This window comes from Carya illinoinensis, chromosome 2 (genome assembly GCF_018687715.1).
Source record: "Carya illinoinensis cultivar Pawnee chromosome 2, C.illinoinensisPawnee_v1, whole genome shotgun sequence".
Classification (NCBI taxonomy): domain Eukaryota; kingdom Viridiplantae; phylum Streptophyta; class Magnoliopsida; order Fagales; family Juglandaceae; genus Carya; species Carya illinoinensis.
Window position 1 is genome coordinate 37,103,617 of NC_056753.1, and position 71,318 is coordinate 37,174,934.

The window sequence follows — 71,318 nt, forward strand, 5'->3', positions numbered from 1 at the left end:
AAAATTATACTATCGAGAGCCCAATGAGAGTTTCCAGCTGGAGTAGCAGTGTAGCACCACCCGAAAAGATCAGAAAAAGAAATCAGTTGGGTGCCTCGTTGTCTTCTCAGTTGTGTTCCACGTTTTTAATTTTTTAATTTATTTTTTTAATAATATTATAAATTTTTTTACATAAATTTAAAAAATATAAAACATATATATATAAACATTTAAAATTATACTAGTGAGGACCCAACGAGAGTTTCCAGCGGGAGTAGCACCACCGAAAAGATCAGAAATAGTGATCAGTTGTGTGCCTCGTTCTCTTCTCAATTGGGTTCCACGCGCTGATAATAGCTCAACAATTATATTATTAGAGTATAGAGTTATCATAAAAAAAATTAATTGTTTTTAATATTTCAACAACAAACAATGCGCATAAAAAAAGTGTGCAGCTTTTTAGCACTACTATAAATATTATTTTTCTTATTATTATATCAAAAATTATAATAGGTATATTTTTGCAACACTAAGACCTCATTTAAATGTTAAAATAAGATAAGATAATATGAGAAATATATAAATAATAATAAAATTATTTAAATTAAAATATTTTATAAGATTTTAAAAAATGAGATAAATCAAGATAACTATTTGTTTCAGTATAAATAGTCATTATCTATTTTTTAAGAGAAAAAGTTAAATAAAAACCTTAAAAAGCTAAACTATTATTTTTTTAATATAATTTTTGTTTATGATTTAAAGAGGTTAAACTATTTTTTTATATTTTGTTTAGAAGTTTAGAAAAATTAAAACGATTAGATAATATTTAGATGAAAAAGTTAAAATTTGAAATTAAAAAATGTGTTTAAGTTGTATTTAGATGTTAAGATAAGATTAAAATTAAATGAGGTTTTTTATATCATCTCAACATCTAAACGAGGTTTAAGAGATGAGAGGTTTTTTAAAGAATATATTAATTATAATATTAATGTTATTTTTGGTTTGTGTTGAACTCAAGATTTCAAGTTTCATGTGATTATAAATCTACACATGGATTTTGATGATAACAAATGAATTCAAAGAATAAAGAAGTCTCAAGCTCAAGTTGTCTACACAATGGAGTCAAGCACATCAAGGAAACAAGCATGAGCAAGAAGGGAACAAGTTCACATTAAAATTATAGAGTAATGTTGTAAATCTCTTCAAAATTCGAAATTAGGATTAATGCTCAAAATTAATATTTTATCATAAAGCATTAAAATACATTTTCCACATGTGCATGAATATTTTTGAAAATTAAATTTGAAAATTTTGAAAGATGATTGATTGTCATCTTTTGCATGTGCATGCCTTGATTAAAGGGTTGAACTTTGAAAATATTAAAGATGATTGATTGTCATCTTTCACATGTGCATGTTTTATTTGAATATTTTCAAAAGTGATTGATGCTTTTTTAGACTTATACAAAAAGTAAAAGATTAGGTTTGAATTTTTTGAAAATGAAAGTGTGCTCATTTTGTCATATGCCAAAAGTAAAAGATTAGGTTTGATTTTTTTGAAAAAGTGAATGATGTTGTCTTTGACAATTGAGAAAGAAGAACCTTTTATTTGAATTCTTTGAAAAAGTGAATGATGTTGTCTTTGACAATTGAAAAAGAAGAACCTTTTATTTGAATTTTTTGAAAAAGTGAATGATGTTGTCTTTGACATGTGAATCTTTTTAAATTTGAATATGAAGTCTCATATGCCTATAAATAGATCATTTGAGAGCTTCACATTCACAACACCAAGAGCATACAACATTCATTCAAAGCTTTCATTCTCTCTTCTCTAAACATTGAGCCTTAATCCTTGTTCATTTTGAGAGATATAGCTTGCGCTGTATTGTTTTTATTTCACTCGTTGAGGAGTGTTTTCTGATAACCTACCCACTATCAGCTTTTGTATCAGAAAAAGGGTGTGTATAATCCTTGTGTGTGTAGAAAGTATTCTACACAGGGAATAGTTGAATCACCACGTGTAAGGTGATTGCAAGTGTAGAGGGTGTTCTACACGGATCCTTTGTAGCGGTGTTGTTCAAAGGTGTAATAGGTTTCTATCTCCACCTGAAGGAGGTTGAATAGTGAATTTGGGAATCCTCAAGGGGTAGCTTGAGGCGAGGACGTAGGCAGTGGGGCTGAACCTCGTTAACATACTGAGTTTGCTTCTCTCTTACCCTTACTCCTTATATTTATTGTTATTTCATATTTTGTTTATATTTTATATTATATATTTGATTTATAATTGTTAATTTTTTTAATACAACTCAATTCACCCCCCCTCTTGTGTTAGTCATCTGGGCAACAATTGGTATCAGAGCTAAGAGCTCTATTATAAGATTAACTATCTTTTGAGTTAAGATCTTATGGCTAACATTGCAGCTTCATTTGGTGAAGGTCAATCTAGTAGTCGGCCTCCACTCTTTTGTGGAGATAATTACTCATTCTGGAAAGTTAGAATGAGAATATTTCTTCAAGCTCAAGGTAGAGAAATATGGAAATGTATTGTAAATGGACCTTATATTCCAACAAAAGTGGTTGGTGGAGTAAAGGTCAAAAAGGAAGAAGAAGAGTTTGATCGTGAAGACGATAGACTTTATACTTTAAATTTAACTGCTATGAATTTATTATATAATGCTCTTAATGGAAATGAGTTTAATAGAATAATGAATTGCGTTACGGCAAAGGAAATTTGGGATAACTTGGAAGTAACTTATGAAGGAACTTCGCAAGTCAAGGAATCAAAAATTTATATTCTTACTCATGAATATGAAATGTTTAAGATGAATGATGATGAATCTATTTCTAGTATGCACACTCGTTTTACTAACATCATAAACAGCTTGACAGCTCTTGGCAAAGTTTATTCCAAGGTAGAGATAGTAAGAAAAATTCTCAACTCTTTACCAAAACGTTGGGAATCAAAAGTTACAGCGATTCTTGAAGCTAGAGACCTCAAGAAGCTCGAAGTCAATGAACTCATCGGGTCACTTATCACCCATGAGTACACATTGAAAAGAGGAGAAGAAGAAGGAAAGCCAAAGAAGAGTTTAGCACTTAAAGCTGTTCCTCATGAAAGTGAAAGTGATGAAGATGAGGAAAATGACGATAAAGATGAAGAAGTTGCGATGATAACAAGAAGAATTCAGAGGTTCTTGAAGAAAAATAGAACTCCTCCGAGGAAATCTTTCAAAAAGTTTTCCAAGAAAGATTCAGGTAAAAACGACACTTTAATTTGTTATAAATGCAATAAACCTGGTCATATCAAGCCAGATTGTCCTCTGCTAAAGAAAGATCGAAACAAGGGCAAGAAAGCAATGAAAGCTACATGGGATGATGATTCAAGTAGCTCAGATAGTGAAGCAAGCAATGAAGAATCAGCAAATCTTTGTCTTATGGCTAAAGATGACATTGAGGTAACAAATCTTGATAATATTGAAAATTCTTCATATGAAGAATTGCAAAATGTTTTAGAAGAGATTTATGAGGAATTTGAAAAATTGGGTATCAAGTATACTGCTTTGAAAAAGAAAAATTCTTCTTTAACAAACGAAATTGAAATTTTAAGAAAAGAAAGTATCATTTTGAAAGATGAAAATCTTGAATTGAATAAGAAGAAAACCGATTTAGAAAATATTGTTGAAAACTTTACAAATGGAAAAAGAAATTTTGAAAAACTTCTTGGTAGTCAAAGATGTGTTTTTGACAAGGCAGGTTTGGGATATATGCCAAAACAAAAATACAAACCTTATAAAAATTTCTTTGATAATCATTCTACCTCAAAGACTAATATTCAAAATTCTTTTCATAAAAATAATTTTGTCAAAAAAGGATATTATTATAATCATTCAAGTTTTTCATATATGTCACATGCTATTTGTAATTTTGGTAATAGAAATGGTCATAATTATCATACTTGTCCTATTAGAAGAAATCATACAATGACTATTAGGGCCATATGGGTACCTAAAAATCTTGTTTCTTCTAATACTAATAAATAAAGGACCCAAAGAACTTGGGTACCAAGAAAAATCATTTTAATTGTTTTTATAGGTATGCATGAAGTCATCCACAAGCAAAAATAAATGGTTTTTAGATAGTGGATGTTCAAGACACATGACGGGAGACAAGACTAAGTTCTTTGATCTTAGATCTAAAGAAGAAGGACACGTGACATTTGGAGACAACTCGAAAGGGAAGATCGTGGGAATAGGTAAAATTGGTAATGAATCTTCTCTCATAATTGAAGATGTTCTACTTGTTGAAGGTTTAAAACATAATCTTTTGAGCATAAGTCAATTATGTGATAAAGGATTTACAGTTACTTTTAAAATGGATAAATGCATTATTTTGAATGATCATGATTGTAATATTTGTTTTATTGCTTTTAGAAACAATAATGTTTATACAATTGATTTTGAAGAAATTACCTCACAAGATGCTATTTGCTTGTCAGCTCAAAATGAAACTAGTTGGTTATGGCATAGAAGATTAGGTCATGCCAACATGGAACTTATTTCCAAACTTTCAAAAAATGATCTTGTGAGAGGTTTACCAAAAACATATTTTCTTAAAGACAAAATTTGTGATGCATGTCAATTTGGTAAACAAACAAAAACTTCTTTTAAAACTAAGAAACATATTTCCACTACTAGACCATTGCAACTGATACACATGGATCTTTTTGGACCAAATAGAGTTGCAAGTCTAGGAGGAAAATATTATGCATTTGTTATTGTTGATGATTTCTCTAGATATACTTGGGTCATCTTTCTTGCTCATAAAGATGAAGCACATAATGCCTTTACCAAGTTATGCAAGAGAATTCAAAATGAAAAGGGCTATACTATTTCAAGTATCCGAAGTGATAGGGGAAAAGAATTTGTTAATAAAAATATTGAAACATTTTGTGATGAAAACGGTTTTATTCATAATTTTTCTGCTCCTCGAACTCCTCAACAAAATGGGGTAGTAGAGAGGAAAAATAGATCTCTTCAAGAGATGGCAAGAACAATGCTCAATGAGAACAACTTGCCTAGTTATTTTTGGGCCGAAGCGGTAAGTACTGCATGTTATGTTATAAATAGAGTTATGTTAAGGTCTAAATTAGATAAAACCCCCTATGAGCTTTGGAATGAGAAAAAGCCCAACATTGGTTACTTTCATGTATTTGGATGCAAATGTTTTATTTTGAATGACAGAGATAATTTAGGCAAGTTTGATGCAAAATCTGATGAAGGTATTTTTCTCGGGTATTCTACTAATAGTAAAGCTTATAGAGTATTCAACAAAAAGACTTTAACTGTACAAGAATCTATGCATGTAGTATTTGATGAATCTAATTCTCCACTCTCCAAGAAATCTATTGATGAAGAAATAAAAGGTATAAATAACACAGAAAGTCTCAATCTCAACAAAGAGAAAGCAATAGAGGAAGTTCAACATGGAGCCATCAGGAAAGATCATCAAAATTTAATACAAGATGCAACCAAACAGTGGAAATTTGTGAAAGATCATCCAGTGGAACAAATTTTGGGAGAACCTTCACAAGGTGTAAGTACTCGATCATCTCTTAGAAATATTTGTAATCATACTGATTTTCTATCTCAAATTGAACCCAAAAATATTGATGACGCACTTCTTGATGAATCTTGGATTCTAGCTATGCAAGAAGAGTTGAATCAATTTGAAAGAAATGATGTTTGGACACTTGTTCCTAGACCCAAAAATTATACTATTATTGGAACAAAATGGGTTTTTAGAAACAAGAAAGATGAGTCTGGAGTCATTACTAGAAATAAGGCTCGACTTGTAGCCCAAGGTTTTAATCAAGAAGAAGGAATCGATTATGATGAGACATATGCACCTGTCGCAAGATTAGAAGCTATTCGAATGCTACTTGCATATGCTTGTTATAAAGATTTCAAACTTTTTCAAATGGATGTTAAAAGTGCTTTCTTAAATGGTTTTATAAATGAAGAGGTATATGTTGAGCAACCTCCAGGTTTTGAAAATCATATTTCCCCAAATCATGTTTTCAAACTCACAAAAGCACTATATGGACTTAAACAAGCTCCTAGAGCTTGGTACGAGAGACTCAGTGGTTTCTTGATTGAAAAAGGTTTTTCAAGAGGAAAAATCGACACAACTCTTTTCATTAAATATGAAAATGATGATATTCTTTTGATTCAGATTTATGTTGATGATATAATATTCGGTGCTACTAATGAAAATATGTGTCAAGTTTTTGCTAAGACTATGCAGGAAGAATTTGAGATGAGCATGATGGGTGAACTTACATTCTTTCTCGGATTGCAAATTAAGCAAGCAAAAAGTGGGACATTCATCAATCAATCAAAATATATTAAGGAATTACTGAAGAAGTTTGGGATGGAAAATGCTAAGGAAATTGGAACACCAATGAGCCCATCAACTAAACTTGATAAAGATGAATCCGGTAAGCCAGTTGACTCGAAGATATATCGAGGTATGATTGGTAGCTTATTATATTTAACAGCCAGTAGACCAGCTATTATGTTTAGTGTGTGCTTATGTGCACGTTTTCAATCATCTCCAAAAGAATCACATTTAATTGCAGTTAAGCGCATTCTTAGATATCTTAGTGGTACAATTAACCTAGGGTTATGGTACCCTAAGCACACATCTTTCGATTTAATCAGCTACACAGATGCAGATTATGCTGGCTGTAAAATAGATCGAAAAAGCACTAGTGGAGCATGCCATTTCTTAGGTCATGCATTAGTTTCCTGGTTTAGTAAAAAACAAAATTCTGTTGCACTATCTACTGCTGAGGCAGAATATGTTGCTGCGGGTAGTTGTTGTGCTCAAGTTCTCTACATGAAGCAACAACTTGAAGATTTTAAACTCATGTATAATCACATTCCAATCAAATGTGATAATACAAGTGCTATAAATCTTTCAAAGAACCCAATACAACATTCTAGAACTAAGCATATTGAAATAAGGTATCATTTTCTTCGAGATCATGTGCAAAAAGGTGATATAATGTTAGAGTTCACAAACACACACGATCAGTTAGCAGATATTTTCACAAAACCTTTACCAGAAGATAGATTATGTATGATCAGAAGAGAAATAGGTATGATGCATGCTATGAATATCTCTTAAAAGATAGACCAGAGTCAATAAAAATAGAGATAGATTTTTTTTAATACTTTTACATAAATTTGAGATTCTTAGCCTCATGTTTGAGACGCTCATTCTCTTCATACAATATCATGTCATTCTTATTCATGGGAACCGGCAAACGGAATGAAGAATCTAATAAAGATTTCAACTGTTTATTCTTCTGCCGAATGATTCCTTCCCTTGTGTGAGACTCTTGAACAATTTGTTGAAGTACAACAATTTGTTCTTTGAGCTTTTCAACTTCGTGATTTTTGGCTTGTAGCCGCTGAGAAAAAGCCACAATAGAGGAAGAGTAGCGAGTCCCAAGACTCACCAAGTCATAAATAGCATCAGAATCTGACTTATTAGTCAGATTATTATTTTCTTGCTGCAACATGGCACCAATGGTAGCTGCAGAAAGAACAGGAGGTTGAGATGCAGAATGCCTCATGGATGGATCTAGAGAAATGTTAGAAGAATGAGCCATTGAGAAAAGAATAGAAGGCTTAAAACGAGAATGCTGAAGGAATGCAGATGAGTTATAGAGATGAGATGAAAACTTGATGCGGATTAGATGAACTTCAGGACTGATTTTATAGAGATAGCATAAAGAATAAGACAAACTATTTTCTCTTCAAATCTTATTTAGTCAAAAGAAATACAAGATATGCTGGACACACATTGTCAAAAGTTTTCTTACTAAGCCAGCGAGATTAACAGTAGATTGTCCCTATTTTTCTAGTAAACGATGAACCTCTGCTGTTATCTGCCAATGTTGACCTTGTATCTGAACCCTTTCTCGTTCCAGCTCTTCTATTCGTGGTTGCAGATCATGAGCATACCAATCTGTAAATTTTTTCAACTCTTGGTTTTCTTGCTTTAGCCTTTTATTCTCACTATCCTTATTAGCAAGCTTCTGTCGTAACTCAGATATTTGCATGTTAAGATGATCAATCTCACTCACCCTCGCCATTAACCTTCGAGACATGATCGTAACAGATGCAGCATATTGATTACTGAGCATTCTTGATTCTGCAATAATCTCAGAATCAGCCTTACTAGAAAAACGGTTCACTGCTCCTATCATGGTATTGACGGCCTCAAGAGAGAAGATTGATGATTGATGCGTCAAGGGTTCCTGATTCAAGTCTGGAACATTAGTGGAAGAGAATTGCTCAGCCATTCTATCGTTGTGGAAAAACAGAACTCAGGTCAAGAAGTGATTATTTTTTTGGCATCCGATAGATGAAAATGATCATTTTTTTATAGAAACTCGGAGCCTTCAATCCCGTTTGTCAACAACATCAGACGATTGTTTAAATCTTCAGCCGTATTAAATTCATAGAGTTAGGCCTCGAGGCTTTGCAGCACTTGTCGGGTCACGGACGGCTCCATTTTTCAACTATCTACAGTGACTATTAAACGCATCGTTTTCTTCAGTCCATTTTCTTGTTGCGGATCCTTTTTAATGATGCCAAAAGGGGGAGAAGTGTTAGACTAGAACATTAACATTGTTTAAATTGCTAAACTTGTTATATATGCTTGGAATTATATTTATACTTTTGCTTGAAAAACTAACGCATATTTTCAGGGGGAGCTTAAGTATTAATATAGGTTTCAAGTTCTATCAAATATTTGTCATCATCAAAAAGGGGGAGATTGTTGAACTCAAGATTTCAAGTTTCATGTGATTATAAATCTACACATGGATTTTGATGATAACAAATGAATTCAAAGAATAAAGAAGTCTCAAGCTCAAGTTGTCTACACAATGGAGTCAAGCACATCAAGGAAACAAGCATGAGCAAGAAGGGAACAAGTTCACATTAAAATTATAGAGTAATGTTGTAAATCTCTTCAAAATTCGAAATTAGGATTAATGCTCAAAATTAATATTTTATCATAAAGCATTAAAATACATTTTCCACATGTGCATGAATATTTTTGAAAATTAAATTTGAAAATTTTGAAAGATGATTGATTGTCATCTTTTGCATGTGCATGCCTTGATTAAAGGGTTGAACTTTGAAAATATTAAAGATGATTGATTGTCATCTTTCACATGTGCATGTTTTATTTGAATATTTTCAAAAGTGATTGATGCTTTTTTAGACTTATACAAAAAGTAAAAGATTAGGTTTGAATTTTTTGAAAATGAAAGTGTGCTCATTTTGTCATATGCCAAAAGTAAAAGATTAGGTTTGATTTTTTTGAAAAAGTGAATGATGTTGTCTTTGACAATTGAGAAAGAAGAACCTTTTATTTGAATTCTTTGAAAAAGTGAATGATGTTGTCTTTGACAATTGAAAAAGAAGAACCTTTTATTTGAATTTTTTGAAAAAGTGAATGATGTTGTCTTTGACATGTGAATCTTTTTAAATTTGAATATGAAGTCTCATATGCCTATAAATAGATCATTTGAGAGCTTCACATTCACAACACCAAGAGCATACAACATTCATTCAAAGCTTTCATTCTCTCTTCTCTAAACATTGAGCCTTAATCCTTGTTCATTTTGAGAGATATAGCTTGCGCTGTATTGTTTTTATTTCACTCGTTGAGGAGTGTTTTCTGATAACCTACCCACTATCAGCTTTTGTATCAGAAAAAGGGTGTGTATAATCCTTGTGTGTGTAGAAAGTATTCTACACAGGGAATAGTTGAATCACCACGTGTAAGGTGATTGCAAGTGTAGAGGGTGTTCTACACGGATCCTTTGTAGCGGTGTTGTTCAAAGGTGTAATAGGTTTCTATCTCCACCTGAAGGAGGTTGAATAGTGAATTTGGGAATCCTCAAGGGGTAGCTTGAGGCGAGGACGTAGGCAGTGGGGCTGAACCTCGTTAACATACTGAGTTTGCTTCTCTCTTACCCTTACTCCTTATATTTATTGTTATTTCATATTTTGTTTATATTTTATATTATATATTTGATTTATAATTGTTAATTTTTTTAATACAACTCAATTCACCCCCCCTCTTGTGTTAGTCATCTGGGCAACAGTTTGTGATGTGATAAGAACGGTGGAGATAACATTTGTAAAATGAATTTTTTGCACCACCTTGATTTTATAAGTTATGCTCAAGAGGGTAAAGTTCCGTTTAGATATTAAGAATATCTATAAATAATTTATAAATAATAATAAATTATTTATAAATAATAATGAAGTAATTTGAAAAGTCTAAAACTAGTTATGTTTCCAATCACACCTAAATTCTCCATCTTATGAATATGAAATTATGTTAAAACTTTGTCTGGATCGCTCTTAGATTAATTATTTTATACAGTTTTTTTTTTTTTTGTTATCTCTGGTTCTAAACGTGTACATGCATCGCTGGCGTGCACCGTCGAGAGTAAATATAAAAATGAAAGCTGAAATCGGAAATGTTTTCAATTGATGGTTTAGTTAGATTTCGGAAGGAAACTGGAGGAGTCGTCTTATGCCGAAAGTCGATACAAACCAGTCATCACAAAATGGTGCTTACAAGAGAACGATTTGATTCAGCCGAGCATGCGAGTCGAGGTCAAACATCAAATGGGCAAAAGAAGAAGAAGAAAGGAGGATGGGGAAAAAGAGAGTACGTTGTGGCGGTGGTTAGCCAAAACTGGCTAGAAGCTAAAACAGATCGTGGTTGTCCAACAGCCTATTATGTGATCATGGACCCTTGATCTAATAATTCAGCTGCATCCTCCATTTTCGGTTCACATTCCTTTCCAACACTTGTGTTAACATAAAAACCAGCAATAGAGAAACTAGGCATGCTCGAATTACAAACTCGGGACACAAACTTAAGCATAACCAATCGGATTAAAAGTACATTGTAAAGTAAGAGTAACCAGACACGATCACATAATACAATGAAATCATCATTAACAAAAGCAAAACACCAACCAATGGATATAAAATCTCAGGTAAGATCGTCTTCCTCCAGTTCTTTCGCCTTCAGCTTTTCCTTCACCCTCAATAGAAGGGTTGTCTTCCAGGAATCCTACATAGCAGTTTATGCACAATTCTTTAATGGGAAAAAAGGAGGAAAAGAATTGATAAACGAATTAGAAAACCAGAGAGGCAAAATGAGGTCGAAGAGGTGATGTAAATATTGGTCAAGCTAATCCCTTCTAATACATTACGTTCAACAGTTCGTTTTTTTATTTTGGAGAAGCCAAAAGTAAAGGATATAATAATTCGAACTCGAGGTGTGTTTTATCCATTCCACTCCCTTGGGATACCTTACAACAAAAATTCTATCCTGTTTTTAAATGTTATTCCAGATCAACTCTGAACAAATCAATTGAAAACTTTCAGAACCCAACAAGCATTCAAACTTTTAAAACGTTTCAGATATAATCATAGTTTTAATGCTGGAGAGAGTTGTACCAGCGGAGTCATGCTATCGAATTCTTTGACAACATCAGTAAACTTCACAACATCTTCCTCGTCAATTGCAGCAGCAATATCCTAGCACAAAGACACGAACTCCATCAAGATTCTATTATCTCAAGAAAAATAAAGATGTCATTGAAATTTCAAAAATTGTTCAGTCAACCCAAAACAAAAGCTCCTGAAGAATATAATACAAAGCTATTAGAAAACTACATTTTACCGTCATGATATCACTCCTTTTGCTATATGACCACCAAACGATGAAAATTATTATATACCTCCCTAACCATAATTTCTTTTGCAGTTTGTCCACTTTTAAAATTCAACTGTCACAATCGTGTCAAAGCATATACGTCATTCATTTTAACAGTCAGATCTTAATAAGGGTAAACTGTAACTAATGCTTTATAAGGTTCAAATGACAGCTTTGGTAGTTTCGTCATCGTATAGCTAAAGGAGTGGTAGTTTGACGGGTAAGGTATGATTTTCCCATTGCAATATAAATTATAGAGTTTGTAACACACCGCTAAGAATCTATATTCACGTGTTCCAGAAAAAGTTGGATCCAGTTCCTGCAAAAAGAGAAGGTGGCATTAGCTGACCCAATAAGTATAATGTTGAGATGCTGAACCAAGGAAAAATTCAGACCTGATATCGCTCTAATGCATTGGTAATGGCTACAACATCGCCTTTGCAGAGTTGGCAAATGCCCGCATTAAGAAGATGCCCTTTAACTCCATACTTAAGCAAATTGTTATTGAGTGACTGTCGTGCTATCTCCTCATAAATCACGATTGACTTCTGGTATCTGGAGACATACTACAACCAGATTATTTAAATCTCCATAAATGATAATACCCTTTCTATAATAAGCAAAAGGATTACAGAATGGAAATTCCGGCTTTCATGGTTCATGGTCACTTAGCATTTTCCTACTACAGTTTTTTTTTTTTGGTGCTACACCATTACAAGAAAATTAAAAAAACAATTTATAAGTAGCAAAATTTAAAAAAAAAAAATACAAAGGTGGTAGCAGCAATAGTGATAAAACCATGATCGCCAATATTGAATTGACATCTAACAGATCTCGAGTTAAGTTACCCTAGCACAAAAAGAAGCATAAAATACAGTAAAATTTCCTGGAATTAAATGATATGTATCCCATAAATCTCATATGCCTGTCCTAATACTCTAAAATAAGATCAGAATTCTAGTGCATTGGGCTGTGAAAAGTCTCAGGATCATGTCGAGATAACCCATCTGTTACTGTTCTTTTTTTGACACCAAAAACTTGCTGAAACAAAATTATATGCACACAATCACGCAGGATGAGATATATATAAAGCATGCAAGAACACCCCCCTGGAAAAGCATATTACAATAACCAGATGCATATGCTGTCACCAGAGTAAATATTCTGAAGAGAGTTAGGCTTACTGTTCTAGTTGAGCAGCAAATTGTGCTACTTTCTGCTTGCACTGATTGGCAGAAGTTGTAACTTCTTCATTTTGGAAGAGGTCAGCTGACTTCTCAAAGTAAACAATAGACTGCTCAATGTTCTGTTCAGACTCATATAATTCAGCAATTTCCTGTGCAGAGAAAAGATAGTCCAAACTCAAAAAATGTCTTTCATCTTTATTATGACAGAATCACCAAGAACAATTTAGAATCATTTTCTCGATTTGCAGAAGGCTTGAGATTATATAAACAGGTGATAGATGTTAAAAGGGAACTGCATAGCAATACAACCCAAAATAGGAGATTTCAAACTAGCATACTACGTAGGAAAACAGATTTACCTTTAAGTATCTCGCAGCCATGCTGAGCCTTCCAATTTCACAAAACAGATTTACTGCCTGCTCTAAGCAAGATATGGCCTCTGCATAAAGAAAAGAATTTTAGCTACGATTATGTTTTACCCCACTCAATTAAAAGAGAAATAAATTAGTGTCAACCCAAACAAGGCCCGTGCACAGTAGAAAGGCAATAATGTGTGGTAAACACGCGGTGGGGAAATGGCTCCAGTTTCTTAGGATGTTTTATAAACAAATACTTAAAATTCGAAGCAACTATATAAAAAATGCATACGGATTCATTCACTATAACATTGACCCTCGACTGAAGGGTGTGTTACTAAAGGAATGGAATATGACCATGTCAGGGAATTCAAGTTAAATAAGAGTGGACACCAAGCAAAGGAGGGCTAGATGTATTCATGGCGACATGTTTATAGGTGACATGTATGTAAGCCAGCACCATACATACCATTTACAGATGTCTTCTTATAGCAATGAGCAGAATCAACATAAGCTTGGGCAGCTTCATGTTTACTTTCCAACTACAAATACAAGAGCACGGAAAAAGCTTGTCGCATATCAACTAAAGATAAAAATAAACTGCTGGATCCGAAAAATACAAACCAACTACCTTCAAATGACAAGTTGCCAACTTTACATATGTTGATCCAGCCTTATCCCCTGACAAAACCAAATTCATAGAGATAATCAACTCCTGATATGGGATGCAATGATGACAAAATAAAGTATAGAGAACAAGTTCATTCTTCAATTCCCATGACCTCAACATATCCATATCAATCTTAGATCCTTCTCAACGACACAGTAAAGCAAACATCTTTTTGGTCACTGATATCATCTGCGGAAGGTCACAAGTATAACGCTGAAAAATAGCATTTCTCATATGAAAAATGATTTAAGAACCATTTCTGGGATTAAACCCACATGATGTTTCATTTTTTTTTTTTTTTTTTTTTTTTGTGAGTACACCCACATGCATTAATAATTTTTATTTGCTCCAAGTTCGTCGGATATTCATAAAACTAGGCAAATGTAATTTTCTTTTATTACATTTGCTAAATTCTTCACAAAAAATTCCATTTCGTAAACTCAAATCCGTCATATTTTACATCTAACACCCAATTCATGCAACAGTCATATCATTTGAAAGTCATACCGATCCATCCTAATCCAACCATCAAGAATCCGCAATTCTAAATCAAAATCCAAGTTTCCCACCAAATACTCACAAAACCAAACACACATCATATCAAACTTAACACCCCGTCATTTCCAATCAGAGAAAACAATAAACCACCTGCTATTTTAAAAGGGAAAAGGAAATTCTATAGGATATTCAAAGTTGCTTTTATTTCAGTCGCCACTTTAAATTTAAGGGGTTAACGGAGAATAGAATGTTAACTTGAGATACGACCAATTTGTCACAAAGATCAAAACTTCCCATTATGCCTTTTCTTCCCCGATTATCTCTGGGAAAACAAGCACAAAATTAGAAACAACAATTTAAGAGATTTAGAAGTAAAACAATACAGGATTTGGCGAGCTTGAAGGAATTGGCAGCTTTATCGAAGAGATCGGCTGCGTCTTCATATTTGGAGCCGAACAATCCCCAGCCGTTGAGCTTCTTCTCTGCTTTCTTCTCGAACTCCTCTGCTCTCGCTATCTGATCCCCCATTTAGAATTGATTGATTATTCTGAGATTTTTCTTCTGAGTTGCAGAGAAAAGGTCATAAGGGTAGAATATTTAGCAATGGTAAAAATGTTTGTTGTCAAAGGTCAGGTCTGATTACTCCAAGAACTGCTGCTGTCGTTAAATAGGGGGGAAAAAAGAAGAAAGAAAATCAAACTGGGCCGGGCTCTGTATACTGAAAACCTGAGTCCGCTTTCATAGCTCAATAGGCCAACAGAAATAAATGACTGACGGGCATACCTCAACCTAGCAAACGTGAAAGGAAAATACTACTCTTACCACTACTTTCCACCGCTAGATTCTACTGTTGTGATGTTTTTATTTTTTTTTTATTATTTTTTTACTTAATGATTAAGTAAATATTTTTTAATAATATTATAAATTTTTTTATTTTTTTAAAAAATATTTAAATATATTAAAAAAATACATGTAAAAAATACAAAAAAGAAAAATTTCCAAACCATTAGCGGGAGTTCCAACGGGAGCTCCCAGCGGTGTGTGTAGCACCGCCTAATGTGAAAAGGAGAGGAAGAAAAGTAGAGGGAAAGGCCACAAGTCCAGCTAACGCTCGCCAGGAGCTCGTCAATACTCGACGTACACACTTTAGAAAATAATCCTATTCTTGATTTGATCGATTATGTATTTTATTTTAATTTTTATTATTTATTTAATTAATTAAAAAAGTAATTATTAGTTCATTGATATATATTTTTTAAATATTTAAAAAATGTTTGGAAAAAAAAAAAAAGTAAAATACAATTTGCACTAAAGACGCACCAAATAGACAAATTTGGGTGGCATAGTTTGACCCGCACACACTAGATTTTTACTTTTGTATTGTGCTACATAATTCGGAACAACTATTGGACAGATTAGTTTTCTATGAGAGGTCCTTTCGCTCTGAGCTCTCTCCTCTACGTAATGTCCATCGGTGATACGTACACGGCGTACGCACCTAATTCTTACATGTTATAATATACTTACAAGTCAGCTTCCATGCTCCAACTCCAGATTCCGGAGCTGTCATTGCAAGACGGTTACTACTCATTGCTGGTTTCTCCAAAAGTGTTTCCTTCAGGAGTATTTGCATATTTTAAAGTAAAATTAATAGTACAAATTGGTTTCTCTCTCTTAAACTATCAGCCTATAGAAGGAATGAATATTCCAGAGATAAAAACCATTCTTCCCATCTCTACCAAAAGAAAAAAGAAAAAGAGTGATCCCTGAACATGTAAGCATTGTTTTTTTTTTTTAGGCAAAGGCTGGTATTCTAACTACATCTTAAGATGAAACATCATATCTCAGATCTCGGAATCTCTTTAGCATGCTCGACTTGTGTTTCTCAACTTCTGCATCCTCCAAGGAATCGGGGGTACACCTAATAATCGAGACTGCTCCAGCACGGTGCAAAGCTTTAACAGCTTCATCTGAAAAATTAAAAAGTAAATTGAGAAACCTTGAGAGAAAATAATAGTTTTTCTAGGTTAAAAGAGATAAAGAGAATAAGAGATAAAGATATGAATTTTAGTATATCCTACACAAAATACACACACAAAAAAAAAAAAAAGGAATATATCAGTAAGGGGAATCCCAAAGGCAATCTTGATAACAAATACTCCAAATTGTCGTAGACCACAGTTTACCCTTACAGAAAGCACCACCCGTTTGAACCTTCTATATTTAAAGCATCTCACCCTTACTTGATATTTGCATTACACATCGGATTTTCCCAAAATTCAACTTCTTTCCTATACACTGTTACCAATATTAGTGAATATTACACACTCGTTTCAGGGGGATCCTCCCCCCAAACCCCCTTCAAACTGATGACTGACTTGACTGCATGCGAATCAGCAAGTCGGCATTCAAGTGCTAACTCTTGTATCGTTCTTGCCTGCAGATTGTGGTTCCATACGCGGATTTAGATGCATCCCATACACTACCTCGATCAGAATCAATTCCAACAAAGCTATAGCCCGTTGTAAGGTTCGTAGCCTTTCTAATGAGCACCTGTTTCTCATAAGCATAATGATTTCGAAACAAAATGTGAATGCACGGGTATTTTGCTCGTGCATCTAGTGATTTTAAAGCTCGGCATGTTTGTTAGTATGGATGGAAGGAAATGAGAATAAAAAACAGACTTGAAATTGGAGGTTAAGGAACAGGAAATTTAATTCCATTCACCCTTTTAAAGCTGACTCCAAGGAATTTTGTTCCTCCAATGTCAGAGGCAAAGCAGTGGTACTAAGGATTTTTCTTCCAACGGAGGATTGGCATTCCACACTGGGGGCATAAACATCTATTTCCTAATTCAAATGGTCACTCCCATTCCACATTGGAAAGAAAAGCCTGAATTTCAGTAAGCCAAATGTTGTAAGCCCCTTATGGCCTTACAACAACTTGGAAATGTTCTTATAGATTCCAGTTTCAAGTGTACACGCACACGCACACACACAATTTATCACCATGAGCAACATCTCCCCTGTATGACAATACAAACATTAGGAAACAAAGTTTCACATGGTAAGGAAGTACAAATATACCCATAGGTGTTTTTTGTACCAATAGGTACATAAAGCATTCATTGCTAGCATAAAGCATGACCTGAGTGTGAGAGTGCAGCAAGGGCCTTCAAAGCTTCCTTCCGTGTGCGGTCATCTTTAGCGGCGCCCAACATATTTAAGAGCTCTTGAGCCCCACCCAGCTCTACTATTTTCATTCTCCTTTCATCTAGAATTTGAAAGAAAAACATGGTTATATATGAGACAAAAGGCAGTAAAAATTTATCAGATTTCACCCTCTAGCCATAAGTTTTATGTGCCGCTGTCATAGGATAAGATTGAAATCCTAGATGAAATCATTAAACAAAGTATATGAAAACCAGAGTTTGGGACTGTTGTGAAGAAAATAAATAATTGATTAAAACACCTTGCGGCTCGACCACGAGGCAGTTTTGTTGAACAGAATGATGGAATTCACCAGTAACCACTGTAAATAGTGGTTAATAGTGAATAAAAAACATCATTGTAATTTTGATGCCCAGAAGACAGTTATAATTTACCGATCATTTCAAATAATTGTAGCTCAACTAATACAAGAGCATTGGTTGTTTTACTTTTTAAGTTCAGGGTACGAAAAAATGGGCAAACTGGACAATTACATCCTGGAACCAACAAATCTAAGTTTCTAGTCTCTGGATCAAGACAAGACTGCACTTTTATCATCATCATGCTCTTCTTTTGAAAACTCGATCACAAACCTTCTCTAACAAAAGAACCAAAAAAAAAAAAAGATTCATGAGAAATAAGAGCATAACTTATGAGATGTAGCAGTAACACCAACACATTACTGCTTAAAAGAAGTCAAGAACTTTGGAAATAGCTGAATGACGGGTAAAGTTTCCTAAGAATCCTTTAAATAATGTTAATATCAAAGTTACCATCTATTGCAAACCGAGCTAATCTAGATGCTCCCATTCTCTTAAACAGTGGATCCTTGACATGCAAAAGTGACACAGACTGTTGCATCAAATTATCTCCTGAAATGTGAATTAACATAATCTCGTCAGGCAAGAACTGCAAAACGGCAGTAATTTTTTCAATATAAGCTTTTTCAATATCTTTTAGCAAACTCATTCACAGACCCAGGTAGGGAAAGAACTGGTAAGCAACAGCGGATGCAGTCCCGGCAAAGATTAGCTTCAATAACCACCCTATCTTTCTTTCAGCATCCTGCTCAATGAAGAGCTCATCTGCAACTAGAAGATCCCAATGACCAGATGAGCTCTTTTTTTTTGCTTTAACAGTAATGAACAGAGTGCAGTTGACGAGTAAATAAGTACTATTGGGCAATCCAAAAATTAGTATCTCTTTCTGCACTATCTAATGTCAAAATACTTTTTTTATAAGTTTTTTTTTTTTTAATCAAATTACTTTCTAAAAGGTGGCTTCAAGAATTTGTCAAAAAAATTGTCTGGGTCTCAAGTACCAAGTAGTAGGCTTCTTTATTAAACTTATCTATAAGAATTCCAATCTATCGAGAATCCTCAGAATGAACAATTATGAGTATTACCATAATCAGAGAAATGGTCGATTGGACAAAGAGAAGGAAGCGACCTTTTCCATTGAATGACGAGAAATTGCGAGATTGCACATTCCATCCAGGTTTAGTTTTACATAAATACTGTGCAAAAATCCACACATGCAATATAAGCATGTAAGCATAAGGAATTCGATAAATCCAAGCTAGCTAAACGAACTGAAAAGAAAAAAAGGAAAATCCAATAGGAATGAATTCTAAATGTATATTAGAAATGTAAATGCATAAAGAGACTTTAAAAAGGCAGAGTAGAAAGAGGATGAAGACGGAAAAGAGGCAGTTTACAGAAGTGAGCTGAGCTGCGAAAGTGCGCATGATGCGAAGTGAGATCTTCTCCCAAAAGATCAGCTTTTCCAATTTCCGGTCGTGGAGTAGCGTTTGGTCTTTCGTGAATCGAAACAGCAGGAGCGGCAGGTCATCAAGCAGCAACCTAAGCAGATGGCGATGAGGCTTGGAAAAATGGGCTTTTTGGGCTTTTCCTTTAGCGACTGGAATATGGGCTTGGAACAATGGGCTTTGTGAGCTTCTCCTTACATTTTGCGACAGTGGGCAGATCTACAGCTTGCCGTTTATTTTTCTTTTCTAGGATTTGTTCGAGTGACAGTTTCATATTGGCTGAAACGACAGGTCATGTTTTGTGATTTTCAGTCCGTATTTGAGACGGAAAAATCTAGTTGTAAGTATAATTATATATTAATATATATATTAATTTAATATGATTGATTAAAAAGTAAATTTTATTGAAAATAATGTTAATTTAAATTTTAAATATAAAAGAATCAATATTAATATGCAGATTAGTATATAATTCTACTTGTAAATAACAAAACTCATTTGAGAAATCTTAAAAAAGAGAAATGGGTCGTGCAACAAAAGATTGCTCTTGCTCGACGGACCATATACACGTGGACGATGCCTCTCTGTCGAAACAAGCAAGTAATTTCGGTTTATAATATAATTTGTAGGTAAATGGTTCTTATTATTTTACGTAAAAGATAGTACAAACGTTACATATCTCTTGTTCGGTTAAGATCCTATCCATGTCATGTTATGGCTTTTTGAGAAAGAAAAAATTACTTATTGTTTGAATTTTATCTTATTATTTTCATTTTTTATTGACAGTGAATGTTCAAGAATAGTGTCTCACAATTATGGGAATACACGTGTCTCGATTTCCTACAAGAACTTTAGCAATAGATTGTTTAGGATGAAAATTAAACGACAATATCATATAAAAACTGAAACCCACATTAATATAGAAGTAATAAAATAGCTAGAATTGAAATGTACAAGAGTTACATATGTCAAGTACTCTATTTTTATAAGAGCACTGCTATGGACAATAGGGATCCAGGATCCCACACACAGACTCGATTTTTTTTCTTTTCAGAAACTTAGCAGGGCTATACTGTCATTCCCCTTTCTCTCCTTCATTTCCCATCTCATTCAAAAACTTAGCAGAGTTGCACTACTCTCTGTCTCTCTCACATGGCTTTCCATATGAAAACCGCTTTTGAGTTTGTTTGAAACCTCCAATACAAACCTCCATTCGAAACCAGCATAGGAAAGTAAAGAATAGAAACAAAATCTTAATCCCATTTGTTTTCATTGTTTGTTTTTTGGTTTAGGAATTGCCCAATGGATGTGGTTTTTGACTCTAGGTCAGGATCTTTGGTATTGTGGTTCATTTCACTTTTGCTACTTGGTGGAATAGTCAAATTGGAGTCGACCCAGGACAGGCAAGCCCTCCTTGCTTTCATCAACCAAAACAACAAAGACTCAATGCTCGAACGGCCTCGCTGATGAGATCCCTCCAATTTCTCCAATCTCACGCTCCTCTGCAACCTTTACCTCCAAAACAACAAGCTATCCAGCGAGTTTCCACTCAGCTTGACTCACTTAACTTAATTTACTTGCCTCGATCTCTTGTCACGAGTCCAATCTCATTCTCAATTAACAACCTTACCTACCTAAGTGTTATTCTCTTACCAAATAATGGATTCTTGGGTACATTACCGAGGATCGGGGCTGGTTTGGAGAACTGCTACGACGGAGAACCACTATCGAGGAGGGCTGAGAGAGAGAGAGAGAGAGAGAGAGAGAGAGAGAGAGAGAGAGAGAGTTCCGTCATCGATGACAGCTATTGGCGACAAGTTGTTGGCAACAGGACTGCTGTTCGTGCGAGTTTAAGAAGAGAGAGAGAGCAGCAGCAGCAAAATGAGGACTTTGCCAAGAGTTCAAAAGAAAAAAAAAAAATAACTAGCTTGGCTTATGCTACATAAATGCGTGGGATCCCTTTGTGGATCACTTTGTATCTCTATCACTTTCCTTTTCATAAATGGTAAGCCTTATGGTTAGGTTGCCCTTACAAGGGGACTAAAACAAGGTGATTCATAATAGACAAGGTGTTCTGCATTATGTTCTATATAGCATATTCTATAGAATGGCCAAAGATTCATTACTCGCTTCATATTTATAACAGTCCTTCGGTCAAAAGTTGAATATAGATAAATCTTCTCTATTTTTCAGTCGTAACACAAAGACAGGTATTAAATATATTTTGCTTGCTACTACTAGCATAACAATTACTAAGAGTTTTGATAAATATATGGGACTACCTCCTCTCCTTGGAAAGTCTAGGATACAGTCTTTTCAAAGTATCAAAAGTCGAGTGTGGGACATAATTCATAATTGGAGTACCAGATTTTTATCACGAGTTAGTAAAGAAATGTTGATCAAAGCTGTTCTGCAGGCTATACCAGCTTATAGTATAAGCATTTTTCTTTATCCAAACTTCACGTGCAAGGGAATCAACAAGCTTATCAGAAAGTTCTGATGGAGTTCTTAGATGAAAAATAATGGAGTGCACTAGATTAGTTGGAATCATATGGGGAAGTCAAAATGGTCAGGTGGACTTGGTTTTTCGGACATTGAGTGCTTTAATAAAGCTCTTTTAGCTAAGCAATGTAGGTTACTGCAACAACTTGATTCTACTGTAGGGCAAATATTCAAGGCTAAAAACCATCCTCATGACCAATTACTGAATGCACGCTTGGGATCAATTACTGAATGCACGATTGGAGAAGCCTTTCTATGATTGGGATCAATCAAGCCCTTCCCATGATTGGAGAAGCCTTCACTCTGCCCTATGATTACGTGAGGAGGGTCTCTCATGGAGAATTGGAAATGGTAAACAAGTGAAAGCTTGGAAGCACCGATGAGTTCAGGATTGTACCTCTGGTTTCACATACTCTCCAACATGTGGCTTATCTAAAAACTCTTATGTGGCAGACCTAATTGATCAGAATACAGGGTGGAGGAATATGTCAATTGTGCAATATGTTTTTACTGCTGGTGAAGTTAAGTTAGTCTGTCCACAGCCTCTCAGTGTAATCAACAGTGAAGATGAAAGACTTTGGATAGCATCTTCTAATGGCCTTTTCACAGTTAGAAGTGCCTACTATCTAATGGCCTTCATGTGTGCTCTTGTGATCTCGTAAAACACAAGTCCTAATGTCTTCACGACCGCTACGAACAAGTGCACTCTCTCTTCTCTACAATAAATCCCTCACACGTCATCTTCAAATGTCAATTTTCCAAATAAAAAAATAAAAAACGCAAGAGTTTTACTTTCCAAGAATCCCAGATGCCCCCTCCTTTCTCTGCCCTTACGAATCTTTGTAAAACCCTCGATGCTTGCTTTATAGAAATGCAGGCTTAAATGTATGGGAATAAATGTTTTCCATTAAAATAGTACCTACCGAAAACTGAAAAGAACCGGAAATATTTCACCAGTAAAAAAGAACAAACCACAAAACAACGAAGATGTATAAGTTAGTAAACACCGAAAACAACAAATTTCTTCATGTATAGCTGAGTCCGCTGGTGTCCGCCGTGAATTGCTTTGTTAATAAAGATAACCCTTCCCAGGAAAACTGTCTGTTCATCGTCAAACCACTCTACTTCCTGTTCAAGCCCACATCCATGAGCCATGACAATTTGATACAAAGTAAAAACGAGATGTAAGCAACATTCATTTATAAAGGAAAATAGTCAAAGCTTCATCATGATCGTGCATCCAATCATTCTAACGATAGCAATATAACAACACTTGTTCCGGGGATAAATGGAAAATGAAGTTAATTGTGAACGATAGAGAATGAAAACATATAATTAACTGATCACCTGCTTTTGACTGTTGGGATAACCAATCCTCTTTTCTCTAGGCTCTTATACCGGTCCTTCACAAGGGTGCAACAACCCTAAATACAAAATAGGGATCAGGAATGCTCTCTAGCATCCATCAATACCATAACAATTGCAAGTTCAACAATAACAAGGAAAGTTTTGGAAATAAAGGGAAATTTTTCATTAAACCTTCAACTTGCGGAGTGATCCAGTTATTTCTTCAGATAGTAGCACTTGAACTGGGGCGGGCTCATATCTGAAACGAAGATTAACCAGTTATTGCTGCTGAAATAAAAATTTGACCACACTATTCAAGTTTGCGTGTATCTTTATTAATTAGATGCCTTCAATTTTCAATAACATGTGGCACCTAGACCATCTGTAGAGAGGTAATTAGCATTCCCTTCACTTTTATAACTCTATCGTTGCACCTAAGACCATAGTTAGTTATCATATATCATAAAATCATAAACAAAGAGATTATACTTGTGCCTCCCCAAGCGTGGTGGACATGACTTTAGTCTTTCTTGTTTGGCTACAACTCGCCGGAGGTGTCTTTTCTGCTTCTCCTCGTCCTCCTTGGCTATTTCATGAATGATATCTGGTAAACTGTCATCAGAAGGACCAATCAATGGTTAGAATATACTCTGCACGGAGGTATTGGTTTGCAGAATCAAAGTATCATCTAACCAGTCAATTTCCTTAGATATTTCATCCACCCTTCTAGCTTCTGCTTCCTTTTTCAGCTTTTCTTTTTGTCTAGCTCTCCTATTCAACTCAACTCGTGTCAACCTCTTTGTTCTACTTGACCTGCACTATGAGCTCATATTTAGTTTTAATGATATTCACATCATAATAAGGGGCATGACCAGATACAGAAGCCAGAAATTCATTCTGATAACAATAGATGTTACAAGAAATTTATGAAACATACCAGCACAAGCCCACATATATAATGAAAATGACACCATCAAGATACTAAAGAACAAATTTTTATTCAACTTGATGAATTTGCAGTCACCCCAGTAGAACCTTGAGCCCAAATTATAAATTAAGAGTAAAAAAATGAAAACTGATGATTGCTACAACAAACTAACCTTTTATCAAGGGCAGACTCCTCATTTACCCCCAAAGTTTCCAAATTCGTCTCATCATCATCACTTCCCTTATCTGCCTCAATAAAATACATCTAAAAAATAGCTGGTTATTGAAGGGTCCCACTTCAGTTAGACAATTCAAAAGCAATGTTACATATTTCACAAAAAGGATCTCTAGCAGAGAATTTTTTTCAAGGATAAATTGCGCATAAACCAACAGCCACAGTGCCCAAGTACATGGGATGGGTGCAAAAATCCCTAATGCTGCTACCCCTTAAAGCAAAAGAGGATTCCTAGTAGAAGATAAATAAATGAAGGAAAAGAGACTAACATCTTCTTCATCGATGACTTCCCCAGGAACAGTTAATGGAACTGGCTGAGGGCCCAACTCTTTTTGATAGACCTTCTGCATTTCCTCTGCAACAGCATGAGCCAGCACCTCCTGACTTGCCAAAAGAAGATATCAAAATGCATGCAACGTAGAGCTCCCATGCAGAGGAAAAATATGTATTACGTATCACAAAATTACCTGATGACTTTCTACTGAGGGATTGAATGAGCAACCAGGAGGCTCAACTTCTACTGCTGGAATAATTGAAGGCTTCAATCTCTGACAAGAATAAGGGGTAAACACTCATATTATCAACTAGGACCATTAAAGACCAATCAATGCAACATCTTTAGTATGCACTTCAGCAGTAAGAAATCATAAAGAGAATCGACTCTTGACTTTTTATGGCTGCAAAGGAACAAGGGATACACCTTGCATCAATCTCTAAAGCTCAGAATCAGAATTAACTTTCTTATATCCTAGCTCAGAATTGAGATATAATTACACAAGGGAGGACACAAGACATACAACAGTTTCATCAGTATTTTGAATTCAAGTACAAACCATAATATTTTACCTTTTTGGCATCGCTGTTGCCTTCACCTGCAAGAGAGTCAAAAAAGCCTCTGTGATGCATGTAATATCAGGATAACAAACCAGTGAAAGCATTAATGCATTAGTTTAATGCAGAAGAAACCTTTCTCATCCCACATGTCATCCATGCCAGACGCTGTGGTATAATCACCCTGAGAGATGTCATCAACAGAAAAGGTAAACACAAAGCAATAAGAAAACAAGTTCCAAAAACTCAAACGTATTAGCTTCTCTACTGATTATGTATATTGTAGACCTTGGGACAATCTTCAGTTGCATTATTTGCTTTTGAAACCTCCTTATGCATTCTCTTTGTTTTCTTCACTGTTGATGATGGAACTGGCTGAACAAAAGGGTTCTTCTCTAGCAGGCTGTCACAGCGGAGTACTTTTTCCCTATGTTTTTCAATCTTCCGCCTCACAGAAAGATCTGATCAGAAAAAAGGTACAGAACTTCTAATCACTTTCTTTGACAGGAAAAGGCTTCCATGCACATTAGCTGGAATTAGTTCATAGTTTCAATAAACAAATACACATTTTTTTTTTTTTTTGATGTCGGGGAACCTCTCCAAGGCAGAGCCCTCTGGACCCACCCCTGCAGAATAAACCCCGGTCCCGTGCACCGCACCCTCGGAAGTTTCCCTACACGGAACTGGTTAAATCGCTGGCTTTTCACCAGGGGGTGTGGCCCCAAAGGATTGTTTGCACCCATGAGGTGTTGAACCTTGGACCTTGAAGGGAATGAGACCCCAAGACCAAGGCCTTCACCACTTAGGCCAACCCCTTGGGGTTAATAAACAAATACACATTTTCCATCAACTAAAAACGATTCTTATCCCACCACGAAACCAAGTGATTTACTTCCCATCAGATTTTTTTTTTTTTTTGATAAGTTACTCCCCATCAGATATCTTTTGATAAGTAATAAGAGAATTTTATTCATACGAATGAAGTAGTCGTAGCCCGTGTACACAGGAAGTATACAAAAGAAACACCTAATTACATTCTAGCGAAGGAAAAAGAATCATGGACATTGTTTCCATCAAGTACAATGGCTGAAAACCACAGCATTAAAGTGTGCATAAATAAATTCTGAAGCTCCTCCATTGTGCGTTCCCTATCTTCAAAGCATCTCTCATTCCTCTCCGACCATGTACACCACATAGAAAATTTCTTTACAACTCTTTCACTTTGCCGGAAATTTAATCAGCCAGTAAAAATTAGTGGCCGACTACCTATCAAAAAAAGAATTAGTGGCCCCGACTAATTCCTTTTCAGCAAGTGCAAAGAGACGTCGGTAGCAGCCAGGCCCCAAAATCAAAGCCAAAACGGCATCAAATTCGAAGGTAGCAGACATGAGCATCAGATTATTGGACAGGTATCAAGATGCTACAAATCCTTCTCACCCACCAAGGAAAAAACAAAAAACCAAACGGGATAAACAATTTGAAAACCTTACTCATATTAAATGTTCCTTAAGAATTGCAGATTCCAAAATCAATCACGTTGCAATTGATATCCAAGAAGATGAAAAGTGAAAATGATGGTCCATGGATAAAGAAGTGCACAAATCATAAAGCACCGACCCTAAAAAAAGAAAAAACCTAACATTCGAAGCCTTCAGAATCGGAGTGACAACAAGTAAGTGCATGTAGACAAAGGTAAAAGAGCTAAGCTAAGATGGAGAAGTTGAAGAGGGGTGTGGAGAGGCGGGTACAAAGAAGAGAGACGAGAGACGAGAAAGGACCTCTAGATCTGTCAAGAACGAAGAGGGAGTCGGAGGGGGCGGAGGAGAGAGAGCCACCGGAGAGAGCGTCTTTGGTGGACTTCTCGAAGAAGTGTTCGATATCTTCCGTGCTTATGTTTGCCCTCCATGCCTTCTTCCCCTTTCTGGAGCTCTTCGCCTTCTTCCCCATCTCTTTCGATCTCTCTCTCTCTCTCTCTCTCTCTGATCCGAGTGCCAATGTGGGCGTGAGTCTTTATTCTGTCAGTAGGTCCGGAAAATTGGCGGAGAGAAGGCGCTCCAAAAGGCTCGCGTTAAACCCTAACTGCGTTCCCAAAACTCCCCACTCTCCCAGACGACTCGCATGTGAGATTCCGGATCCTTGACAAAACAACCCCCCCGTTAAGTATCATTTCTTTCTATTTTCTTGTAACAGCTTATTTATTGTGAAATTTATTATCATTATAAAAAATCAAATATTAATATTTTATGTTAATTAAAATTATATACTTTCATGTCAAATTGACTGACAAATCGTGTTTTTGAATGTGTCCATATTGTGTTAAGTTATAAATACTCAATTATATAGGTCAATCTAAACTGAACCTATTTAGATAACGAGTCGTGTTATGTTATCCGTTTAATAAATAATTAGAAATATGTTAGCAAGACACCACTCATTTAAATTTGTATATTTAATGTAAATAAGTTGAACTAAAATGTATAATTTATTTGACTTTATTGACATAATTTCATATAAAAATTTAAATTTATATTTATTAATAACCACAATATATTGAAATATATATATATATATATCAATATTTTTCAAATTTTAAAATATAATAAAACCAATATTACAAATTATATAATAACAAATATAAGTATAAATCTAAAATTATAATCCCAATAATAAAAACATAAATAAACTAAGAAATGTCAATATTATAACTTAACAATAATAAAATTTTAATTTTAAAATAAATTCTAAATAGGTCAAAACGGGTTGATTTCATGTTAAGTAAGTTGATCCGTTATTGATTTATTTATAAATCATGTCTAAACATGTCAACTCATTTTGATCCAAATCATTTAACATCAAAGTAACAGGACATCTCCTGTTATTAGATCTAAGGGTTATTATTACATCTTTTAAACAAAAAAGAGGGTGCTAATAGTGTGTTGCAGAGAAACATGTTTTATTTATTTTGTATTTGTTAATTTTTGTCAAAATTTTACTACAAATAAAGTGTAAAGATTCTTGTTTTTGCTACATTATTTATGTGTTGATATATAAATATATTATTTATTATAAATAGTAGAAAAATAAAAATATATTAATGTCTTCCATGCTGGCACTTGCAAAAATATAAATATTAAAAAATAAAGAAATTTTGTCCCCTACGCTGGCCTGCCAATAACTTTATGCCCAACACATTGCATCAACTATAATTATTTTAACCAAAAAATTAAAAAAAAAATATTTATTTAATTATTAAACACACTAATAATAATAAATAATAAACCATCTATTTATCAATTTAACATAGTAACTAGTATCAAATATATTTATATGTTTTTTAATATTTATATACAAACATATAAATAACATAACAATGGTCTCTTTAAATTTATTTTTATTAAAATTGCAAGTATATTTCCAACATGGTTGAATTTTACTTGCCAACATACAAAGCTGGTCATTCAAGTCTCAACAGGAGATGTCATGTTACAGTGAAACTGGAGACAAGCTGGATCCATCACTATATTATATATTATATATTATAATATATGACTATAATCTCAATAATAAAAACATAAACATACTAAGAAATGTCAATATTATAACTTGATAATAATAAATTTTAATTTTAAACGAGTCAAAATGGGTTGATTTCGTGTTAAGAAAGTTGACCCGTTATTGATCTATTTATAAATCGTGTCTGAACAGGTCAACTCATTTTGATCTGAACCATTTAACATCAAACTCATCCCCACTAATATATCACTATATTATATATTATAATATATCACTATTGTCTACAATACAATTATTTATTTTTATTATAATATATTACGATATATTATAAGTATATTATTATAAACTATAATATACTATATTATATATACTATATAATATATCGAAAAAATTGGACACAAACCGGTAAAATTGAAAGTACTGATTTAGGGATATAACCGATGCAGTATCGGTTTTTTAAATCTCAAAACTGGTACATACGGGTTCGTTTATAAAATATGTCCAAAACCGAACTAAACTGGATCAATTACACCTCTAATTAAAAGGACTTTTATGGACAAACAATAGGAAAACCTTACACACTTCTCTTGTACTCTGTGTGCTGAGATAGTAAGGGAATTTTACTTAAATATTGCACAAATTAATTTGGACGATCATAGCATTACATTTGTTGTTAGGGGAATAATTACTTGCATTGAGGTTTCTCCTACCAGTCTCAAGAAGTTTTTTGACCTCTCTATTGTGCACTCTCCTTTGTACCCATATCAAGGTATGGGGCCACAACAAAAGTAGCCTGCGTAGTTTGTTTGTTGGTTCTCATGGACCAAAATGGAACCCTAAGGTCCGTAAACTCCCTGTAAATGTTATGCTTCCTCAATATAGACTCCTAGCAAAAATAGTGATGCCCAACCTTTGGCCCATTAGTCATCAGACTTAGCTTCCTTTAGAGTTTTTTTATTTCATGTATGGCTTAGTTACGGGATGTCTATTGATTTTTATAGACATGCCATATACATTATTCATCGCTATCATGTTGATAAAGAGAAAAATCTATCCTTTGGAGGTTTGATAACTAAGTTGGCTTTCAAGGCCAAGGTTTCACTTTGGGACAATGAGCCAACTATGAAGATGGCTAGCTCCATTTTTGCAATTAGAGTTGTTAAATCCAACGCCATGTTGTCTAAGAAGAGAGCACACACTACTGAGTCCACCTCCTCTCCTCCTGAGCCATCGGTGCCCTCCTCTCAAGTTCTAGAGCAGCTCACTCTACTTTCACAAAAGATAGATGCCATTGTTGCAAAGCTGGATGCCAACTAGCTCGAGTTAGAGAAGGATATTGTTGTTGTTCGCTTAGATTGTGTCCAAGCTAATAACAGGTTGGTACAGCTATCCTTGGACATGCAGTAGGTACTGAAAAATGTTGTTGACTTCGATATGGAGGAGTAACCCTTGTCAGATTAGTGACAGAAAGAGGAGCAGATTGAGGGGGACATGATTATTATTATTATTATTATTTTGTTTTTTTAGTTTGAAATTGAGGGGAGAAATCAATGTTAATTTTAATTTGGTATGTAAAAAAAAAAAAAAATTACCTTTGAAGCGTTTGGATCTGTGGTTGATTTGATATTAGTTTGCTTGCTTTTGCTGGACAAACTTTTGATGATTAAGACTTGAAATTGCGTTAAATTAATGGCTTTAATTTCAGCCACTGCTCTATGTTATAACTTGTGTGTTCAAAATTATTTGGTTGGCGTTTCTGCTCGTTTGGTGTTTTTTTTTTTTCTTTTTTTCTTTTCAGGTTCAAGTCGCCCTCAACAAATCTTTGGTTTTGTTACAAATCTGCCAAAGGGGGATATTGCAGATGTAAATTTATATGCTTTTATATTTATGTTGGTTGGCCCCCAACAAAAAATTCCTTGTTTGGGCGTTTTGCCCTTGCACGACAATTCGAGAAGATGTAAACCACATACAGAAAACAAACACTCAGATTACAGAAAATATGGGACATATTTATTTGCTAGGACTAGGAGTCAAGGTATACCAGCTTTCCATAAGTCCTAGTAGTCAAGGTATACCAGCTTTCCATAATCAACCGATTGTATCGATCTGTTGAATTTTTGGTGTACTGCTAGAACCCTCGGCCTTTACAAATAAAACGGAAGACCGATTGTACACAAGTTGGGGAAAGGTCACAATACAAACGCTTGGTGCAGCAAGACATCATGGCCGAAAGGCAACAATCTCTGCCTTTCGTATACTATCCCAAAAATCAACAAAGACACGAAGCAATTGAAAACACCTTGTGATATTTCAAGTACTTGATATATATGGCCTTGGCAGGGTCTCTGATCTATCTCTTTCTCTTGTACCACCAATCTCATGTGGTTTTTGGTTGTTTTTGCCGGTGGATTTTGCCCTCATTACTCGTTCCATTAATACACGTACGAGAGAGAAACAAGGGACAAGGGGCACCTGGGGTGCTGCTATATATATATATATATATAGATAAAACTTATTATCTTGTGTCCTTTGTAATTGAAACTATGCAATCCTGATCTATTTTTCACGATTGGTCAAATCTGTCACCAAGATAAAATTAGTGAGATATCTATAGACAGATTATCTTCAACAAATGTATAGTTAATATATATAGTATTAAAACAAAATTAATATTTGATTTAGGGTTTAAATAAAAAAGGGCTGAAAATACCAAAACAGAGTCCAAACAGCATCGTTGGACTCTGTTTTGGTTGCCAAAACAAAGTTAATTGTAGTAAAACGACACCGTTTTGGAGGTAAACAGTGCCACTTACTTCAGTCAGGACTCAAGACTAGTTTAATTATTCCCCCCCCCTTCGACACTGAAGTCTGATAGTGTTTGATTAGGGTTTACTTCAAACTTCAAAGTTCAGGTACTAAGCCCCACGAAATGGCACAGCCCCAGCTTTCAACTCCCTCAGCCCCTATGGAATGGCGCAGCCCCAGCCTCCAACGGCTTCTCCGGTATCTCCTCTCTCTCTCTCTAGTGTTTGATTCATAGATATGGGTTTGAAATCGTAGTCGGTGCCCCACTTATTCTCTTCGTTCTTTGGCGCCACGATATTATTTTTGATCATATTATCTATTTTAGTTGTTTTGATTTCTCTTTTATCTATTATGGGTTTGGTTGTTGATTTGTTTGTTGATTGTTGATTTGGTTTTTGGTTTTTTTGAAGCTCTGTTTTAACTTTTTAGGTGCCACAGTCGGCACTCGGCAGTCCCCGTCGGCCGTCGCCCCGAGTCCCTACCCCCAGCCGGATATATCTGTGATCACAGATCCAATTCCTAACTTGGTCGAGTCCCCACGCTGTCGCAGATCTAGGTCATCGCACGGTGCCCACTGCCCTCCCACGGTCTTTCCGACTTTGTCCCGACTCCGCTCCGACAAGTCGGAGCCAAAGCGGAGCATATAGCCTTCGGAGTCAGAGTAAGTCGGAATCGGAGTCGGAAGACCCAGATACCGACTCCGATCTGTCAGTGCTCAGCCCTAATGTTGAACGATTATTATGATAATGAAGTCTGCTTTCAAGTAAAAAAAGTAAGATACCTGTCCTAAGTTTGAGGCTCATAACTTGTCTGCTAGCTATACAAGGCCCTCTCTGCACGCAACAGGGTCATAACAGCAAACCGGCCACATTTAATATTGATGGCCAGAATTCTAACAGTGACAACCAGGGGATCGATATCCTTCTAACCTAGTGTCGTTCGTGTGTGTGAGAAATGAATCTGCTTCGTGAATTCTTTAATTACTTTAATATATAAAAATTAAAAGCATCCAATATTTTCACTTTATATATATATTATAAAAAGTTTATGTTGAATATTTTAATAATTAGATTTTGGTGGTGCTAATTAAGTTGTATCATGTTATAACTGGAGATTAAATTTGCGACCATTTTGAGTGTTGGAAAAATCTTAATTTCTTGTAGTGACTTCTATTTAGACTTTATTAATTATCATCGTCAGACTGCAAACTTTTAAACCCTTAATTAGCTACGCATACTGCATGCATGCATACATATACATCATGTAATGAGAAGCCAATACATCATGTAATGAGAAACCAAACTTCTTGTCTTTGTTGCTTATATTATTCTATATATCCTTAGGTTGCAGATTCTCTAATGGCTAACATGAATAAAAAAAAAATGTCGACAAAAATTCTCTGAGATCTCTCTCTCTCGCCTCTTCATAGGCATATATATATTTATCACTAACTTTATACTAATTTTATTATATTTGTTCATGGTCGATCACATGCGCACGCACGCACGTACGTAAATGTTCTTTCCCGAAGTGAGATCATATGTCACGGGAATTTTGCTAGCATGTTCACAATTAAGAATCCTAATATATATACTTCTTCCTGCAAAAAGATAAGTTATATATAGTACAATATATCAGGAAAAAAAAAAAAAACAGCAAAGGCGCTAGGACATGCAGACATAAGCAATAATAATAATACTAATGCTAGCGACGACGAAATATGCATATGGTTAAATTACCAACTTCACTAGTCTGCAGACTAGTTTGCAGCTGGCCGGTAGATCTATAGTAGATCTATAAATGTGGGGGTAAAAAAGAGAATAATTAATAAATGTTGATCTGATATATATTCGGATATTTTAAATATAGTATATATATATATATAGATCTATCCAAATATGAGAGCTTGGACGACCTTCCTTAAGTTTTGTCAAGTAATCTTAGCGGTTGGTTTCTGAAATGAAGCAAGCAAGTAAGCATGCAACTAATTAATTGACAAAATGTTGAAGTTTCAGTATGGATTAATGTCTAGTTTTGAATCAAGTCAAAATGCATGCATTAAACGTCTTACTGCATGTATTGTGGATCTTTCCTCCGTTTTTAAAGCTCTAAAGAAATGAAATAACATAGAGGCTGTCAAGATTGGAAGAAAACTGCGTCAATATATATAATATACTGGGCACACGTGAATATATAGGGGGTGTATGTGTACGTACGCATTCAGGTGATTTGTCGGCGCTCGTAGAATGGAGACAGTGTTGCAAGCAATAATTAAGGTGGAGCATGCATGCAGCCAGCTACTGGCCGGCCTGCCTCGATCCAAACCTCAAGTTGCGGATGAAGTAGGACTACTGTTAGATCCATTGCATCCCGTGATCAATTCATACCACGACTCATGCATCTGAGATATTTCCAGTTGGGGCAGGCCACCAGTTGATCATCTTCATTCTGGCCGGACTATATATATAATGCAACGTACGTCTCTATAAACTGCAGGGATCAGCTAGTACTCTTATGAGTTTCTGGCAATTGAGTTAGCAACCTTAAAGCAATATTTGATGTGACAACCATAATTCATCGATTATTGCTCTGTACGGCTAGCTGGTGATCAGAGATCAGGACAATATAATATATCATCAAAAAGATCAGGTGGGGGGCCGGGAGAGCTAAAAATAAAAGAGCCCGTGAGGAGTGTTTGGAGGCATTCCAAAATCACAGCTAGCTATCTTATAAATTAACATCCTTATTTTTGTTGCTTCCCCCGGCCCCTACTTTGCGTCTTTCGATGGCCAACTTCACTCCCTCCTTCCCTCCCCAATATCACGAGCTTATGATTCCCTCCTCGGGTCAACTTATGCCAACCACCTCATTCCTCCCTCTTCATTTCCGTTTATGTCCCTTCCCATTCTCTTCCCCTCCTTTTCTAGAACCCTTGATTTTCTGTCGCTAGCTACTTTAGTCCCTCTGATTTACTTTCATGTTTATAAATCAAGTGGGCTTCGGATATATATATATTGATGTCCAACGAAAGTACTGCCTGCACATAATTAATTACTAATTGCGTGGTTTTCATCTTTCTTTTTGCATGTCACTTCCATTTATGTATAATTGATTATAGTAGTAAAACAGATGTACCAAATTAGCAATTAATAACCTGCTGAAGCTTGATCTGTTTGTTACTTTTCGAAGGAAAATGAATGCTTTTATTTTAATCCATGATATATATATATATATGGGGATAATTCATTAGAATTATTTATGTTGAAATCCTACATAAAGTGGTCATATATATAAGAACTAATTAATGATATAGGTTATTTCCATGAATGCAAAGTACTGTCATTGTCAATTAATTTGATCAAGCAATGCATTTTTTTTAATATATATAATATATACATATATAAATCTCCAGCTCGCCTTGGAGCCGGGGCTCTTCAACTAGTGGTCTTGATCAGTTACTACTTATAAAAAAAAGGACATTGGATTACTCTCAAATTAGGGTTTGAAACTTGGAAGATTCTGATCAGTTAGACACTTGAAGGCGATATTAATTATTGGCTTCACCATAATTAATAGGACACAGTCTAACATGTGCATAAATGACTGCTGAGGAATATAATAATTAATTAGTTATTTCCTCTGCAGTAGTAATCTTCCCTTCACTTTTCTTCTGGGCTAAAAAACTTTAATTATATATGTTTTCAAACAATTCTAGCTAGCTTTCGGAATTGGTATCAAAAGGGCAGTTCGGTAAGTTGAGGTAGAACTTGTTTTGAATATTGTTGCGAAGAAACTGAGGCAGTCATGTGGGCAGTAAACAGGAAATCATATCGATTTGAGAGCTCATCTCCTATTTTAAACAGCTCCAAAGCTTTGCAGATCAGTTCATAGATCGAATTAATGAGATGATCAAAGAGAGTGCTGAAAGAAAGATAAGGACCAGATCGAGAATTAATCCATGGCTTCTAGGGAGCACAAAAGAGAAGCAATGCATGAGAAGCTGCAACTACTCCGTTCCATTACTAACTCTCGTGCTGTAATTTTCCCTGCATTATTTCCCGAGCTAGGCCTTCGCTTTCATTGGCTTTCTTGTTAATTACCTATTCTTATGGATTAGCTAGGTCTTTTTATATAGTAGTACTGTTCTCCATCTTTTTTCTTTTTCTTTTTCTTTTTTTGTTATTGAAATCCTTGGTTTTCCAGAGGTATCTTCTATCATATCCTCCCTAACTTCTGCAGCACTGCTACTCATTCACCTCTCTCTCTCTCTCTCTCTCTCTCTCTCTCTCTCTCTCTCTCTCTCTCTCTCTCTCTCTCTCTCTATAGATATATATATATAGCCTTTCATTACCATATAAGACTCGTACATAGATCGATTGACTATAAAAAAAAATTGAAGTTACCAGCTAGCTAGGTATATCATGATAAAATGAGATGAGGCGGTGATATATATAGCTGCAGCTAGCAACCTAGCTAGCTAGAGATAATTAATAATCTCTAATTTTAAATGTCAATCTTCTAGGAAAATTTCAATAATCAAATTAAATAATTTGATGCTGCTTAATTATCTGATCAGGATCGACACACGATAACACCTACGTTTATGCATGTTTGGCTGCAGCTTAATGATTCCTCAATCGTTTTAGATGCATCAAAGTACATTGAAGAGCTAAAACAGAAAGTGGAAATACTGAATCAAGATTTAGAGACTGCACAAACCTCAAGTGATCAAAACCCACTGCCTGTGGTATATTCAAACAGAGCTATATATAGTCGGTGGCCGGCATGATCTCCCCCAACCCCCGGCCAGCACTTCCAATTTGAATTCATTTTCTTATTCTCCTTCCATTTTTTACCGATAACATCTCTTTTTCTTATTCAGGCTACGGTGGAAACCCTAGAGAAGGGCTTCCTAGTAAATGTATCATCAGACAATAAAAGTTGCCCAGGCCTGCTTGTCTCAATCTTGGAAGCTTTTGAAGAACTGGGTCTTAATGTTCGGGAAGCTAGTGTTTCTTGTGCAGATAATTTCCAGTTACAAGCAGTTGGAGAAGTAAGAAAATGAACTTATATGAGGCGTACTTATACCGTGCATGTATATATATATATATATATACCCTTGCGTTTGTGCATGTTCTCTATAACTAGCAGTAATTTGCAAGGACGTGGACATTTTTTTCAGAATGAAGAACAAGCCGAAAGCAATGATGCTCAAGTGGTGAAAGAAGCAGTGGTGCAGGCTATTAAGAACTGGAGTGGAAATACTGAACTAGAATAGCCCAAACATCCAGTACTGCTGTTACTTAAATATATCATATATCCTAATTTGCTTTTACTAATTTCTCCCGTTTGAATTATTTTCGTTGGTGGGCACAGTACTGTTGTTAATGATCAAGAACCGAGCTTCTAAAATTGTATTATAGGAATATGTATTTGGTTGAAGTTTGAAGATCATGATCAAGAACAAGCACCAATTAATTAGTAACAAAAGAACTATTAGTTTGTCGGAAATATTAACTAGACCTTGAGCATATATATATGCAGCTAGCTAGCCAGCGCCGATATACTGATGACGACCATATGCTTAATTAATATGGTATTGTTTTGTACGCAACACTACTTTCTGCTTAAAGAATTTCGATAGAATCTCAATCTGCTTTCTACATATATATATTTAATGTTTAGGGTACTGTTCTAATTTCTAATTCAACCTTTTGATGTATATCTAGTTGCACTACCATCTTCGAAGATTGGATTAATTTACTCATGCCATGCATATAGCCAGATACCATACTTGCAAGTAAATCTAATTAAATCTCGGTATAATAATGTTAATATAATTATTAATTATTATTATTATTATTATGTCTAATTGGTCTCATAACGAGCGGAGCAATATTTCAGGTCCCATTATGATTTCAATATAATGAGTTTTAAACATTTGATTAATTATGTGACCAATAATTTTATAATTTCTATTTCCTTCATTTTTTTTTTCAGTTATAATTATAATCATTTATAAAATTTGTTGAATAAATTTATGATTATAAATATTTATATCTATTATACTTGTTCTAATTTATATGCATCCTAAAATTCATATTTACTATATAAAAAATGCAATAGCACTTTCGGCAGAAAATGCATGCGTACTGTACACGTAAACCTTATCTAGTATATATATATATGTATATACATATATATAAAAAATTTTATATGCATTTACGTACTTTTTTATACTTTTTGTATATTTCACTAAGGTGATTAGTTACGTTAATTTTTTAATATAAAATAACTGTTTTAATAAATCATATCAGTAGAATGTATAAGAAGTATGCAAAATTTATTATATGTAACATAACTTTATATAATTTTTTTTATATATATATACCCCTTAAAAGACTTTCCACTTAAGACAGAAAGAGCAAACAGAACTATATCTGTATATTGCGGGCCACATCAAAATCACAATCAATTATTAATACACATGCATACAGGTTCATTCGTACTGGCCCCTCCCCATTTTGAGTTATTTTCTTTTTATTATATTTCATAATTTATATGTAATTTTTATTTGGATGGCTTATATGAATATTCAAAAACGACACGTGTCAATTTCTAGTCATTTGATCAAACATAGACCTTGTACCACCTGTTACTTGTCTTTGAAAAAAAGTAAAAATTAGAGTGGTTTTAAAATGAAATCATAAAGAAGATATTGGAAGGGGTGGTCTGCGAAAACAATAGTATGGCCCAAATGAATTGAAGGTGGATGGATAACAAGACGTCAGGCCAGCTCCGTCGTGGGCCACTACGGGAAGTAGTAAGGCCCAAAGTGAAGCCTGCAGCCTATTAAAAGAGTAGGCCACTCTGCGTGCCTGGGACGCCACCCACAGTCACATCCCAATCCCCCCTCCTTTTGAGTCCTCCCTCCCTTTCTCTCTCTCTTTCTCAAGGTGAGTTCGACCCAATTTCCTTGACTCAGAACTTCCCGCCACTCCATTATTAGCTTCCTCCAAAATTCTCTCTCTCTCTCCCTCTCTCCTACTCTAGTCTCTAACAATTTAATAGTAGACAGAGATGCTCACAATCGCAGACAGTTTTAGGAGCTGATTAATGAAATAAATCAAGATTCGTAGAAATGGGTGCTAAGAAACGTCGCCAAGCCCTCAGAATACCCCTCTCCGACTCTACCAACCTCACTATCCCATCTACAGTTCTCACTCTCTCAACCCCTTTCCCCGTTTCCCGTCATGCCAATGTTTTCCACGCTTTCAACAAGGATGACCCTACCTCCTTTTCTTCTCCTCCGCCACAGTCGCTCAATGCTTCCTCAGTTCACGGTTATTGTCCTCTTCATCTCCTCTTTTTGTTTGTTTGTTTGTTTATCTGCATTGCATTCGCGATTCTACACTAGGGTTTAGCTTTCTACTATTTTTACGTGATTTTGGAGTTTGAATTGACCCAGTCATTGTTCTTACACATTGTTGGTAGCTATCTGAGATTGGATTTTTGGTTTGGGGAAATTTATTTACTAGTTTAGACGATGAATTATCTAGTGAACATATTTTGATATTTAGGAATTCCTCGCTGGAATTGTTTGTTTAGCTTAATTGTTGGGACTTTTGCTGCTCGTACCGAGTTTGTACGCATATTTGAAGGGTCTCTTTGATACTAGCGTGCTTATATCACGAATTCCTCGGGTGTTTCGCCCTCTCTTGTGCTCATCAACATTGTCCTTGTTTTGTGACGCTGTTTTGCAACCTATATATTCTGATTCTGCAACTTAGTGAACGTATCCTCTGGGATTTAGGTATTGGTACTTGTGAGATATCCGAGACTTGTTCAGTATATGGTCGACGAAAGACTACAGATAAACAGAACGGTAAAGCGAGATCAATTGCTGCACCTTCGAGTTGCCCTCCTGCAGTAAAGACCCAGCAGACTATCCGGTAAATCACAACATTTTTCATTCGTATGGTCTTTCTGTAATCTGTGTTCATTTCAATTAATCTTTGACAACTTCTGATTACATGATGGTTTGACAACTGGTTTGAGTTTGAATGCCTGAAAAATTTCCTAATTTTTATTCACTGAACTACTTTGGGCAATACATGACATGATGGATTTTTTGCTATTTTGGAAAGAACCCATAGATGACCTACATGATTAATATTTGTATGATCTTTTGTTTTTGAATTATCTATATTATTTCTTCAAATCCAATCTTTTAGAGGTATGCTGACCGGTGGAAACTTGTGATTTATGGAATATGAAGACTTGGGGACTTAATTGTAAAGAAAAAACTGGAGGCAGACTTGGGGACTTAAAAATATAAGTCTTATGCATCCCCATAAAGTGAAGTCACCATTATTATTTCTATTATTATTTATTTTAAGTAAAATCTCTATTAGTTTTGTTAGATGCGATTCTTGAATGAAGAACTTTAAATACACAATGCTCTGTTTTTGTTGTATATTTTTTTTGATGAATAAATAAATTATATTGATAAAAAAATGGCAAAATCCGGTTACACAACTCAGATGCCCTAACTAGGTAGGCACATTAGAGACAAGAAAATCATGGAGGGCCATGCCATTTAAATCCATAGCAATAGCCCAAGTACAAAGAGTTTTGAAAAATAAAACTTTTAGCTCCTCTAACGATTTCTCCTGGTTTTCGAATGTCCGTTCATTGCGCTCCTGCCACAAGCACCACATAATACATAGAGGGACCATCTTCCAAATTGCTTTGATTGGTTGCCTACCGCTTAAGTTTGGCCAGCTAGCCAAAGCTGCCTCCACCGTCTTCGGCATAACCCACGCCATATCTAGTCGAACGAATACCTCATTCCAGAGAATCCCGGCTGTATCACAGTGCAATAAGAGATGGTTTACCGACTCTCCCCTCCTTTGCACATGCAACACCACTCTGCAATAACAATCCTCCTTTTTCTCAAGTTGTCTATGGTAAGAATCTTCCCCAAGGAAGCAGTCCATACAAAGAAAGAAGCTTTGGGCGGTATCTTGTTTCTCCAAATCTTTTTCCAAGGAAACTTTGCATTGGGCTCTATAGTAAGGGCCTTATAGTACGACCGAGCAGAAAAATTGCCTTTGCCTGCTAGAGTCCATCACATAACATCTTCATGTTGTCTACTTGGCCTAATGGAATATATGAGGCTGAAAAAATTTGCAAAGCTACTTATTTCCCAATCTTGTGCCGCCCTACTAAAACTAATGTTTCAGTGAATGTGTCCCCCTGATAACTCCATAACTTCTACTACTGAAACATCTTTTGCGCTTGCTAACTGGAAGAGGGAAGGATATAAATCTTGTAAAGCCCTATCGCCACACCAAACATTTCTCCAGAATTTTATCCTAGATCCCACACCCAATTATAGCTTAACAAAGCGATAAAACACATCTCACCCTCTTCTAATGTGTTTCCACAACCCGACGCCATACGCCTCCCTTACTTCTCTAGTACACCAATCCCCTCATAGAACACTGTATTTCTTCGCAATCACCATCCTCCATAAAGAGTTAGGTTCCTTTGCAAATCTCCACAACCATTTTCTTAATAACACTCGATTGGACACCCTTAGATTTCTAACCCCCAAACCTCCCCCCAAGATAGGACGACAAACCTGCTCCCACTTGACTAAATGGAACTTAAACTCCTCCCCCAAACACCCTCACAAGAAATCACGTTGGAGTTTTTCAATACGAGCCGCCACACTCTCCGGTATTGGGAAGAGAGATAAAAAATAAGTAGGTAAGTTTGAGAGTGTAATCTTTATCAAAGTGGTCCTTCCACCTTTCGTCAAATACATTTTCTTCCATCCCGCCAATCTCCTCTCAATTTTCTCAATCACAATATCCCATACCGACAACACCCTTGAGGCACTCCCCAGTGGAAGTCCCAAGTAAGTCATAGGTAATGACGTTATCTTGCACCCCAACGATCTAGCCAACTGACGAGTGTTTGAGACATCCCCGAATGATACCAAGTCTAATATCTCAAGGTTCAACTTCAACCCGGACACTGCCTCAAAACAAAAGAGCAGGGCCTTCAGAGCTTGCATCTGATTCTGCTCGGCTTTACACATGATAAGAGTATCATCTGCAAAAAGTAGATGAGAAATATTAATCATGTCCTTATCCAGGGATCCAATTGGGAATCCGTTTACAAAGCCATTGGTAACCAGAGCCGTGAGCATCCTCCTTAGAGCCTCCAGGACTACAACAAACAATAAAGGTGATAGGAGGTCCTCTTGTCTCAACCCGCGTGAACTATGAAAGAAACCCACTGCACATCCATTTATCAATACGGAGAACTTTGCCGTAGATATGCACTAATGGATCCACTTCACTCATCGCTCCCCAAAACCACATCTCTTAAGCAAATGGATAAGGAATTTCCAGTTGACATGATCATATGCCTTTTCCATGTCAAGTTTACACAAGATCCCCGTGTTCCCGGCCTTCATTCTGCGACCGAGGCATTCGTTCGCAATAAGCACCACATCCAGGATCTGTCTACCTTTTACAAAAGCATTTTGAGGGTTCGAAACAATCTTTCCCACCACCTCGCTCAATCTGTTTGCAAGAACTTTAGATATTATCTTGTACACCTCATTCACTAGACTAATAGGCTGATATTTCATAATCTCCATCGCCCTCACATTCTTAGGTATCAGTGCAAGGAATGTGGTGTTAAGACTTTTTTCAAACTTTCTAGCCAAGAAAAACTCATGGAACACTTTCATTAGGTCCTCATTTTATCACTTCCCAACAATCTTGGAAGAATCTCATAGAGAATCCATCCGGTCTTGGAGCCTTATTCCTAGCCATTTTCCTCACTATGTCATAAACCTCTAACTCCTCAAATTCCCTCTCCAATCAGAACACATCACTTGGCTTGATAGTATTAAATACCAACCCATTAAATGGGGGCTGCCATCCCACTTGCTCTGCTAGTAGATTCTCATAGAAGTCTACTACATGATTGTGGATTACCTGCTCATCTTTACATTCCACACCATCTATTTTCAGCATCTCAATGTTGTTATTTCTCCTATACGAGTTTGCAATTCTGTGAAAAAAACCTTGTGTTTCCGTCTCCTTCCTGCAACCATAATACCCTGGACTTTTGATGCCATGACACCCCTTCTAATAGTATCATCCTCTCAACATCTGCATTCAACTCTGCATTCCATGCTAATTCTTCCTGGGAAAGTGGGTGTGTCGCTTGCAGCCTCTCGAGCTCTGAATTTTCAACAACTTTATTTTTGTGTTTTCCCCTACATTCTCGAATGACTCCAAATTCCACTCTTAAGTCTCTTTTGAGTGCTTTTAGTTTGCCAGCAAAAATGAAACTAGGCGTGCCTTGGATCTAATAGGAAGACCACCACTATTTGACCCTATCCACAAACCCTTCCGACTTTAACTACATATTCTCAAATTTAAAAGGCCGGCAACCATTATGAAGATATCCACAATCCAGCATAATAGGCCAATGGTCTGAGCCTATACGGGGCATACACTTTTGCCATACATCCGGGAAATGACTTTCCCATTTTAGTGAAATTAAGAAAGGATCTAGTCGAGACCAAGACTGATTGTTAGCCCAAGTAGAAGTACCCCCGACTAGTGGCAAATCCACCAAATTCAGATCAAAGATACATTCCGAGAACTCTTCAATGGCTGGCCTCAATCTTCTACTTCCATCAACTTCACTTGGAAATCTAATAACATTAAAATCTCCCCCTATGCACTATGGAAGTTCCCACCAAGTATGAACCCCAGCTAGTTCTTCCCACAGAAATTTTCTATCCGTGTCTACATTAGGGCCATAAACACTTGCAAAAGCCCAAAGAAAGTCATCGGCAACACACTTAAAAGAACATGCTACCGTATGCTGTCCAGTAAACTCCTCCATCTTCTCCACTACCCGTTTCTCTCACATTACCACAACCCCTCCTGACGCCCCGTTAGAGGCCAAATATGCCCAATCCACATGAATTTCTCTCCATAAACTCCTCACAATTCTTCTATTGATCAATTTCAATTTTATCTCTTGCAAGCATACAATATCAGCCTTCCACTCCTAGAGCATGTTCCTAATCCGCAGACGCTTATTAACCTCATTTAGCCCACGGACTTTCCACGACACAATCTTAGGCTTCATTGGGGAATGGCCGGCCCCTTCCCTTTCACTCTACCCTTGCTAGAACTGCCCTTCATCGACCAAGTCAATCTTCTGAATTCCCGATGTTTCTTCGATTCACCTTTAATTTTTTGATTATGGCCTGCCTCGATTGCTGTGAGCAGTGCCATGAATTGCTCTCCGTAGCCGTCATACTCAATCCTTATGAATTTTTGAATCTCCCTCACCTTATGAAAGACCCAGTCTGACACTTTCGATTGAACCGGAAAGAAAAAGTTCAAAGGTACTGGTTCCTCCCTCCTACAGATCTGAGTTCCCTGTATATCATCTACCAACGAGATATCATCCAACCCCAATTGTCCATAGACATCAGGGAACACCAAGTCGCCATCCACCGACAGCCTTACATCTTTGGATCCCTCCCCCTCTTCCTCTTCCATCTTAGAATCCAGGACAACTCAAGCAGGATCCTCCATCGGCACCAAGCCCATTTCTTCTAGACTTATTGACTCTATCTGACCCTCCTTTGACTGAGATTGACCCTCCAAACTTGCTGGCGAGCCCCCCAACTGCTCCTTCGATTCACACAAATCCCTCCGCACCATCGGGCCTCGTCAGAATTCTCCACTACCACCGTCGGCATTGTCTGTGGGCTCGCCGTCATCCTTTCCACCGTCGGTGAGCTTCGCGGCACCATGTCTGGTACACGTTTGTTGGAGCCCTCGCGTAGGGTCGGGCTTCTTTCCTGTGCCCTAATCGTAGGACTTTTGTCTTGCACTGCAGGGCTGGGCTGGGAAAGTCCAGGCCCAGTCCCAGTTTTGCTGCTTTCCAAACAGGGCTGATCGACGTCTCTCTTGGGCTGGGCCCTACTCATGGCTCCTTTAGAATGAGGCTGAGGATGAGCCCCCGCCTTTTTACTCCAGTAAAGCCCAACCTTCCCACCATTGGGTTGAGTTAGAGGCCCAACCTTTTTAGTCCACAAAGGCCCATCCCCTCTATTAGACCCTGCGCCCCATCCGTTTCTCCCCCATCCTTCATGCATTTTCCCTCCACTTTCCTTATTCAGCACGACGTGCTAGAGTACCTCCTCCATTTCCTTCTGCAGTTTCCTCAACTGTCCCTGCATTTCCATCAGTCGTCTGCTTGTTTCCACCTGCCCATGTAGCATCCTCCCATCCTCTGCACCCCGTACCAGGTGAGGAGCTCGACACACCACCTTGTTAGAGTTACTTTCTCCTCCTTCGCCCCTTATTTGCGTGTGACTGGACCTTGCCGCCGTGAGCAACTCCTTAAAGGATCGAATAGCATGATTCGCCCCCCTTTCCACTCTGCTAACCTTTACCCCACCGACGGGACCACCCCTTAATCCTGAAGGCTGGACTATCTCCAATACAACTTCCATCAATCTTCTCCAACCCCACCCATCGTCACCTGCAGGGAAACAGAGTAGACAATTTCTTCCTGCCTGACTGTACTCTGCTATCGATAAAAAAGACCCCGATTATTCTCACATCGTTGAACGACAAAGCTTCGATAGCCCTCCCTAACCACTGAGTACACCTCCTTCTTCCCCCCTCTCGGGCACTCCTCTAGCACTTTGACGAACCACAATGACGTATTACGACCCACCAGCATCTCATGTCTCACCTTCCACCCCTGCTCTGAGATACGCAGATTACTTCCCTCCTTCGCAAGCACTATCAGTTTAGCCTCTATTACTATCTCTCTCGACCAAGCCATCCAAGTGAAGAAAACGATTCAAAAAGTAATCAATTGTTTCAAATAGATCTGATATCTTCAATAGAGAATGGAAGTCAGATTAAAGATTGGCAGAATGGACACTAATATCTACAAGCAAAATGACTGAGCATTTTTTTGTTGTATATTGTTTTGTAATATTCTTCTTCTACTTTGTATTTCTTTATCGATATTCTATTTTCATCGCCGTTGGGGCTGATTTTCCCTGACTGTGATCATGTTTTTTTCATTAACGTGCATAATGTTTATTAACACCACTGTGAATGTCCTTTGCCTTCGTATTAGGAAAAGAGTAAACAAAGATAGAGACAAAGGTCAATCAGAAGCAAGTATCGCACCTTCTAAAAAGGTTTGTTTAAACGCTTTGTCATGGATTTCTTTTTATTTTGGGCATGATATACTGTCTCCACCCCTTTTTTTTTGTTTTATCATCGATGTTGGACCTGTTTCTACTCTCTCACTTCAATAGTCAAACACTAATGTCAGACTAAAGTAATTTGGCTTATATCGTATGGGATTTTGGTTCTTCACCTTACTGTAATGCAACTGATTTTTTTAGCGGGTCCCCCCTCCCTGTTTATTCACTTATCACTTCATCAAAAAGTATACCGTCTAAAGTGGTGCAGACTTTTTTGGTACTATGAGTTATGCTATGTTTGTCACACATTACAGAGTATATGCTGTATAAAAAGATCCAAACATTTAGTGCTGAAACTGGGGAGATATTTCACGGAGATTTTCACTGTATTTAAGTATTTGAAGTGTAGTTAACTACTGCATTATGCCATGTACTGTTAAGTCTGTTTTGTCTCTGCAAGACTGCAATTCTTACTTGTTTTAGCTTTTGCATCTTAAATCAGGTTTCAATAAGAATGTACATTAGTAAATAATTAGCTATACTTCCAATTGGCCTGTGATATATCTGCAGAAGCAGTGTCGTGTAGATGTTTCGAACCATGAATTGCCCCAAGACTTCATTAAGCAGCAGAGGCAATACTTTGCAGAGATTGATGCCTATAAACTGGAAGAGGAAGAGGTTGAATCAGGTGAACAGTTAGAGTAGATGGAAGAGATATTGTACAACATTTTGCATAAGCAATCAAGGCAGACCAACCCTTCAATTTTCATTGTATAGTCACAATAGGATACTCCTCATGAATACTGGAGTAAGTAGCATTCCATTCCCAATTATATACGTAAAACCATCAAGGTGCTTGATAATGTCTTTTAGATTGTCTAATGGAGGTCCTTCGTAGGATCATATTCTGTGGACTTCAATCTCAACACCATTTGCCGTCTTTGCAGTTAGTTGCTTCATGGTATCATCCTGTTGTTTGGCTCTGATGGGTAATTAGTAAAACAGTCACATGAGGTGTATGCAAGGCTTCTGCTTTGATGGAATACAATGTAGTTCAAGTATAGTTTGGAAATTCTCGTCCTCAGGTACTTGTAAGCTATTGATACTCTCACATATTCGTGATTTTTTTCATCCATTCAGTTGATGGCCCCTATAATTCTCTAGGGGTCCAAAACATGTTTATATGATGGAAGAATATAGAGTGATGCTTGAGTCGGTTGCATTAGTTCTGCAGATTTTCCATCAATTATATGGGACTACTTTTATGCAGAAGTCTCTATAATTCTGTTTGTATTCTGTTTGTCCTAATCGAATTAATACACGAAAGTTAGGTGCGTGTGCTGATCTTCCTAACTGGGGAAATATGCTTTTCAATTTGTAAAATGGTGTAGGTTGAAGTCGTTGATATTGGAGCGAATTGGTGGTGACAAACACAGGATTCGGATTTTAGAAGACACAAAATAGAGCTAAATTTCTCTTTTTCTAGTAACGGATCGGAAGCATCGATAATTAGCACCCGATTTTTGCAGGATCAGTTTCTGAAAAAAATGAGATTTCGCCTCGTTTAGTGATTTAAATAAAATATTATTATAATATAATTTTTTAATATAATTTTTATTTTGAGATAAGAAAAAATTAAATTGTATATTATATTTTATGGGAGAGTGTGAAAAATTGAGATAGCTTGTTTAACCAACAAGGCCTTAGTTCCTACAAGTCCATTAAAAGCTGAAAAATGTCCAAAGTTGACCACTTGGATTTCTGTGACTAAGCCAGTTTTTAAGCCCAAACTTATGTTAAGTCGAAGTAACGCCATTCCAACTTATTTTTGCCCGTAGGCGCGGGGGCATAGAAGTGTATTTCCCCCTCCCCGAGGTTTGGGAAATGGACTTCTTTACCTATTCGGACTTAATAGTTAATGGAGTGCGCGTGACACTTTGAAAATTAGTAATAATTTGGGATGTAAAGCGTACAATATCTGATAATTTGAAAACAGAAAATGTTTTAAGCAGGATGTTTTAAGCGTACAATTCTCTCTCTCTCTCTCTCTCTCTCTCTCTCTCGCGCGCGCGCGCGCTGGGATTCAAGTCTAAACGCCCTTTATTTAATTTCCTGGGCTTAGCTACCAGCTAGGTTATCTTGTGTCGTAGGGTGATCTGTGACTCAGCATGACAACTTTATATAAACTTCAATTGGAAGTAATGAATTTGCAGCCACTGTAGGTGAGGTCCTTTGTTCATGTATATATATATCAGAAATGCTTAATACAGTCGCCTGCCTCAAGCGCCGTGCAAACGACTGTTGAGTTGGCAAAAAAACAAAACGCAGCGTTTTGATTTTTGTGAGTTTTCATTTGTTCTGCTGCCCAGACTCCAGAACGTGAAGGAGAATAAAGAAGACTCCAGAACGTGAAGACTTCAGAACGTGAAGGAAAAAAGACCCTTTGTTCCGAACGTAGATGCCCTGTACACAATCAGGAATTTTGCTTGAAACCCGTAACGAGTGCCGTTGGGATACTCTTTTACTGGAGTGAAATTATCAGAAATTTGAACTTCTGGATTGCCGGTTTTGGGAAGTGGGTGTTGATGCTCATGCGAGATTAAAGAAGACTCCATTACGTTGAAGGCCATGGCTGCAGTTTTCTGTAACAGGGCATGGACGCAGAGGTTGAAGGAGGAGTACAAGGCTTTGATCGCCTACACCCAGATGAATGATTGGTTTCGGATCTCCACAGCCAATCCCGAGGGGACTCGTTGGACCGGTAAATGATGGTACATTCACAACCCCCTCCACCACCCCCGAGCTCGAGCTCCCCCAGCTCGACGGCAAGACCCAAAAGATGTATAGAGGGGGGAAGATCTGCTTGACCGTGCATTTCCAGCTGCTTTGGGTGAAGAACTGTCCTGGGTTTGGCATAGCGCATGCACTCTGCTTGTGTCTTGCACCGTGGCTTGCTGCAGAGGTTCCCGTTCTTGTGGATTCTGGTATGATTAAGCACAAGGATGATGCAACCTCATCTAGTGAAACTTTAGTCATCTTGTGCAAAAATGTTGAGGGCTGTAGATCTAAACATTGAGTTCAAAAGTTCTTATAGCTTTTATAGCTTTCTCGTTCAATGAAAATAATCGTTAAGGCATAATATGTCATTAAGAGGATTTGCCCTACGGTGTGCAATTTATTACCATGTATTACAATCCATCACCGTGCACACACCGAAGGCACGGTGACGAACATCTTCGAGTTGGCTTCAAAAGAAGCTATGCGAATACTTGTCTTTATGCAGTCTCCCTCCTTCCAATGAATGTGGGAAAATGAGGGAAATTATCTGGGTTTATTACTCGTGAACTCTTCTTCAATTGGTTGTGGGGATTTTGTTATACCGCAGAAGACCACATGAAAATACGCACAAAAAATGGAGACCACGGTCCCAGAATCCCAAAGCGGAACTCTATTTCAGACTTTCGGTTTCGGTTACTGTTTCTGGCGCACTTCTTCCTCTTGTATACAGAGCTTCTATGCTACTAAAACGATGGAAGCAGCTCAAACGAGCACGACGATGGAGAAGCAGACGGCCAACGGAGCTTCCAGATGATCGAACACGAGGCACGAGGGAACCAGAAAGCAAGATGAACCCAAACTGTTTTCGAGTTTATTTTCCTTCTTATTTCGCGCGTCGTCTTTCTTTTTTTTTTCTTAAATAAACCGACGTGGCGTCAACGACTGTGCCCCGACTGTATAACACGACTGTATATAGCAGCTCTCAACGTTGACCTAGCTAGCTACCACATTCTCACTCTACTACTCCAGTATTCCTAATCGTCCAGTTCTACAATTCATGATCATATTAAGATTCCAAAATTGTCTGAATCATATATATATATATATATATACCTTCTCGGTCGCCGGCACATTTATTTAGTCGCATTACTTTTTGTTGGTTCCATTGGTGCAAATATATATATATATATATATATATATATGCATGTTGTTATCCTTGTCCGTACGGAGGGAGAACATAAGTTCACCCAAGGGGCAAGGGCTTCTTCCTCTTTATTTTTAAGAAAATACTTGAGATCGAACAATTATTAAAAAACTTCTTCAATACAAAAATCATAAAATTTAAAATTTAATTTCAAAATATATGGTGCATTAATGACACCACAAAAGCTTTTTTTGTTTTTTTTCATAATTATTAGCTTGGATTGGATTGGATTGGCTGTAAGTGAATGTTGAATTCGTTAATAGTACAACTAGGTCACGACCTTGTCAGGATCATTCATGCAAGTTGCATGCGGTACTACTGCGCAGCTCAACATGACATCTCCTTGTCACCCCCTTTAAATATTAATATTGAACGTCCAATAGCAATTCTACGATGAGTGGATCGGAGCAAGCAAATTAATGCATTATTATATAGGAACAACAGTACTGTCTACTTCGATAATTATCAATTCAGATAAATAAAAAATATTCACGCATCTGCTTAATTTGTTGGACTTAATTCATAGGTAATTAATTTTTTGTTTTAGAAGATATCTCTTTGACTATCTATCTATATATATATATATATTCTCAACAAATGATATTACCTCATGCACATTGAAAGGGAATATACCATGCATCCCTCCATTAGACTCCGCCGGCCATTTTGAATTTAACAGTAAAGACAACCAATTAGCTTTCTGTTATTTCTTGTCTCTAGGCATCCTTTTTGAACTTACACATTTGTGGGTTCGACAAAGAGAAGGCTTGTCATCGATCCCACGTAGCTCTCAATGTTGGATAGGCCTCTGTGATCTAATAATTCATCCACCCTCATTGGACATCATTTTGGAGATGGGGAGAGCCTCATAACAACCAATATATATGGTGGGGCTTTTTTTTTTTCCTGGTTTTTTGGGCGGTGGGGGGCATATTGCCAAAAAGTCTTGGTCTCCCATTAAGACGATCGAGACGTGATCAAAATATAGTAGTGTTCGGTCTCTTTCCTTCTGGCCACAAATTAGAGGGAATCCAAAGATGCCTACCTATTCTTTGGACCATTGGCCCTACTAGAGTAAGACCGGAGATCAGTGATCTGTATACTGTGCTGCTTGTTGCAGATGCCATTTGCCCTCGATGCCATGCAACAACTAATAGCATTAATGCATATGCAAACCCATTTTACCGTTTACGCATTGGAAATAGTCTATTCTTGTCCAATATAAGTTCCAATGGTGTATTAGTTATTAAAAAATTATATGGTACCTTAGTACTCAAGAAACTATATATATATATATATATAGATCTAGATCAGTGGGTGGATCGATGTATCTCATTATGCGCGTGCGCATTATTTAAAATGGGGAACAAAAAACACGAAGTTAATATATAGGGCCTAAAACTCTCTGTCATGATATATATATATGTTTAGGCTGTCGATACATATGACAATATGGCGAGCAGCAGTACTGTACGATCCATGTAATTATAATATTGATCAAGGATATGCGTGCTGCAGGCGTGGAACAATCAACATTGAATGAATTATGACCTTCCCTAGTTAAATATTGCATTGGGTGCCCGATCGAGCAAAGTCGAGGTGAAAGGTCCAAGACAGATATCAAATATATGCATAAACCTTCATTATTATGGCTAGTGTTCTTAGGCGGGGCCTGCATGCATGCCAGCAAAGCTGTAACTTTATGTCCACGTCCACATACGATCGATGGAAAGCGACCATTCGGGCAGTCGTTGCACCTTCAAGACAGTGGCATTGTATTTATGATCGCATAGATTCTTTTTCGCTGAAGATTCGTAAAAGATCAGTATCCCACATTCAAACCAAGAATGATTCGTCCATGGACCATGTCTATTTAGGGGGGGGGGGGGGGTGGCGGCAATGCCCTGGCAAGGCTTCATCAGCAAACACCTAGCCCATTTATTAAGGTCCATTGCCTTCCATCCCCATTTCAAACATGCTCGATCTACGTACGGTACTATGTGATATCGAGTTGGAATATTGATGGCAACCTTAACCACTACCCCATTTCAGCGAGAAAATTAAATATATAATTAACTGATAGGAAACGTTTTTAAAATTTTATTGATTACGCCACTACAGTAGTAGTACTGTGAGCAAGATTTGAGAGTTGGATCAATTAATGAACCAAAGACAATATATCGTACCATTACACAAATTCTTTTAGCAGATGGCCTGCATAAATAATTCATGAAGTCATGCGAATTAAGTCCTAGCTAGCAGCCAGTTTTTTGGTACCAACATGCAGGGCATCAAATAATTACTCTAAATTTCAGTAGTACCCTGTGCACAAAATTCATCAGGAAAGCATATATAATATATAATAGTATTCCTCGACCATGCATATATATATATATAGCTAGGGATCGAGTCAAATATTAATTAAACAGCATTAATATATATACACGAGTACGTACTAGATCATAATCGATGCATGCATGCATGCATGTGACGTATATAGTACTAAATTAATGTTGTAAATTAAACTCATTACAGCTGCCTGCAGGCTTACTTTATTAATTTACTTATTCATGACCACGCAAATTTAAATACCCACGCAGAATGAGTTAACTTCCTAAATTAACTATCCCTCGATCTCGATCTCGATCTTTAATAGTGATGACGAGAACGGAGTAGATATTGACGATCAGTAGCATGTAGTGAATAAGACAAAATTAAGGACAGATAGAAGATAGTGCGGTCGGTGCAAGTGGGGGGTTCCTAATAATATCAGTGCAAGCAAGCTAGCTAGCTTGGAGCCGCGCGCACGAGCCGAACTTGATTTTCTCAATTAGACAAGGATTGTTTAATTTGATCCAAATTTATATGCGGAATTAAGATTCTGATCATCATGGCATCAGGAGTATATATGCATACGCTAGCTAGAGAAGCCTCAAACACAAAGCCAAGCTAAAAATTAGCAATATATTATATATAGTTTACGGGCTCAATATTAATATTAATGAAGGGTAAGAGATTTTTTTTTTCTTTTTTTTTTTTTTTTTTTTTTTTTTTTTTTTTTTTTTATATATCTTTTTTGCATGCATGTTCGTAATTTGCTGCCTGGATGATCGATCAGAGGGTTATCGACTTCATGAATATCAGCATGCATGTGAATATAATTTCATGTTAAGAATTTGGACTTATCAAATTCACCTCCAGGATTAATCATTTGCAGGAATAATAAAAAAATAGAGAAATAATAACAATACAAGATTTTACGTGAAAACTCTTAAACCGAAAAAAAATACCACTCATAAAAGAAAATCTACTATGTGAAAAATTGTTACAATCACACAATTTTTCTCCTTATCTCTTGACACCCACAAAAGTTTCCCCACCATCAAAACTTTAACTCTCACATTTTTCTCTTTTACAAAAAAGGCCAACAGATAAATTTTACTATAGTCAAAAGTTTTTAACTGGTGCACTTTACCAAGAAGGATTAGCCTCATTTTATAGACCTTAGGCATTGCTCTTCCTTCACTTCCAATCCATGTGAGACAAAATGAGCAAATCCTAACAATCTCCACCTTGCAATTTTGGCTGGTCACATAGCCAAATTTTGTCTCAATGACAATTTTCATAACTTCTGCTATCATGCTTCACTATAAAAGTATACTCATTCAGAATAAAAAAAAAAAAATTCAAACATTTCACTTCGGCTCACGTCGAAGACAACTTTGTTGAAAATTATGGTGTAACTTCCATATTTGGCTTTCTTACAAGTTCATAAGTCATCGACATGAATTTTTACCATACACCCTACATCAATGTCAAACTAATGCATGTGTGCAAACTTGTGAACCCACTAATATTAATACATCCTCTATCATGGCACATTTGAGAATTAGCAACATGCCATAAGGATATATATGTCTATTTTTTCATGAAAAGAGACACAACGTTAACATCAATACTAGCATCTCCGCTTACTAACTTTGAGCAACTTGCCAAATATGCTCCTTGTACTAGCCGTTTCACCAGTCGCTAGTATCACTGCTGACTTCAGGGGTTGGTTTGCCTTTCAAAGTCTTGTGTAATCCAATTTTTCTACCTCATTCCTTACATCGTTTTGATGAATTTTTACCATAGAAATGAATAGTACCTTACTAAGTAAGCTCCAAGGAAATATTGGAGGGTCATAATGGACACACTTTAAATTTTCAATCTCCTAGACAGAACCTTATTAGATAATACATATCTACACTATCACACCAAAGGTCCACCCCACTAAAAGAACCTAGGTTCTGATACCACTTGTTGGGAATTGAGACCTCCCAAATTCACCTCCCAAGATCTACCATTTGCAGAAATAACAAGAAAAATAGAGAAATAATAACAATACAAGATTTTACGTGAAAACTCCTAAACCGGAGAAAAACCACTATATCCAGAGAAGAAAATCTATTATGTGAAAAATTGTTATAATCATACAATTTCTCTCATCATCCCTTGACACCCACAAAAGCTTCATGGCTATCAAAACTTTAACTCTCACTTCTTGCACTTTTACAAAAAAAAGCCATAACAGAAGAATTTTACTAGAATAAAAAAATTTTAACCTAACTTCTGACTGTGCATTTTACCAACTAGGATTAGTCGCCTTTTATAGGCCTTGTGCTTTGCTTTTCCTTCACTCCCAACCCATATGGGATAAAAGGAGCAAACCCCAACAATTAGCCTCCCGAATTTTATTTATGAAGCTGGTCGCAAGAGTCATATATATTGATCGATTTGATACTTTGGCTAAAATTATGCTAAAATATATACTGATTTGTGTGTAATGTAGTCCAAATTCAAAAACTTTACACATTTTTATGTTATATTTGTATTGATTTGCCTTTTCAAAATGGTCCAGCACTATATATCAATCAACGTAGAATCTACCAACTCAGCATCATTAATACATCCAAATCCCCTTCATCACAATTTATGCATATTAATGTATGAAAATACCTATTACTTATGTGTCTAGGAAGCTGCATGCTGTGAAAGAGCTTGGAAGCATTTAAAGATTTTTTTAAGAGATTTTAAAAAGAGTAATGCTACATATAGTCATTTTTGCGCACTCTCTGCGCACTCCACTGATATGATTGGCTGGATTAATTTTTTTTTAATACACAACCAATCATATCACTGAAGTGTGCAAAGGAGTCCGCGAAAATGACTACACATAAAATTTTCCTTTTAAAAAACTAGTTAATACTGGCCAAGGCTATATATATATATCAAAAGGATAACGCGGTAGTCACGTACAGCTAGCTAGCTAATTAATTAATTAAGCTGCATATATCTTAATTATAAATTTGTAATTAGAGTAGTTTTGCCTACTTATACAAGGAGACGGACTGGTCCGCCTCCGCTATCCTAGCTGCATACAGTCTCTAGCTAGCTCCTCTTTCACAAGATATATATTATTTCTCCTACTTTGTTTCTTCAGGGTTCAAAAAGCATCTCTGATCTATGGAAGCCAAAGGTTATACCCAAGATGGCACCGTTGATCTTCGTGGCCGCCCCGTACTTGCATCTAAAACTGGGAAATGGAAAGCCTGCGCTTTCCTTATTGGTACGTAATACTATATCATCAGTTTTTGCAAGCATCTCTTTTTGGTCCTAGCTAAGCTTGTACATAAACTTCCGGCCGAATGCAAATGTACGCACCTTTTAAAGATCCGGCTAGCTGGTTTCCTGCAAAAACTAAGTACACCAAATTGTTTCATGTATAGTTAAGCTACTTACATGAGTACTAATATTGCATGGTAATTTACGATGCTATATCTCACTAGATTGAAAGTTTTAGTACTGTTCTAGTAGTAGCATATATATGTTTATAATGATCAAATGGGTTATGTAGCTAGTCTTCGTCTTAATTTGTTCAATGTTACAGGTTATGAGGCATTAGAGAGGATGGCCTTCAACGGAATAGCGTCCAACTTGGTGAATTACTTGACAACCCAACTTCATCAAGACACAGTTTCATCAGTAAGGGATGTGAATAACTGGTCCGGAACTGTGTGGATTACACCAATTCTTGGTGCGTACATTGCAGATTCTTACGCGGGTCGTTTCTGGACTTTCGCCGTCTCATCACTCATATACGTCATGGTAAATAATGATGATTTTCCCACTAAGAATGTTTATCCGTTATATATTAAAGAAATGTTCCAACTAACTAGAAAGAATTTTCCTAGCCATATTTTCAAGGAATCTTTCACTTGATTAGGAATTTATATATTCACTATCTTTATCTTCCAGTCTGCAGGGAATTAATGCACCCCATGTGTTTGGACCATATCTTAGGTTACCTACTCCAAAAGGCCGATATTAAGATTCATTGTTTTTGCACGGGGGGACCATCCAAAGTCCAAAAGCTAGTTAGATTTATTGGCTACTTGCTTGCAGGATGCCCATTTTGTAGTCGATTAGAAGCTTATGATTCAATATGCTAGCTAGACCTCCACAATTTAATTTACACTAAAATATCGAGTATTATTGTTTCTACTCATTGATAGCTAGGGATCTAAATTTCATCAACAGAAGCAACAAATGGTATTGAATTGGAAGTTGGGTTAGGCTTCACAAATGGATTAGCCTTCACAAAGACTAATCCAGGCATGCAATTTACATTAATAGCATATTGTCACTTAATTGAAATTTCCCCATTATAGCTGATTTCGTAAGCATTGTAACTTCCAGCTGCATGATGAACAAATGTCTTGTTTCTTGTAAAACTAGCTGATCATGCTTATACTAGTATCTCAACAGGGGATGGTGCTTCTGACAACGGTAGTTTCACTCAAAAGCTTGAGGCCATCATGTACAAATGGAGTCTGCAACAAGGCCTCCACTTCACAGATTTCCTTCTTCTACTTATCTCTCTACACTATAGCAATTGGGGCAGGTGGAACGAAGCCCAACATATCCACCTTTGGCGCAGACCAGTTTGATGATTTCAATCCCCATGAGAAAGAGCTCAAGGTTTCATTCTTCAACTGGTGGATGTTCAGCACTTTCTTAGGCGCTTTAGTTGCCACTCTTGGCCTTGTTTATATTCAAGACAATCTTGGATGGGGATTAGGCTATGGTATACCTACGGCCGGGCTTCTGCTGTCCCTATTTATTTTCTACATGGGGATCCCAATCTACAGGCACAAAGTTAGGAAGACTAAAAGTCCTGCAAGGGACTTGATTCGAGTCCCTATTGCTGCCTTCAAAAATAGGAAGCTTCAACTACCTAACAACCCCTCAGAGCTTTATGAGTTTGAGCTGCAGCATCACACAAGCAGTGGCAAGAGACAGGTCCATCACACCACCATTTTCAGGTGAACTCTGTAAAATTGCTACTCCTTTTTTTTTCAATTATTTAAAAATGAGAACTTTTAGAAACACAAAAAGATTATACAAGATAAACCTATAAATTAATATGGTATCATAAGATTCATTAGATCTACTTTATAATAAAAATAACTTTATAATTTACGTACTACATCAGTTTGTAGGTTTAGATTTATATAATTTCTTTTTTACTAAAATATTTTCCTTTAAAAATTAAGTTTCTGTTTATGATCCAATAACAGTGACCCTCGATTAATTGCCAATTTAGCTTTTGAAACGATAGAACTTGCTAGGTTGCTGGTACATGAAGCGTCATGAATGCTATAAATTTTTAGTTGTCCAAGTAAGAACATTATTACCATTCCCCACCCCCCACAAAAGGAAAAGAAAAAAAATGATATATATATACTAAGAATATAATACAAATAATTAAATTTATATTTTCTTATTAGTTTAAGTTTTTAGGATAAATGGTGATTGTATATGGTATTAGAGTAGAGGTCATGAGTTTAAATCTTGACTCTATATATTTTATTCTATTTAATTAAATATTCTTTTCATTAACTTAAAATTTTGAGATAAATAGTGATTTTACGTCACCAACGTGATAAATAATTGTGAGATAGAATCTAAGGACATCGTGCGTTTAGTCCATAAACCCCAAAGTCACTTTGGAACCCTAGGTGCCAGGACTGGCACCCGGTGTACTACCCAATTCCAAAGAATAGGGTGCATGGCGCTATATATGAGGATTTTGGCGGTCATTGATTTGAAGAAGAAAAATAACAGCACGAATCTCAAATATGCTTATTAAATGAGTCCATTTATATATTTTAATAATTAAAAAAATAACTATTAGTGATTTGTTAAAAAAATTTTCTTAATAATTAAGTATGTTTAAAAAATGCTTAGAAAAAAGGAAAATACCATTTACATTTATGTGTATATTTGAAGTGTACATTTCGTTTGCACCCTAACCTTGTCCTTTGAAGAAAGCTCCTCAAGCGCACCCTTCAGTACACTGCTTCCTTTGCCCGTCTGTGATGAATTGTCACAATCGATCTTTGTGTCAAGTTGTTTCTGATGAAGGATGCCTTATCGTGGGATGGCAGCGCTGTGCATGCCCCCACCATTGTCCCAAATTCCAATAAATTTTAAAAGAAAAACCAATAGTGATGACACCTAACCACAACTTTAATCAATAGAGTTTTGAAGAATAAGGGACAGTTTGGATTTAGAATTTATTTCAATTTATTTTATCTAATTATTATAATTTTTTTAAATTTTATATAAAATATAATAAATAATTCAATTTTACTAGATCTCAAAATAATAATAATGTTAAAAAATAATATTATAACTATTTTATTTAATTTTTAACTTTCATATCAAATTATCATCCGAATTTCATTTAAATTATGATTCAATGAAAAATCGAATAATAAGGCATGCGGAGATCAAACGTGATATGATATACTAATTAATACTAATTAAGGTAGTTTACATATATCCTCCAGGTTCTTGGACAAGGCTGCAATAAAAGATTCCAACTTGGACCCCTCAAGACCACCATGCACAGTGACTCAGGTAGAAGGAGCCAAGCTAATTTTGGGGATGATATTGATATGGCTTGTAACACTAATTCCTAGCACGATTTGGGCACAAATCAACACTCTTTTTGTCAAACAAGGTACCACCTTAAATCGAAGCCTGAGCCCCAACTTCCAAATTCCAGCTGCCTCGCTAGGGAGCTTCGTGACTCTCTCCATGCTCATTTTTGTGCCCATGTATGATCGTTACTTTGTACCATTTATGCGTCAGAGAACCGGAAATTCTAGGGGAATCACACTTCTTCAGAGGCTGGGCATTGGATTTATCATACAAGTTATTGCCACTGGAGTTGCTTATGCTGTGGAAGTTAGGCGCATGCATGTCATAAGAGTGAACCACATAGTAGGTCCCAAGCAAATCGTACCTATGAGCATATTTTGGCTATTGCCCCAATACGTTCTACTAGGCATCGCAGATGTGTTCAATGCAATTGGGTTGCTAGAATTCTTCTATGATCAGTCTCCAGAGAACATGCAAAGTCTTGGGACAACGTTCTTCACAAGTGGGATTGGTGTTGGCAACTTTTTGAATAGCTTTTTGGTAACAATGGTGGATAAAATTACAGGAAGGGATGGGGGGAAGAGTTGGATAGGCGACAATTTGAATGACTGTCACTTGGATTACTATTACGTGTTCCTGCTGGTCATATCCATAATTAATTTAGGGGTCTTTTTGTGGGCATCGAGTAAATATGTTTACAAGAAGGAGATCACAGAAGTGAAGGAGGGTTGTCTTCAAATGGAGGGCAGAGTCTTAGATATGTCTCCTCTGGGGTTACAGGTATAAAGAGGGTGCATGATTGTGAGGATGTATAAACATATATGCTAGCTACTCCTGTAAGATATTTGTGTGTATGTAATAACATTGGTCTATTTGCAACCAGTTGGACCATTATTTTTTTTTCAGTCTACTAATTCGAATATAGATTAATCTATATGTAAAGCAAACTAGCTTGGTATTGTTGTGATCTAAATCTGAGTTGATGTGTGTGATTAGTGCTTGTTTGGAAAACACATTTCATCTTATCTTATTTTAAAATTTCTCATAATTTTTCTCTCAAACACTAGTCAAATACAAATACTTTTTAATTTTTAATTTTTAATTTTTTTTATATAATCATTATAACTTTCTCAAGCTTCCAATTAAAACATAAAAAATAATATTATTTTTTCAAATTTCAAAACCAAAATTATATTATGACAATATTAATTTTAATAAAAAACTTTTTTATTAAAATTTTCTCTCATTTAATTCTCAGAATTCAATAAAATATCTTAATTAAAATTATTTCATTACTATTTACAAAATTCTCATCTCATCTCATTCTCCAAGCATCTACTTACTCTATATAGTCTTTTTTCTGGTTAGCAGATCAAAGTAAAAATACTGAATAATATTCCTAGATTGGCTACGTATTAATCTTCATACCGTACTCGATTGGAATTCGAAAGGATGATGACCTTGAACCGTTACTAGTTTATAGTTCAAATTAAATTGCCAATTTTTATAGTTTAGATCCAAATCGACAATTCAGGAGTACTTATATTGAATATAATTTTCTTGTTATAATTTTTTCTGGTTAGGTGGGACTCAAAACTCTGGCCGTTACAAAATAATTGGTCTTTTGTGATAGAGGAAAACGTCACAAAAAATAACTAAAATATCACTAAAGACATTTGGTGACAGTTCGAAACCGTCACGATTACCGTCCCCTAATGTGCGTCATAGAAAATAATTGATGACAATTTACTATTCAACCGTCACAAAAAATATTTTTAGTGATGGTTGGAGGTCTTTCGTTTGATGTCACGTTCGAATGTGGGATTTTTTGTGACAGTTGAAATCTGTCACAAAATGTAACGTTCGAATGTCAAACAGAGTGTTCGAACGTTAACCTAACTGATTGACATTCGAATGAGAAAATTTGACATTCGTTGGTTATAGTTCAAACGTATCATATTTACGTTGGAACGTCAAACAAAACGTTCGAACGTAAATCCTTTAAACATTCGAACGTTGTGTTCGTTTTGAGAGTGAATATGTTCGAACGTTGGGTCGTACATTCGAATGTTATTTTATAATTTTGTGTAATTACATTCGAACGTTAGTTCTAATGTGAACCAATATTCGAACGTTTATTATATACATTCGAACGTATAGATCAAAAATACTATTTTCATAAAATTAAAAAATATATAAATGTTATCATCATATTACACAATCAAATTAACAATTAACAATGTCTTATATAGTTGTAAAATTAGATATTAAAAATTCTATACAATGAGAAAACTGAATTGATTTTGTTTCTTCTTCTTTTCTCGCCCACCGCGATTCTACTGTAGTGACATAACACGCCTTATCTGAACTCTCATCTCCCTCTGCACTTGTTCTTAAACTTCACTGCACATTCTTTCCTCCTGGTCTATATGTTGCTCCTGGAAACGCATCTCTAAATCAGACTGTTACTCTAAGAGAGACTCCAACTCTTGTTGTATTGATCTCATATACTCATTTGATAAAAAAAAAATGCTGCAAAATAAGTAACATTTAAAAGAAATACAAATAAAAATTAAATTAATGACATGTTGCATAATTTAATAAATTATTCCCAACATATACAATAAAAGTTCACAAATTTATTCAAAATGATATCATATATTTCCACAATATATAAACATATTCACAACTAAATTTACAATATTTTACATATTTCTAACAATTTTAATAAATAATGTAATACACAAATTCACAATATATAAACATATTTCTCATAAACTAAACTAATTCACAAATCACATATACATATGCACAATAATAACTAATTCAATACCAAAACATAGTCACAAAAAAATAACCACAACATATGCTTCAAATTCACATACACAATTGTAAAACATATTCATTTTAATCTATAAATATACACAAATATTTATATTTTCATTTTAAGAATAAGCATACACACAACACAATTTTTTATTTTAATTCATCATATTACATAATCCATATCACAAAAATTTGCTTTTAATTCATCAACATAAACAATTCAATTCCTTCTAATTCATCAATAATATCTAATTCAAAACATATTTACAATATATACAATCAAAATTCACTACTCAACTCACAATATTATACCCATATCTAATCCTTCAAAATCCACAATCAACTCACATTATACACGTCAAAACATTCATCATTATTCACAACAAAAGCACAACAAAATATATGAACATCTTAATAAAGTTTAGAAATATACCTATCACTTACAATATCTTCTTACAAATTACAAGTTTTGAACAAGTCACAACAACCAATCCTTCAAAAAAATCACAACACTAGTTAGTTAAAGACATATATATATAAAAACACAAAATAAATATCATAAAATTGCAAAACATTTAAAAGAAAAAAGAGTTTTTACTTACCAAAATCAATGAAGAGAGCAAAAATATTAATCCTCTCTCACTCTACTCTCTCTCTCTAACCATCTCTCACTCTAACACACACTCTCTCTCTCTAACCCACAACCCTCTCTCACTCTCACTCTCTCTTTCACGCATGGGAGAAGCAGAAGAAATGATTATGCTTCCTCTCGTGTGTTTTTTTCATTAAAACCACTCTGATTTGATATGACGTTCGAACGTTTAAAAAGTAACGTTCAAACATTTAAAAAGTGTTGCCCAGATGACTAACACAAAATGGGGGTGAATTGAGTTGTATTAAAAAAAATAATAATTATAAATCAAATATATAATATAAAATATAAACAAAATATGAAATAACAATAAATATAAAGAGTAAGGGTAAGAGAGAAACAAACTCAATATGTTAACGAGGTTCGGCCCCACTGCCTACGTCCTCGCCTCAAGCTACCCTTTGAGGATTCTCAAATTCACTATTCAACCTCCTTCAGGTGGAGATAGAAACCTATTACACCTTTGAACAACATCGCTACAAAGGATCCGTGTAGAACACCCTCTACACTTGCAATCACCTTACACGTGGTGATTCAACTATTTCCCATGTAGAATACTTTCTACACGCACAAGGGTTATACACACCATTTTTCTGATACAAAAGCTGATAGTGGGTAGGTTATCAGAAAACACTCCTCAATGAGTGAAATAAGAACAATACAGCGCAAACTATATCTCTCAAAATGAACAAGGATTAAGGCTCAATACTTAGAGAAGAGAGAATGAAAGTTTTGAATGAATGTTGTATGCTCTTAGTGTTGTAAATGTAAAACTCTCAAATGATCTATTTATAGGCATATGAGACTTCATATTCAAATTTAAAAAGATTCACATGTCAAAGACAACATCATTCACTTTTTCCAAAAATTCAAATAAAAGGTTCTTCTTTTTCAATTGTCAAAGACAATCTCATTCACTTTTTAAAAAAATCAAACTTAATCTTTTACTTTTGGCATATGACAAAATGAGCACACTTTCCTTTTCAAAAAATTCAAACCTAATCTTTTACTTTTTGCATATGACAAAATGAGCACACTTTACTTTTCAAATTTTTTAAACAAAATCATCTACCTTTTGTATAAGTCCAAAAAAATATCAATCACTTTTGAAAATATTCAAATAAAATATGCACATGTGAAAGATGACAATCAATCATCTTTAATATTTTTAAAGTTCAACCCTTTAATCAAGACATGCACATGTAAAAGATGACAATCAATCATCTTTCAAAATTTTCAAATTTAATTTTCAAAAATATTCATGCACATGTGAAAAATGTATTTTAATGCTTTATGATAAAATATTAATTTTGAGCATTAATCCTAATTTTAAATTTTGAAGAGATTTACAACATTACTTTATAATTTTAATGTGAATTTATTCCCTTCTTGTTCATGCTTGTTTCCTTGATGTGCTTGATTCCATTGTGTAGACAACTTGAGCTTGAGACTTCTTTATTCTTTGAATTCATTTATTATCATCGAAATCTATGTGTAAATATATAATTACACAAAACTTGAAATCTTGGGTTCAACAATCTCCCACTTTTTGATGATGACAAATACTTGATAGAACCTGAAAGCTGTATTAATACTTAAGCTCCCCCTGAGAATGTGTGTTAGTTTTTCAAGCAAAAGTATAAATATAATTCCAAGCATATATAATAAGTTTAGCAATTCAAACAATGTTAATGTTCTAGTCTAATACTTCTCCCCCTTTTGGCATCATTAAAAGGATCCGCAAAAAGTAAATGGATCTGAAGAAAACGGTGCGTTAGTAGACACTGTAAATAGTTAAAAAAATAAATAAATAAATTTCATCCGTCTGTGACCCGACAAGTACGGCTGGAGATTTGAAAAAATCACCTGATGTTGTTGACAAACGAGATTGAAGGCTCAGAGTTTCTAAAAAACTGTCATTTTCACCGATCGGGAAAAAATACATTGCTCTTTGACTTGGATGATAGCTTGTCTTATTCTTTATGCTATCTCTATAAAATCATTCCTGAAGTTCATCCAATCCGCATCAAGTTTTCTTCTCATCTCTATAACTCATCTGCATTCCTTCAATATTCTCGTTTTAAGCCTTCTATTCTTTTCTCAATGGCTCATTCTTCTAACATTTCTCTAGATCCATCCATGAGGCATTCTACATCTCAACCTCCTTTCCTTTCTGCAGCTGCCATTGGTGCCATGTTGCAGCAGGAAAATAATAATCTGACTAATAAGTCAGATTCTGATGCTATTTATGACTTGGTGAGTCTTGGGACTCGCTACTCTTCCTCTGTTGTTGCTTTTTCTCAGCGGCTACAAGCCAAAAATCATGTAGTTGAAAAGCTCAAAGAACAAATTATTGTACTTCAACGAATTGTTCAAGAGTCTCACACAAGGGAATGAATCATTCGGCAGAAGAATAAACAGTTGAAATCTTTATTAGATTCTTCATTCCGCTTCCCGGTTCCCATGGATAAGAATGACATGATATTATATGAAGAGAATGAGCGTCTCAAACATGAGGCTAAGAATCTCAAGTTTATGTTAAAGTATTTAAAAAATCTATCTCTATTTTTATTGACTCTAGTCTATCTTTTAAGACATATTCATAGCATGCATCATACCTATTTCTCTTCTGATCATACATAATCTATCTTCTAGTAAAGGCTTTGTGAAAATATCTGCTAACTGATCGTGTGTGTTTGTGAATTCTAGTACTATATCGCCTTTCTGCACATGATCTCGAAGAAAATGATATCTTATTTCAATATGCTTAGTTCTATAATGTTGTATTGGGTTCTTTGAAAGATTTATAGCACTTGTATTATCACATTTGATTGGAATGTGATTATACATGAGTTTAAAATTTTCAAGTTGTTGCTTCATGTAGAGAACTTGAGTATAACAACTACCCGCAGCAACATATTCTGCCTCAGCAGTAGATAGTGCAACAGAATTTTGTTTTTTACTAAACCAGGAAACTAGTGCATGACCTAAGAAATGGCATGCTCCGCTAGTGCTTTTTCGATCTATTTTACAGCCAGCATAATCTGCATCTGTGTAGCTGATTAGATCGAAAGATGTGTGCTTAGGGTACCATAACCCTAGGTTAATTGTACCACTAAGATATCTAAGAATGCGCTTAACTGCAATTAAATGTGATTCTTCTGGAGATGATTGAAAGCGTGCACATAAGCATACACTAAACATAATATCTGGTCTACAGGTTGTTAAATATAATAAGCTACCAATCATACCTCGATATATCTTCGAGTCAACTGGTTTACCGGATTCATCTTTATCAAGTTTAGTTGATGGGCTCATTGGTGTTCCAATTTCCTTAACATTTTCCATCCCAAACTTCTTCAGTAATTCCTTAATATATTTTAATTGATTGATGAATGTTCCACTTTTTACTTGCTTAATTTGCAATCCGAGAAAGAATGTAAGTTCTCCCATCATGCTTATATCAAATTCTTCCTGCATAGTCTTAGCAAAAACTTGACACATATTTTCATTAGTAGCACCGAATATTATATCATCAACATAAATCTGAATCAAAAGAATATCATCATTTTCATATTTAATGAAAAGAGTTGTGTTGATTTTTCCTCTTGAAAAACTTTTTTCAATCAAGAAATCACTAAGTCTTTCGTACCAAGCTCTAGGTGCTTGTTTAAGTCCATATAGTGCTTTTGTGAGTTTGAAAACATGATTTGGGGAAATATGATTTTCAAAACCTGGAGGTTGCTCAACATATACCTCTTCATTTATAAAACTATTTAAGAAAGCACTTTTAACATCCATTTGAAAAAGTTTGAAATCTTTATAACAAGCATATGCAAGTAGCATTCGAATAACTTCTAATCTTGCGACAGGTGCATATGTCTCATCATAATCGATTCCTTCTTCTTGATTAAAACCTTGGGCTACAAGTCGAGCCTTATTTCTAGTAATGACTCCGGACTCATCTTTCTTGTTTCTAAAAACCTATTTTGTTCCAATAATAGTATGATTTTTGGGTCTAGGAACAAGTGTCCAAACATCATTTCTTTCAAACTGATTCAACTCTTCTTGCATAGCTAGAATCCAAGATTCATCAAGAAGTGCGTCATCAATATTTTTGGGTTCAATTTGAGATAGAAAAGTAGTATGATTGCAAATATTTCTAAGAGATGATCGAGTACTTACACCTTGTGAAGGTTTTCCCAAAATTTGTTCCACTGGATGATCTTTCACAAATTTCCACAATTTGGTTGCATCTTGTATTAAATTTTGATTATCTTTCCTAATGGCTCTATGTTGAACTTCCTCTATTGTTTTCTCTTTGTTGAGATTGAGACTTTCCGTATTATTTATTCCTCCTATTTCTTCATCAATAGATTTCTTGGAGAGTGAAGAATTAGATTCATCAAATACTACATGCATAGATTCTTGTACAGTCAAAATCTTTTTATTGAATACTCTATAAGCTTTACTATTAGTAGAATACCCGAGAAAGATACCTTCATCAGATTTTGCATCAAATTTGCCTAAATTATCCCTATCATTCAAAATAAAACATTTGCATCCAAATACATGAAAGTAACTAATGTTGGACTTTTTCTCATTCCAAAGCTCATAGGGGGTTTTATCTAACTTAGACCTTAGCATAACTCTATTTATAACATAACATGCAGTACTTACCGCTTCGGCCTAAAAATAACTAGGCAAATTGTTCTCATTGAGCATTGTTCTTGTCATCTCTTGAAGAGATCTATTTTTCTTCTCTACTACCCCATTTTGTTGAGGAGTTCGAGGAGCAGAAAAATTATGCACAAAACCGTTTTCATCACAAAATGTTTCAATATTTTTATTAACAAACTCTTTTCCCCTATCACTTCGAATACTTGAAATAGTATAGCCCTTTTCATTTTGAATTCTCTTGCATAACTTGGTAAAAGCATTATGTGTCTCATCTTTATGAGCAAGAAAGATGACCTAAGTATATTTAGAGAAATCATCAACAATAACAAATGCATAATATTTACTCCTATACTTGCAACTCTATTTGGTCCAAAAAGATTCATGTGTATCAGTTGCAATGGTCTAGTAGTGGAAATATGTTTCTTAGTTTTAAAAAAAGTTTTTGTTTGTTTACCAAATTGACATGCATCACAAATTTTGTCTTTAAGAAAATATGTTTTTGGTAAACCTCTCACAAGATCATTTTTTGAAAGTTTGGAAATAAGTTCCATATTGGCATGACCTAGTCTTCTATGCCATAACCAACTAGTTTCATTTTGAGCTGAAAAACAAATTGCATCTTGTGGGGTAATTTCTTCAAAATCGATTGTATAAATATTGTTACTTCTAAAAGCAATAAAACAAATATTACAATCATGATCATTCAAAATAATGTATTTATCCATTTTGAAAGTAACTGTAAATATTTTATCACATAATTGACTTATGCTCAAAAGATTATGTTTTAGACCTTCAACAAGTAGAACATCTTCAATTATGAGAGAAGATTCATTACCAATTTTACCTATTCCCACGATCTTCCCTTTCGATTTGTCTCCAAATGTCACGTGTCCTTCTTCTTTAGATCTAAAATCAAAGAACTTAGTCTTGTCTCCCGTTATGTGTCTTGAACATCCACTATCTAAAAACCATTTGTTTTTGCTTGTGGAAGACTTCATGCATACCTATAAAAACAATTAAAATGATTTTTCTTGGTACCCAAATTATTTGGGTCCTTTATTTATTAGTATTAGAAGAAACAAGATTTTTAGGTACCCATATAGCCCTAATAGTCATTGTATGATTTCTTCTAATAGGACAAGTATGATAATTATGACCATTTCTATTACAAAAATTGCAAATAGCATGTGACATATATGAAAAATTTGAATGATTATAATAATATCCTTTTTTTGACAAAATTATTTTTATGAAAAGAATTTTGAATATTAGTCTTTGATGTAAAATGATTATCAAAGAAATTTTTATAAGGTTTGTATTTTTGTTTTGGCATATATCCCAAACCTGTCTTGTCAAAAACACATCTTTGACTACCAAGAAGTTTTTCAAAATTTCTTTTTCCATTCGTAAAGTTTTCAATAATATTTTCTAAATCGGTTTTCTTCTTATTCAATTCAAGATTTTCATCTTTCAAAATGATACTTTCTTTTCTTAAAATTTCAATTTTATTTGTTAAAGAAAAATTTTATATTTGATACCCAATTTTTCAAATTCCTCATAAATCTCTTCTAAAACATTTTGCAATTCTTCATATGAAGGATTTTCAATATTATCAAGATTTATTACCTCAATGTCATCTTTAGCCATAAGACAAAAATTTGCTGATTTTTCATTGCTTGCTTCACTATCTGAGCTACTTGAATTATCATCCCATGTAGCTTTCATTGCTTTCTTGCCCTTGTTTCGATCTTTATTTAGCAGAGGACAATCTAACTTGATATGACCAGGTTTATTGCATTTATAACAAATTAAAGTGTCATTTTTACCTGAATCTTTCTTGGAAAACTTTTTGAAAGATTTCTTCAGAGGAGTTCTATTTTTCTTCAAGAACCTCTGAATTCTTCTTGTTATCATCGCAACTTCTTCATTTTTTTCGTCATTTTCCTCATCTTCATCACTTTCACTTTCATGAGGAACAGCTTTAAGTGCTAAACTCTTCTTCTTTCCTTCTTCTTCTCCTCTTTTCAATGTGTACTCATGGGTGATAAGTGACCCGATGAGTTCATTGACTTCGAGCTTCTTGAGGTCTCTAGCTTCAAGAATCGCTGTAACTTTTGATTCCCAACGTTTTGGTAAAGAGTTGAGAATTTTTCTTACTATCTCCACCTTGGAATAAACTTTGCCAAGAGCTGTCAAGCTGTTTATGATGTTAGTAAAACGAGTGTGCATACTAGAAATAGATTCATCATCATTCATCTTAAACATTTCATATTCATGAGTAAGAATATAAAATTTTGATTTCTTGACTTGCGAAGTTCCTTCATAAGTAACTTCCAAGTTATCCCAAATTTCTTTTGCCGTAGCGCAATTTATTATTCTATTAAATTCATTTCCATTAAGAGCATTATATAATAAATTCATAGCAGTTAAATTTAAAGTATAAAGTCTATCGTCTTCACGATCAAACTTTTCTTCTTCCTTTTTGACCTTTACTCCATCAACCACTTTTGTTGGAATATAAGGTTCATTTACAATACATTTCCAGATTTCTCTACCTTGAGCTTGAAGAAATATTCTCATTCTAACTTTTCAGAATGAGTAATTATCTCCACAAAAGAGTGGAGGCCGACTGCTAGATTGACCTTCACCAAATGAAGCTGCAATGTTAGCCATAAGATCTTAACTCAAAAGATAGTTAATCTTATAATAGAGCTCTTAGGTCTGATACCAATTGCTGCCCAGATGACTAATACAAGAGGGGGTGAATTGAGTTGTATTAAAAAAATAACAATTATAAATCAAATATATAATATAAAATATAAACAAAATATGAAATAACAATAAATATAAAGAGTAAGGGTAAGAGAGAAACAAACTCAGTATGTTAACGAGGCTCGGCGCCACTGTCTACGTCCTCGCCTCAAGCTACCCCTTGAGGATTCCCAAATTCACTATTCAACCTCCTTCAGGTGGAGATAGAAACCTATTACACCTTTGAACAACACTGCTACAAAGGATCCGTGTAGAACACCCTCTACACTTACAATTACCTTACACGTGGTGATTCAAGTATTCCCCGTATAGAATACTTTCTACACGCACAAGGGTTATACACACCCTTTTTCTGATACAAAAGCTGATAGTGGGTAGGTTATTAGAAAACACTCCTCAATGAGTGAAATAAGAACAATACAACGCAAATTATATCTCTCAAAATGAACAAGGATTAAGGCTCAATGCTTAGAGAAGAGAGAATGAAAGTTTTGAATGAATGTTGTATGCTCTTAGTGTTGTAAATATGAAGCTCTTAAATGATCTATTTATAGGCATATGAGACTTCATATTCAAATTTAAAAAGATTCACATGTCAAAGACAACATCATTCACTTTTTCAAAAAATTCAAATAAAAGGTTTTTCTTTTTCAATTGTCAAAGACATCATCATTCACTTTTTAAAAAAATCAAACCTAATCTTTTACTTTTGGCATATGACAAAATGAGCACACTTTCCTTTTCAAAAAATTCAAACTTAATATTTTACTTTTTGCATATGACAAAATGAGTACACTTTACTTTTCAAATTTTTCAAACAAAATCATCTATCTTTTGTATAAGTCCAAAAAAGTATCAATCACTTTTGAAAATATTCAAATAAAATATGCACATGTGAAAGATGACAATCAATCATCTTTAATATTTTCAAAGTTCAACCCTTTAATCAAGGCATGCACATATAAAAGATGACAATTAATCATCTTTCAAAATTTTCAAATTTAATTTTCAAAAATATTCATGCACATGTGAAAAATGTATTTTAATACTTTATGATAAAATATTAATTTTGAGCATTAATCCTAATTTTGAATTTTGAAGAGATTTATAACATTACTCTATAATTTTAGTGTGAACTTGTTCCCTTCTTGCTCATACTTGTTTCCTTGATGTGCTTGACTCCATTGTGTAGACAACTTGACTTTGAGACTTCTTTATTCTTTGAATTCATTTGTTATCATCAAAATCCATGTCTAAATATATAATTACACAAAATTTGAAATCTTGGGTTCAACAAAAAGTAACATTCGAATGTTAAATTTTAACGTTCGAACATTATTTAAAAATGAATGGAAAATTTCCCGCATTTTTTCACGTTCGAACGTACATGCATATAGATTCGAACGTTTAAAAAGTAACATTTGAATGTTAAATTTTAACGTTCGAACGTTATTTAAAAATGAGTGGAAAATTTCTCGCATT

The 71,318-nt window shown here is 35.3% G+C and overlaps 6 protein-coding genes across 12 annotated transcripts; 3 read left to right on the forward strand and 3 right to left on the reverse strand.

Moving 5' to 3' along the window:
- Positions 1-10,935: 10,935 nt before the first annotated feature.
- LOC122301548 (alpha-soluble NSF attachment protein 2) lies at positions 10,936-15,186 on the reverse strand. The gene is made up of 9 exons (XM_043112946.1): positions 14,899-15,186; positions 13,979-14,028; positions 13,817-13,889; positions 13,351-13,430; positions 12,989-13,140; positions 12,200-12,359; positions 12,076-12,123; positions 11,546-11,626; positions 10,936-11,156 (listed from the first exon to the last, which is right to left on the reverse strand). Exons 1-9 carry the CDS (start codon positions 15,041-15,043, stop codon positions 11,076-11,078), a joined length of 870 nt encoding a protein of 289 aa, XP_042968880.1. The 5' UTR covers positions 15,044-15,186; the 3' UTR covers positions 10,936-11,075.
- Positions 15,187-16,112: 926 nt separating this feature from the next.
- LOC122301549 lies at positions 16,113-19,603 on the reverse strand. 4 transcript variants are annotated; one of them, XM_043112948.1, is made up of 6 exons: positions 19,442-19,603; positions 19,174-19,240; positions 18,702-18,815; positions 18,498-18,596; positions 17,663-17,788; positions 16,113-16,485 (listed from the first exon to the last, which is right to left on the reverse strand). In XM_043112948.1, exons 1-6 carry the CDS (start codon positions 19,469-19,471, stop codon positions 16,340-16,342), a joined length of 582 nt encoding a protein of 193 aa, XP_042968882.1. In that variant the 5' UTR covers positions 19,472-19,603; the 3' UTR covers positions 16,113-16,339. The 4 variants fall into 4 exon arrangements, with proteins under 4 accessions (XP_042968882.1, XP_042968881.1, XP_042968883.1 ...); XM_043112947.1 differs by having other exon boundaries at positions 18,702-18,860; XM_043112949.1 differs by having other exon boundaries at positions 18,702-18,809; positions 19,442-19,602.
- Positions 19,604-22,880: 3,277 nt separating this feature from the next.
- On the reverse strand, positions 22,881-35,935 carry LOC122301550 (ribosome biogenesis protein NOP53). 2 transcript variants are annotated; one of them, XM_043112952.1, is made up of 13 exons: positions 35,909-35,935; positions 27,113-27,313; positions 25,623-25,795; positions 25,470-25,518; positions 25,350-25,375; positions 24,971-25,051; positions 24,773-24,883; positions 24,442-24,533; positions 24,035-24,154; positions 23,831-23,953; positions 23,534-23,600; positions 23,342-23,418; positions 22,881-23,122 (listed from the first exon to the last, which is right to left on the reverse strand). In XM_043112952.1, the coding sequence occupies exons 2-13, from the start codon at positions 27,279-27,281 to the stop codon at positions 23,116-23,118; spliced, it is 1,095 nt and encodes a 364-aa protein (XP_042968886.1). In that variant the 5' UTR covers positions 27,282-27,313; positions 35,909-35,935; the 3' UTR covers positions 22,881-23,115. The 2 variants fall into 2 exon arrangements, with proteins under 2 accessions (XP_042968886.1, XP_042968885.1); XM_043112951.1 differs by lacking the exon at positions 35,909-35,935 and having other exon boundaries at positions 27,113-27,483.
- Positions 35,130-37,163, forward strand: LOC122301552 (transcription factor ICE1-like). The gene is made up of 4 exons (XM_043112953.1): positions 35,130-35,688; positions 36,274-36,399; positions 36,535-36,705; positions 36,835-37,163. The coding sequence occupies exons 1-4, from the start codon at positions 35,611-35,613 to the stop codon at positions 36,928-36,930; spliced, it is 471 nt and encodes a 156-aa protein (XP_042968887.1). The 5' UTR covers positions 35,130-35,610; the 3' UTR covers positions 36,931-37,163.
- Positions 37,164-38,518: 1,355 nt separating this feature from the next.
- LOC122301553 lies at positions 38,519-47,161 on the forward strand. Its single transcript, XM_043112954.1, has 4 exons — positions 38,519-38,995; positions 39,466-39,604; positions 45,864-45,927; positions 46,507-47,161. The coding sequence occupies exons 1-4, from the start codon at positions 38,794-38,796 to the stop codon at positions 46,639-46,641; spliced, it is 540 nt and encodes a 179-aa protein (XP_042968888.1). The 5' UTR covers positions 38,519-38,793; the 3' UTR covers positions 46,642-47,161.
- An 8,123-nt stretch (positions 47,162-55,284) lies between these two features.
- On the forward strand, positions 55,285-59,919 carry LOC122301554 (protein NRT1/ PTR FAMILY 5.1). Of its 3 annotated transcripts, XM_043112955.1 has the most exons (4): positions 55,285-55,526; positions 55,848-56,065; positions 56,726-57,282; positions 58,813-59,919. In XM_043112955.1, exons 1-4 carry the CDS (start codon positions 55,424-55,426, stop codon positions 59,690-59,692), a joined length of 1,758 nt encoding a protein of 585 aa, XP_042968889.1. In that variant the 5' UTR covers positions 55,285-55,423; the 3' UTR covers positions 59,693-59,919. The 3 variants fall into 3 exon arrangements, with proteins under 3 accessions (XP_042968889.1, XP_042968892.1, XP_042968891.1); XM_043112958.1 differs by lacking the exon at positions 55,285-55,526 and having other exon boundaries at positions 55,928-56,065; positions 56,715-57,282; XM_043112957.1 differs by lacking the exons at positions 55,285-55,526; positions 55,848-56,065 and adding an exon at positions 56,119-56,572.
- Positions 59,920-71,318: the final 11,399 nt, after the last annotated feature.

Bases quoted from the DNA above. Each gene is read 5' to 3' on its own strand.
- LOC122301548 (XM_043112946.1), bottom strand. From the start codon at position 15,043: ATGGGGGATCAGATAGCGAGAGCAGAGGAGTTCGAGAAGAAAGCAGAG. The intron at 13,890-13,978 runs GTAGTTGGTTTG...TTGTATTTGTAG, and splicing joins TGGCAACTTGTCATTTGAAG to TTGGAAAGTAAACATGAAGC. The intron at 11,157-11,545 runs GTACAACTCTCT...ACTGCTATGTAG, and splicing joins TCGATAGCATGACTCCGCTG to GATTCCTGGAAGACAACCCT.
- LOC122301550 (XM_043112952.1), bottom strand. From the start codon at position 27,281: ATGGGGAAGAAGGCGAAGAGCTCCAGAAAGGGGAAGAAGGCATGGAGG. The intron at 25,052-25,349 runs GTAAAATATTAT...TATTCTTGTCAG, and splicing joins GCAACAGCGATGCCAAAAAG to AGATTGAAGCCTTCAATTAT. The intron at 24,534-24,772 runs GTTAGTCTCTTT...GCTATTTTTTAG, and splicing joins AAGTCATCGATGAAGAAGAT to ATGTATTTTATTGAGGCAGA.
- LOC122301553 (XM_043112954.1), top strand. From the start codon at position 38,794: ATGGGTGCTAAGAAACGTCGCCAAGCCCTCAGAATACCCCTCTCCGAC. The intron at 39,605-45,863 runs GTAAATCACAAC...CCTTCGTATTAG, and splicing joins AAGACCCAGCAGACTATCCG to GAAAAGAGTAAACAAAGATA. The intron at 45,928-46,506 runs GTTTGTTTAAAC...ATATATCTGCAG, and splicing joins GTATCGCACCTTCTAAAAAG to AAGCAGTGTCGTGTAGATGT.
- LOC122301554 (XM_043112955.1), top strand. From the start codon at position 55,424: ATGGAAGCCAAAGGTTATACCCAAGATGGCACCGTTGATCTTCGTGGC. The intron at 56,066-56,725 runs GTAAATAATGAT...GTATCTCAACAG, and splicing joins CATCACTCATATACGTCATG to GGGATGGTGCTTCTGACAAC. The intron at 57,283-58,812 runs GTGAACTCTGTA...TATATCCTCCAG, and splicing joins CATCACACCACCATTTTCAG to GTTCTTGGACAAGGCTGCAA.
- LOC122301549 (XM_043112947.1), bottom strand. From the start codon at position 19,471: ATGCGCACTTTCGCAGCTCAGCTCACTTCT. The intron at 18,597-18,701 runs GTCTGTGAATGA...TTCACATTTCAG, and splicing joins CCAGTTCTTTCCCTACCTGG to GAGATAATTTGATGCAACAG. The intron at 16,486-17,662 runs GTCATGCTTTAT...TTAATTTTTCAG, and splicing joins TGCTGCACTCTCACACTCAG to ATGAAGCTGTTAAAGCTTTG.
- LOC122301552 (XM_043112953.1), top strand. From the start codon at position 35,611: ATGGCTTCTAGGGAGCACAAAAGAGAAGCAATGCATGAGAAGCTGCAA. The intron at 36,400-36,534 runs GTATATTCAAAC...TTTCTTATTCAG, and splicing joins ATCAAAACCCACTGCCTGTG to GCTACGGTGGAAACCCTAGA. The intron at 36,706-36,834 runs GTAAGAAAATGA...CATTTTTTTCAG, and splicing joins AGTTACAAGCAGTTGGAGAA to AATGAAGAACAAGCCGAAAG.